General features: G+C 41.6%; 2 protein-coding genes across 3 annotated transcripts in view; one reads left to right on the top strand and one right to left on the bottom strand.

Moving 5' to 3' along the window:
• The window catches only part of LOC306960639 (ubiquitin-conjugating enzyme E2 L3), a 14,754-nt gene extending 5,041 nt beyond the window's left edge, over window positions 1-9,713 (bottom strand). The window contains exon 1 of the mRNA XM_079553111.1: window positions 9,633-9,713. Coding sequence (XP_079409237.1) covers window positions 9,633-9,659 — 27 coding nt within the window. The 5' untranslated portion in view covers window positions 9,660-9,713. The remainder of the gene's footprint in view (window positions 1-9,632) is intronic.
• A 3,514-nt stretch (window positions 9,714-13,227) lies between these two features.
• On the top strand, window positions 13,228-32,633 carry pias2 (protein inhibitor of activated STAT, 2). 2 transcript variants are annotated; one of them, XM_079570182.1, is made up of 15 exons: window positions 13,228-13,262; window positions 16,197-16,212; window positions 17,205-17,362; window positions 17,433-17,520; window positions 17,722-17,772; window positions 18,536-18,626; window positions 19,955-20,089; window positions 23,613-23,718; window positions 23,845-23,918; window positions 26,308-26,468; window positions 26,556-26,686; window positions 30,994-31,159; window positions 31,427-31,584; window positions 31,877-31,914; window positions 32,012-32,633. In XM_079570182.1, the coding sequence occupies exons 3-15, from the start codon at window positions 17,251-17,253 to the stop codon at window positions 32,237-32,239; spliced, it is 1,539 nt and encodes a 512-aa protein (XP_079426308.1). In that variant the 5' UTR covers window positions 13,228-13,262; window positions 16,197-16,212; window positions 17,205-17,250; the 3' UTR covers window positions 32,240-32,633. The 2 variants fall into 2 exon arrangements, with proteins under 2 accessions (XP_079426308.1, XP_079426309.1); XM_079570183.1 differs by lacking the exon at window positions 16,197-16,212 and adding an exon at window positions 16,569-16,584 and having other exon boundaries at window positions 13,231-13,262.
• The last annotated feature ends 38,502 nt before the right edge of the window (window positions 32,634-71,135 follow it).

Genomic DNA, 71,135 nt, shown 5'->3' with positions numbered 1-71,135 from the left:
GGAGAATTAAACATGCGTGTGCGACTCACATGTATGTGTATCTGACACGGGTGAAGCCGTGACCAGCTGGGCGTTGGCACGAGATCAAGTTAAAAACAGTCATGATGATTTAGGCTTTTTACAAATGTTACAGTAGAATCTTCATTTTGAAAGAACATCCAGATGACGGGTTAGGATCCGTCAGCCATTAAAAACATGGCTGAAGTGTTGACTTGGCACATTCACGTATTTCTGAGTAATCTGTAAAAACTCTGATGGCGGCCATTTTAGGGATAGTTTTGCCCGAGTCCTCCTAGGAACGCCCCCACCTCCTGGAGACGCCTCCGAGCTTTGGTCACCAGCCGAGTAACCAACCACTGCTCCTCAGCAGAACCCCCTCCCCACTGATGCCACAGACAGCGTGTGGAGGGGGCGTGTCTAAAGGCTCAGAGGTTCTTAAAGAGACAGAGGCCTATTTCAAGCATAGAAATATATACATGGAAGAGGCATGTTGTCCCAGCTCCTATCTCTTTACATAGAGGTGCTCAGTGGCGCATGACTCCAGTTTCGTCCGCCATAACGGCCCAAAGTACCCGTATGACGCGTCATCTGTATCTATGCTCCCCACGGCCCAAGTGGGTGAAAGCAGCGTGAGCGCGCACGGCTGCCGACGAAGCCTCAGAGCCGAGCGGACGCCATTACGCAAAAAGTAAAATCTCTTAATATCATCGTTCTTTAAATACAAAATGTTTTTTTAAGGCCATTTCAGGCGAATAAGCTACCATGCTACGATGACTTTGGGGGTTAGTTTGTCAGTGCGGGGCTTAAAAAGCTAGTTTAGCCCGCTCTTTGAACAACCGGGCGCTTAGCGGCCCTTCGGACGTACGTAGCCGCGCTCATGAACTTCCGCTCGGTCACTTTTCTGGGAAGTTTCGTAAGTGCTGGAAGTCTTGATATTGTGATAGAATGGATAAAAATCGAGTTATTACTTCACTGTATTTGCTAGTATAACATCATAACTAGAATTGTTTGGCTGAAATACAAAGAATGAGCACTGCAAAAGTGTTTTATATTATATTTTCATTGGTAAAATGTGAGATATTGTTTTTTATATAGCATTTATCTGTCCTGTCCTGTCCTGTACTGTCCTGTCCTGTCCTGTCCTGTCCTGTACTGTACTGTACTGTACTGTACTGTACTGTACTGTACTGTACTGTACTGTACTGGATCCAGGACAGATGCGGAAATCATGCATTTTTTGTGTGTTTCATTCTACTTACACAAATAATGTACATGTACATAAGTACATTAAATGCTGCTAGTATTTTTTTAATTAATAAAACAGTTACAGGTTATTAGTGCCATTATTTAATTTTCAGAAATGAGTTTAATAACATGTAGACTAGTTGTTTCTTATTAACCATAATCCAATGCTATAAACACATGTTATATTCATCATACATTTCGTATTTAGTTTTTGGCTAAAGACTTAGAGAAACATAAACTTACTTGAGATGTTTGTTAGTTGTCGTTTATCCTTGTTTTTAGTCCAGTTCATTTGTTTTGCTCAGACTTCAGCCGCTAAATCACACGAGGGAGAACTCTGCTCGTTCATGAGTCATCATGCACACGCTCGCGCACGTCTGCGGCCCTGGTGACGTCACGTCATTAGAAAACTTTTAAAAATGTATTTTTGATGCTTTACAATTTTTTTTCGAAGAAAAAAAGTCCATGTCCTAAAAATAGTAATTTTTAAGAAATATATTTGCCTCAGTCTGAAACTCCAGATGCCCTGTGGACCATTTTACAGGCTGCTCCTTTTACATGAGTGTCTATGACAAAAAGGGCTTTTTGGGCTGCTGGCTGCAATATCACGGCCTGCCACTAGCACAACTGGAGACGGGTGTAAAGGGGCGGACCCCCCCACTGATTTCAAGACATTCACTACAGCCATTTTGAGAGAGACATTTTATACAAGGCAGTTATTCTAATTTACTGCATTTACAGACCAGCAGAAGGTTTCTCATCATTGTAGTGTGATATAGACTGTGCTATGGGACTGAAGAAAGCAGAACACCCCCTCTTTAACCTCTTAACTCCCGCCTGAACTGAGAGGATCTTTTTCCTCACGTCAGATTTTTTTTCCATCATTTTTTTGTTGGGTGTTCAACTCATTTTTGTCACATTTGTCATTTTTTTGTATTTTTTTTTGGTCAATTTTTTGTAATTTTTTGTCAATTTTTTGCATTTTTGGTCAAATTTTTATCACATTTTTGAAAAATGTTTTGTCACATTTTTGTAATTTTTTGTCACATTTTTTTGTATTTTTTTGTATTTTTTTTTTTCATTTTTTGTCAATTTTTTGTAATTTTTTGTCAATTTTTTGTCAATTTTTTGCATTTTTTTTGTCAAATTTACTGCATTTACAGACCAACAGGAGGTTTGTCATCATTGTAGTGAGATATAGATGGTGCTATGGGACTGGAAAAAGCAGAACACCCCCCCTTTAATGGAGATATTGAGACAACTGATAATATCCCTTCATAGTTAATTCCTAGTGAAAGAGGCTAGATGCACGTTGGCCATTTTATACTCACTACTGCCACCTCGGGTCATACGTGTAACTGCAGCTTCTATATTACAGTCGTGCATGACGGAAGTAACAGCTTTATGAGTGACAGTGCGGGATTTCAGAGGCAGTTGTGGTGAACAGGTCTGAGCTACAGACATAAAACAGTCATAAAACAATGTAATGTAAAACTACACACGCACACACGCACACACACACACACGCACACACACACACACACGCACACACAAACACACACACACCTGTTCGCTTCACTCTCTGGTTCAGACACGGCGGTGATGGTTGTTACAGTGTGATTAAAACAGATTCTTATGTGTCTAAAGACCTGCAGGTGTGTTTTTAAATACTCGTTTATTCCAAGTTACTTCAACATCGTGCAGCCCTGATCTGGAGACAATATATTTCACATTTCTCACATTGAATTTGATTTATTTTGTTTTAAAACTGCATATTTAACCCCTTAACTCCCACCTGAACCGAGCACATTTTCTCCAGTTTGGCTTTACCCCAATCCAAAAGCTTCTGGAAAAAAGGTGTGAAAATAGCAACAAAACAATGATGGAAATGTGACAAAAAAGTGACGAAAAATTGATGAAAAGATGACACAAATTTGACCAAAAAATGACCAAAAATTTGACAAAAATGTGATAAAAATTTGACAAAAATGTGATAAAAATTTGACCAAAAAATAACAAAAAAGTGACGAAAAATTGATGAAAAAATGACACAAATTTGACAGAAAAAGGACCAAAAAAAAGACAAAAAAGGGATAAAAAATTGACAACAAAAAAAAAATGGAAAAAATGTGACAAAAAGATGAAAAAAATGTGATAAAAATTACAAAGACAAAAAAGTGCCAAAAAATGGATGAAAATGACACAAATTTGACAAAAAAAAAGATAAAAATTTGATTAGAAAAATCTACGAAAAAAATGACAAAAGTGACAAAACAGTGACGAAAAATTGATGAAAACTTGATGAAAAAATGACACAAATTTGACCAAAAAAGGACTAAAAATTTACAAAAATGTGATAAAAAAAATGACAAAATTGTGATAAAAATGACAAAGACAAAAAAGTGACAAAAAATGGATGAAAAAATGACACAAATTTGACAAAAAAATGACAAAAAAAAGATAAAAATTTGATTAAAAAAATCGACAAAAAAAATTACAGAAATGTGACAAAAAAATGACAAAAGTGTCAAAACAGTGACGAAAAATTGATGAAAAAATGACACAAATTTGACCAAAAAATGACCAAAAAACTACATAAATGTGACAAAAATTTGATAAAAATGTGACAAAAAAATAACAAAAAATGTAAAAAATAAAAAATAAAAGACAAAATAGTGACGAAAAATTGATGAAAAAATGACACAAATTTGACAGAAAAATGACTAAAAAATGACTAAAAATTTACAAAATTGTGATAAAAATGACAAAGACAAAGACAAAAAAAAGATAAAAATTTGATTAGAAAAATCGACGAAAAAAATGACAAATGTGACAAAACAGTGACGAAAAATTGATGAAAAAAATGACGAAAAAAGTTACAAAAATGAGTTGAATACCCAACAAAAAAATGACGTAAAAAAAAATCGGATGACGTGAGGAAAAAGATCCTCTCAGGCGGGAGTTAAGAGGAAATGATGCCAAATGTCAACAGACAGTCTCTCCGTGAACATCATTAAACCAGATTTGAAATGTTTAAAGCCTTAAACTATTACACAGGCCAATCAACATTTTACAGAAGGGCCCAGATTGTTGTTGATCGGGTGATTTTCTGAAACGTTTGTGAACCCCTGATGTAAATCCACAAAAAGCCGGCCAGTTTCAAACGGATTTTTGATTAGAAGCAAAGTTGTTTTTCTCATCTGCTCGTCTGCTTTTACCGCAGATAATATCCTGACGGAGTTTCCCTAACGAGAACAGTAAAAGTAAATGTGTAACTCGCAGACACACAGATCTGAAGAACACTCGTAAAAGCCGCGGCCGTTTCCTCCTCGGACCCTTTTCCCCGATAATAAAGAAACGACACGCCCGGAGCTCAATCTCACCGAAAGCAAAAGGATCGTGTCCTGATATAAAGTGAAGACAGACGGATGTGGAGCCACAGCATTCCAGCACAGGGATCATCTTAAATATAACGCCTTCAAAGTGAAATGCTGCCAAACCTGAACCTGCATTTGCATTTTCAGTCGGACAGAGTTCAAACCAGCCGCTCAGAGATTACACACGCTCATGGTTTACTGTAAATCCGCTGCACTTTCAGTTTCTATTTCTCGGAAACGGCTTGACCAACAAGTTCTTTTAGTTGGAAAACTGCTGGAATCTGGTTAGATGAGTTACTCCCGCCTGAACCGAGCACACTTTCTCCAGCTTTACCCCAATCTAAAAGCTTCTGGAAAAAAGGTGTGAAAATAGCGACAAAACTGAGACGAAAACAATGAGGAAAATGTGAAAAAAGTAAGAAAAAATTGACGAAAAAGTGATAAAAAATTACTTACAAATGACAAGAAATAGACAAAAAAATGAAGAAAAATTTAGAAAAAGTTGACAAAAAATTGACAAAAAAGTGATAAGAATTTGACAAAAAAATTGAATAATTTGACGAAAAAATGACAAAAAAATTGACAAAAAATGGACAAAAAATTGAGAAAATAGTGAGAAGAATTTGACGAAAAATTGAGATAAAAAAGGACGAAAAAGTGACAAAAAATTGACAAAAAATTGATAATTTGACACAAAAAAATTCAAAAAATTTGACCAAAAAATGAAAAAAAGTGACGAAAAAGTGACAAAAAATGGACAAACAAGTGATAAGAATTTGACAAAAAAAAAATTGAAAAAGTGACAAAAAAGTCACGAACATTTGACAGAAACGAGACGACTGCCCAACAAAAAAAGTGATGAAAAAAAATCTGATGTGAGGAAAAAGATCCATTTATTTTTGTAGGTCTTTCAAACAAGGCGCTACACTGGCCTACAGGATTTGGGTAAAGCTGAACTGGAGAAAATGCTCTCGGTTCAGGCGGGAGTTAAGAGGTTAAAGAACTCTTACTGTTCGAGCTCTTTGTCTATAACTCACTCTGTCAAAACCACTGATACTACAAATATAAAAAGGTACTTTCCATCATAATGAAAAGCGAAAGGAAATACAAGTACGTGAAGTATCAGAATGACAGTTCACACGAAGGTTTAATCTAGTTTCATTCTACTTCAGTCCAGTGTTAGTCGACTAAATTAAAGATGAACTTTGTCAACTTTGGACCCTGTAGCTGACGGAGACTCGCTTCCTTTGCTTCTGTTATGGTTTTTATTTAGCTGGCGACGTTAGCGAGTTCAGATCTCTATGACGGTGTAATTAGCAAGAGTTCAAATGTTCTCTGTGTGATCGTCAGGTTTGAACAACACGAAGGCGAGACACTGCAGGTGAAAAGGGAAACATTTAAAATTATTATATATATATTTTTGAAGCTTTTGCTGTGTAGTATCACTAACAGAAATGAAAAGAAAAAAATACATTGTTTTCTGTTTCATATAAAAACAAGGCGACGAAATCGGAAAACGGATTGAGCTACATTCAAAGTTATGGTTGTATTTTACCAAGAATAAAATACGTTTTTCTTTTTCTTTTTTACATTATTACTTAACTATATTGTAAGGCAGGGGAGGCAAGGTTTTTTTGCCAATTTTTTTCATTGTAAAAAGACCGAGGGCTGAAGCCGCCAGTTTTAGGCCAAAGTAAAGCACAACACTGGAAAAAATACCTTCTTAAATGAGATAAATGACTTAAAATTGCTTGATTAAAGGTTCTTTATGTTGGATTTGAGTCTGTTTGGACTAAGCTAAGATAAAGATACAAATGCTGAGGCCAATGGAACAAGCAAGCTAAACAAATGAACTTATACAATATAATCTGAGTTAAGACAATAATGACTTGTTCCATTGGTGATGAGATGTTTTATGTGATCTAAAAACCAGACCAAATCTACTCAGACTTTAGATTTAATCTCTTAATTCAAGTAGGTTTTTTTTGGTCATTTTTTTCCAGTGCACTTTCTACAAATGCCAGAGTTGTTCATGATATGACCTCATTGGGAGCATTAACAGTATTTCTCCAATTTAACCCTAAAAATGTTAAAGTACCTTCTGATTTGAGTCATTATGTTTCTCAAAATCACCTTGAGGTCAGAGGTTCTGTGCTGGAGGCCGATTTGGCTATAGAGGAGAGGCTAAATGCTAACGCCGTCTGTGTTTACGTGACTGAGGACACGCGTGAAGACCAGACGGGCACACATGAACTCGTCTAAGGTAAGAACATGTCTCAGTCTGGAAAAACACGGCCGTTCCTTACACGCTCTCGGCCAATGGAGCGGCAGATTCAGCATCATGTGACACATGTGTTTGTATGACCGGCGGCATAAGGGGGTTTAAATCTTTATCTTACCTCTTACCGCCCGCCTGAACCAAATGCATTCTGTCCTCTTTGGTTATTATATAGGCCTGTGTAGCACTCATTTGAAAGCCAAGACCCACAAGACAGATCTTTTTCCTCGCGTTGCTGTGTTGTGTCACCTTTTTTATGTTTTTTTTTCCTTTGCTTTTTGTCACTTTTTTGTTGATTTTTTGTCACATTTTTGTAGAATTTTTTTTAAAATTTGTTGAATTTTTAAAAAAACTTTTTGTTGAATTTTTGTTGAATTAAAAAAAAAAAATGTTACAATTTTGTTGAATTTTTTTTTATTTTTGTCACATTTTGTTGAATTTTTTGTCACATTTTTGTTGAATTTTTGTCACATTTTTGTTGAATTTTTGTTGAATTTTTGTTGAATTTTTGTCACATTTTTGTCAGATTTTTTGTCAATTTTTTTGTTGAATTTTTGTCACGTTTTTGTTAATTTTTTGTTGAATTTTTGTCACGTTTTTTGTCACATTTTTGTCATATTTTTGTCACTTTTTGTTAAATTTTTGTCAAATTTTTGTCATATTTTTTGTCACGTTTTTGTTGAATTTTTGTTGAATTTTTGTTGACTTTTTTGTTGAATTTTTGTCACATTTTTTGTCAGATTTTTTGTCAATTTTTTGTTGAATTTTTGTCACATTTTTGTTGAATTTTTGTTGAATTTTTGTCACATTTTTGTCAGATTTTTTTGTCAATTTTTGTTGAATTTTTGTCACGTTTTTGTTGAATTTTTGTCAAATTTTTGTCATATTTTTGTCACGTGTTTTGTTGAATTTTTGTCACTTTTTTGTTGAATTTTTGTTGAATTTTTGTCACTTTTTTGTTGAATTTTTGTCACATTTTTGTTGAATTTTTGTTGAATTTTTGTCACATTTTTGTCAAATTTTTGTCAAATTTTTGTCATATTTTTGTCACGTTTTTGTCAGATTTTTTGTCAATTTTTTGTCGAATTTTTGTCACGTTTTGTCAAATTTTTGTCAAATTTTTGTCATATTTTTGTCACGTTTTTGTTGAATTTTTGTCACTTTTTTGTTGAATTTTTGTTTGAATTTTTGTCACTTTTTTGTTGAATTTTTGTCACATTTTTGTTGAATTTTTTTGTTGAATTTTTGTTGAATTTTTGTCACATTTTTGTCAAATTTTTGTCAAATTTTTGTCATATTTTTGTCACGTTTTTGTCAGATTTTTTGTCAATTTTTTGTTGAATTTTTGTCACGTTTTTGTCAAATTTTTGTCAAATTTTTGTCATATTTTTGTCACGTTTTTGTTGAATTTTTGTTGAATTTTTGTTGAATTTTTGTTGAATTTTTGTCAATTTTTTGTTGGATTTTTGTCACTTTTTTGTTGAATTTTTGTCACATTTTTGTTGAATTTTTGTCACATTTTTGTTGAATTTTTGTCACTTTTTTGTTGAATTTTTGTCAATTTTTTGTTGAATTTTTGTCACATTTTTGTCAAATTTTTGTCACATTTTTGTTGAATTTTTGTCACTTTTTTGTTGAATTTTTGTCACAATTTTGTCACATTTTTGTCAAATTTTTGTCACATTTTTGTTGAATTTTTGTCAATTTTTTGATGAATTTTTGTCACATTTTGTTGAATTTTTGTTAAATTTTTGTTAAATTTTTGTCACGTTTTTGTTGAATTTTTGTCACTTTTTTGTTGAATTTTTGTCACATTAGTCGCATTTACATCCTTGTTTTCCTCTTATATTTTGTGTCTATTTTGCTGCTTTTTTCCCCAAGAAGCTTTTTGATTCGGGTAAAGCCAAACTGGAGAAAACGCTCTCAGTTCAGGCGGGAGTTAAGAGGTTAAGAAGGAAAAAACAACAGATTAAAAAGTCTATCCTTAATGTTGTGAATACGTAGCTGGATATTTCCCTCGATATTTGTAAAGTAACTGCATCTAAATACTCTCAAACCAAAGTAACAGTTACTCACAGTTTGTAAATACACGGTCGTTACGCTGTAATAGGAAAAGCCCTCGGTTAAAGCGGGGGGTAAGAGGTTAAACTCCTTCCCTCGGCTTGTCCTGAATCAACAGTCGCTTTAATCTAAATCAGGGGTTTGTTTATGATGTTTTTACCCCCCCACGCTCGTCCAGCCCCGGATAAAACCTGGAAGTGACTTTAGTAAAACCGCCCGTGGTCCAGAATCTTCCAGCGGGAGCGGCGGATGCTAGCCGTTAGCCCAAACGCAGTTAGGAATTACTGTTATGCTAGCTCCGTGATTAGCCAATATCATTATTAACGAGCTCACGGAAAATCCAACACGAATCCAACAAAACCACGACGGGATGAGAGCCAGGGGGGGGGGGGGACAGGGCGAGATTTACCCCGCTTTCGATCCGTTTAAAGCCGGGTTTTAGTTTCGATTCCGTGGCCTATTTTACCGGTTCGCTGCTGGTTGAGACTCGGAGCCAGTGATGCCCTTTGGATTTCCCCCCCGCGGAGGAACTGGAGCCCGAACGGAGCCCGTGTGAGCGGACCTGCCGGGGGTGTCGGGCCCGGGACACGGGGACGGAACCGCCGCCCCCGCCCCGGGACCGCCGAACCTGCGGGAAATGCGAAGAAAAGGAGCGCGACCGGGAGCTTTACCTTGCCAAGCCTCCTGCTCGCCGCCATCTTGAAACTATTGTGTACTCCCAGAATGCCCAGCGCGGCCGATATGTGCCCTGTGGGGCCAGTGTGCGGGTATAATGGAGCGCAGTGCCCGCCCCCGTGCCCGCCCCGGAGCCTGGCACTGTTTCTGCGCCCGGAGGCAGCGGATGCTTTCACGGGCAGTAAAGCCTGTGAAAGGACATGTTTGATTTGTACTTTTACACTTGTTATTTCGTTTTAAACTTTTTTTTTTTTTAGCTTTTTCCTCCGACAAAAACATTCTCTTTAACCTCTGAACTCCCACCTGAACGGAGCCCATTTTCTCCAGTTTGGCTTTACCCTAATCAGGAAGCTTCTTGGGGAAAAAGCACCAAAACAGCCACAAAAATGAGGAGAAAACATGGATGTAAACGCAACAAAAATTCAACAAAAATGTAACAAAAATTCAACAAAAAAGTGACAAAAAATTGACAAAAATGTGACAAAAATTCAACAAAATTGTGACAAAGATTCAACAAAAAAGTGACAAAAATTCAACCAAAAAGTGACAAAAATTCAACAAAAATGTGACAAAAATTCAACCAAAAAGTGACAAAAATTCAACCAAAATGTGACAAAAAATTGACAAAAATGTGACAAAAATGTGACAAAAATTCAACAAAAAAGTGACAAAAATTGACAAAAAATTGACAAAAATGTGACAAAAATTCTACCAAAAAGTGACAAAAATTCAACAAAAATGTGACAAAAATTCAACCAAAATGTGACAAAAAATCAACAAAAATTCAACAAAAAAATGACAAAAAAGTGACAAAAATGTGACAAAAATTCAACAAAAATGTGACAAAAATTCAACAAAAATGTGACAAAAATTCAACCAAAATGTGACAAAAAATCAACAAAAATTCAACAAAAAAATGACAAAAAAGTGACAAAAATTCAACCAAAATGTGACAAAAATTCAACCAAAATGTGACAAAAATTCAACAAAAAAGTGACAAAAATTCAACCAAAATGTGACAAAAAATCAACAAAAATTCAACAAAAAAATGACAAAAAAGTGACAAAAATTCAACCAAAATGTGACAAAAATTCAACCAAAATGTGACAAAAATTCAACAAAAATGTGACAAAAATTCAACAAAAATGTGACAAAAATTCAACAAAAATGTGACAAAAATTCAACAAAAATGTGACAAAAATTCAACCAAAATGTGACAAAAAATCAACAAAAATTCAACAAAAAAATGACAAAAAAATGACAAAAATGTGACAAAAATTCAACAAAAATGTGACAAAAATTCAACAAAAAAGTGACAAAAAGTGACAAAAATTCAACAAAAATTCAACAAAAAAGTGACAAAAACTCAACAAAGATGTGACCAAAAAAAAAACATTAAAAAGTTGACACAACAACGCGAGGAAAAAGATCAGTTTTGTGGGTCTTACCTTTCAAATGAGGTGTTACTCAGGCCTATAGCCAAAGAGGACAGAAGGCATTCGGTTTAGGCGGGTGGTAAGAGGTTAAAGGGACACTGCGTAACATTTTGGTCTATACCAGGGGTAGGCAACGTCAGGCCCGGGGGCCAAATCCGGCCCTCGAGCACAGAACCTCTGGCCCCAAGATGAATTTGAGAAATATTATCATGCAAATAAGAGATCAGATACTCGTTAAAGTGCTCTAAAAATGTGAAAAATAGTGTCAGTATTTTAAAAATTTCTTGGCAGAACATTCCGTTTATATAATGTAAAACAGTGACTCTCAACTGGTGGGTTGGGACCCAATAAGGGGTCATGGAACCATTCTCAGGGAAGAGAAACTGTCTGGAAAACCGGTGTCTGACAAATCAATGACATTGGGCTGTTTGGTTCATGAATTCAGCACATCGTCTGCTGAATCAATGAAAACTTGTGTGGAAAATACAATATTCTATACGATATATGACAAATTACACTTTTATTTGGGTTGCAGCTGGTCATTAAGGTAATGCCGATAATTGGCTATTGTGAGGTTCGTCCCCTGGTGTGTTGACATTATGGAAAATCGGCCCCTGCAACACCAACTTGCCCCTGGTCTGTACTGTTGCCTTCAGTGCAAAACCTGCTCCTATTGACCAGCTCACCACAGAAACATATTATTACTGCAGTGAATAATCAAAGACTGGGTTTGTTTTATCTCACATTGTGCTGACTTTAGTCACATCATGGAGACGAGCTGGAGACGAGCTGGAGACGAGCTGGAGACGAGCCGGAGACGAGCTGGAGACGAGCTGGAGACGAGCTGGAGACGAGCCGGAGACGAGCTGGAGACGAGCTGGAGACGAGCTGGAGACGAGATGGAGACGAGCTGGAGACGAGCTGGAGACGAGCCGGAGACGAGCTGGAGACGAGCTGGAGACGAGCTGGAGACGAGATGGAGACGAGCTGGAGACGAGCTGGAGACGAGCTGGAGACGAGATGGAGACGAGCTGGAGACGAGCTGGAGACGAGCCGGAGACGAGCTGGAGACGAGCCGGAGACGAGCTGGAGACGAGCGGGAGACGAGCTGGAGACGAGCTGGAGACGAGCTGGAGACGAGCTGGAAACGTCCCCACTCCCGGTAAAGTTACGTCTTAGCAGAGCTGAGCCTCTCACAGCAAACACACGTTTGTACATTTAGGAGGTCATTTTCCAATGATGAAATATCTACCATAAATACATGTATAGTATTTAAATTTGATTTAAGTAAAATTCTACGTGGTGTGACTTTAAGTTTATCATTGTCCTCACTTTGCTTTATGTGGGGGTCTTTACATGGGTCTTTCACAGCACGTTTTCCACAGTAGTGGATTACGTAGTCGTAACAATAATCTGCATTAATTGATTAAAAACAATGGTTTTTGCCTTCAGACCTCAGGAGCAGGAGGGGCCGGCTGGTTCTTGGATGAGAGTGGCTGGAGCTCAGCAGGAGGCCTGGGGGAATGCAGTGAGTGAAGCGGCCGATGGCACAGACTGGAACCCAGGGCAGCTCTGGCTACAGTAGTAGCTTATTTTCCACCACCTAGTATGAAGTGAATGAATAATACGCAAAATTGTAAAGCAACTTTGAGTATCTGGAAAAGCCCGATGTAAGTCTATTATTAATATTATATTTATTAAAAAATATATATATATATATATATGTATATATATATATATTTTCAATGCATCATTATATGTTATGTTTTTTTGGCTGTGCACACATATGTAATCCATTTGATGTAGAACTATGTTTGCATCCGATTCCTTATATTCTTGTAGACACCTTTATTTGCACTAATGTGTTCTCTGTGTAATTGAACCCCTGCTATCTCTGCCTGTGTGCCGTGCGGCCTGTGTTTGACTTGGATAAAGCTCTCCATTATTTCTGTTGTAAACATGAAAAAATTATTATTATTTTTTTTTTTTAAGTTTTTTTTTTCAACCTAGTGAATAAAGATTTTATTTTTTTACGTACACGATTAGCCTTTAAGAAAAATCATGAGCCACAAAAGAATAAATAAAATAAAACATAAAAAAAAAAACAGCATAAAACCAGCACGTGACGCGTCCTCAGGTCACGCGGTCACTACCCCGGAACAACAAGATGGCGGTTTCTGAGCAGCTGCGGTGAGTCTGGACCAAAACACTCGCCTTTTGTCTCTGAATCCGGTTACGTTTCACCCGTGGCTTCACTCAGACTTCATGTTTTATTCTCTGCGCGTGCTCCGCTCGTGCCTCTGACAGAGAACGCTCTTTAACCCGCGAGTTTAGCGGTTTCTCTGCTCCCGAAGCTAAGCTAGGCTAAGTGTTTTTATGTCTGATAAAGCTGCAGGAGGGAAACACAAACAGCTTTATTCCTCCTGACGGGCTCGTGATGAAAACACAGCGTCATGAACATATGGAGGAACATGAATAAGAAGCTCTTTAATCTTTTCTGTCCTCGTGTCGGTGAAGCTGCAAAGTTATTTTTCTCTGTGGTGAAATAATCCTTTACACACAAATTATTACATTTTACTTTATTTTTATCACTAACTCATGACACAATAAGTGCAAATAATAATCACGCTTTACCCGCTTAACCCCCACCTGAACTGAGCACATTTAGGCTTTACCCAAATCTAAAACCTTCCTTTAAAGAAAAGCGTCACGAACATGCCAGTAAAGCAACAATAACATAACAGTTTGAAGGTCTTAGCTTTCAAATGAGGCGTCGCTCTGGCTGGACAGGGTAAGAGGTTAATAAGTTCAGTTTGACCCAAATCTAAAAAGTTTCTTGACTGGAGCTCACCAACAAAGATGTGACAAAAATTCAACAAAAAAGTGACAAAAATTCAACAAAAATGTGACAAAAATTCAACAAAAAAGTGACAAAAATGCAACAAAAATTCAACAAAAAAGTGACAAAAATTCTACAAAAAAGTGACAAAAATTCAATAAAAAAGTGACAAAAATTCAACAAAAAAGTGACAAAAATTCAACAAAAAAGTGACAAAAATTCAACAAAAAAGTGACAAAAATTCAATAAAAAAGTGACAAAAATTCAACAAAAAAGTGACAAAAATTCAATAAAAAAGTGACAAAAATTCAACAAAAAAGTGACAAAAATTCAACAAAAAAGTGACAAAAATTCAACAAAAAAGTGACAAAAATTCATCAAAAAAGTGACAAAAATTCAACAAAAAAGTGACAAAAATTCAACAAAGTGACAAAAATTCATCAAAAAAGTGACAAAAATTCAACAAAAAAGTGACAAAAATTCAACAAAAAAGTGACAAAAATTCAACAAAAAAGTGACAAAAATTCAACAAAAAAGTGACAAAAATTCAACAAAAAAGTGACAAAAATTCAACAAAAAAATGACAAAAATTCAACAAAAAAGTGACAAAAATCCAACAAAAAAATGACAAAAATTCAACAAAAAAGTGACAAAAATTCAACAAAAAAGTGACAAAAATTCATCAAAAAAGTGACAAAAATTCATCAAAAAAGTGACAAAAATTCAACAAAAAAGTGACAAAAATTCAACAAAAATGTGACAAAAATTCAACAAAAAAGTGACAAAAATTCAACAAAAAGTGACAAAAATTCAACTAAAAAGTGACAAAAAAGTGACAAAAATTCAACAAAAAGTGACAAAAATTCAACAAAAAAGTGACAAAAATTCAACAAAAAAGTGACAAAAATTCAACAAAAAAATGACAAAAATTCAACAAAAAAATGACAAAAATCCAACAAAAAAGTGACAAAAATCCAACAAAAAAATGACAAAAATTCAACAAAAAAGTGACAAAAATTCAACAAAAAAGTGACAAAAATTCAACAAAAAAGTGACAAAAATACCCAAATCTAAAACCTTCCTTTAAAAAAAGCATCAAGAACATGCCAGTAAAGCAACAATAACACAACAGTTTGTAGGTCTTAGCTTTCAAATGAGGCATCGCTCTGGCTGCACTTGGTTAAGACAGAGTAAGAGGTTAATAAGTTCGGTTTGACCCAAATCTAAAAAGTTTCTTGACTGGAGCTCACCAACAAAGATGTGACAAAAAAGTGACAAAAATTCAACAAAAAAATGACAAAAATTCAACAAAAAAATGACAAAAATCCAACAAAAAAGTGACAAAAATTCAACAAAAAAATGACAAAAATTCAACAAAAAAATGACAAAAATTCAACAAAAAATGACAAAAATTCAACAAAAATGTGACAAAAATTCAACAAAAAAATGACAAAATTCAACAAAAAAGTGACAAAAAGTGACAAAAATTCAACAAAAAAGTGACAAAAATTCAACAAAAAAGTGACAAAAATACCCAAATCTAAAACCTTCCTTTAAAAAAAAAAAGCGTCACGAACATGCCAGTAAAGCAACAATAACATAACAGTTTGTAGGTCTTAGCTTTCAAATGAGGCGTCGCTCTGTCTGTAAATGCAGTAAATTAGAATAACTGCCTTGTATAAAATGTCTCTCTCAAAATGGCTGTAGTGAATGTCTTGAAATAGGCCTCTGTCTCTTTAAGAGCCTCTGAGCCTTTAGACACGCCCCCTCCACACGCTGTCTGTGGCATCAGTGGGGAGGGGGTTCTGCTGAGGAGCAGTGGTTGGTTACTCGGCTGGTGACCAAAGCTCGGAGGCGTCTCCAGGAGGTGGGGGCGTTCCTAGGAGGACTCAGGCAAACCTATCCCTAAAATGGCCGCCATCAGAGTTTTTACAGATTACTCAGAAATACGTGAATGTGCCAAGGCAACACTTCAGCCATGTTTTTAATGAGGGAGTGACAGAATAACAGGATGGAAAGCTTGAAAAAGTCCATTTTGCATAAGTGTTAGTCTGTGGAGCAGCCTCTGTGTCTGTACTGACGGTCTCTGTCCTGTACAGACTCCAGTGTTAGTCTGTGGAGCAGCCTCTGTGTCAGTACTGACGGTCTCTGTCCTGTACAGACTCCAGTGTTAGTCTGTGGAGCAGCCTCTGTGTCTGTACTGACTGTCTCTGTCCTGTACAGACTCCAGTGTTAGTCTGTGGAGCAGCCTCTGTGTCTGTACTGACGGTCTCTGTCCTGTACAGACTCCAGTGTTAGTCTGTGGTGCAGCCTCTGTGTCAGTACTGACGGTCTCTGTCCTGTACAGACTCCAGTGTTAGTCTGTGGAGCAGCCTCTGTGTCTGTACTGACTGTCTCTGTCCTGTACAGACTCCAGTGTTAGTCTGTGGTGCAGCCTCTGTGTCTGTACTGACGGTCTCTGTCCTGCACAGACTCCAGTGTTAGTCTGTGGTGCAGCCTCTGTGTCAGTACTGACGGTCTCTGTCCTGTACAGACTCCAGTGTTAGTCTGTGGTGCAGCCTCTGTGTCTGTACTGACTGTCTCTGTCCTGTACAGACTCCAGTGTTAGTCTGTGGTGCAGCCTCTGTGTCTGTACTGACTGTCTCTGTCCTGTACAGACTCCAGTGTTAGTCTGTGGTGCAGCCTCTGTGTCTGTACTGACTGTCTCTGTCCTGTACAGACTCCAGTGTTAGTCTGTGGAGCAGCCTCTGTGTCAGTACTGACGGTCTCCTCTGTCCTGTACAGACTCCAGTGTTAGTCTGTGGAGCAGCCTCTGTGTCAGTACTGACGGTCTCCTCTGTCCTGTACAGACTCCAGTGTTAGTCTGTGGAGCAGCCTCTGTGTCAGTACTGACGGTCTCTGTCCTGTACAGACTCCAGTGTTAGTCTGTGGAGCAGCCTCTGTGTCAGTACTGACGGTCTCTGTCCTGTACAGACTCCAGTGTTAGTCTGTGGAGCAGCCTCTGTGTCTGTACTGACGGTCTCTGTCCTGTACAGACTCCAGTGTTAGTCTGTGGAGCAGCCTCTGTGTCAGTACTGACGGTCTCTGTCCTGTACAGACTCCAGTGTTAGTCTGTGGAGCAGCCTCTGTGTCAGTACTGACGGTCTCTGTCCTGTACAGACTCCAGTGTTAGTCTGTGGAGCCTCTGTGTCTGTACTGACGGTCTCTGTCCTGCACAGACTCCAGTGTTAGTCTGTGGTGCAGCCTCTGTGTCTGTACTGACGGTCTCTGTCCTGTACAGACTCCAGTGTTAGTCTGTGGAGCAGCCTCTGTGTCAGTACTGACGGTCTCCGGGTCAGGATGAACCTTCAGCCCCCGGCCCCTCTGCTGCCCCCGGTCCACCCTGATGTCCAGATGAAGCCCCTGCCCTTCTACGACGTGCTCGACGTCCTCATCAAGCCCTCCAGCCTGGGTAAGAGCTGCTACAGGATAGCGAGGTGTGGTCAGTCGCTCTGGTTTCAGCTCTTCTCTTGTGTCGACAGGAGCCAGCACCGCCCAGAGGTTCCAGCAGGAGAAGTACTTCATCTTTGCTCTGACCCCACAGCAGGTCCGGGAGGTCTGCATATCCAGGTGCCCAAACCTCAGACAGACGTGTCCTTCAGTCACAGACAGACTGACCCAAACCTCAGACAGACGTGTCCTTCAGTCACAGACAGACTGACCCAAACCTCAGACAGACCTGTCCTTCAGTCACAGACAGACTGACCCAAACCTCAGACAGACGTGTCCTTCAGTCACAGACAGACTTACAGACGTTCTCTGTGTTTGTAGGGACTTCTTACCAGGAGGCAGGAGGGACTACATGGTCCAGATCCAGCTGAGGTGAGACCAGAGGACAGGCTGTGGTCGTTTTGTTTTGTTGTTTGTTATTTACCCATATTAATATATTTGTCTCATCGAACCACAAAACAGATGAATAATGTGAATTTATTCCTTTTCCTTCCATTTAATTTTTCTTTTACATTTGTATCATTCGTTTGTGGTGAAACGACCAAGAAACTCCTTTAACGACAGAAAAACACTTTCCAAGTTTTTCTGAATTTTTAAAATATTTTTTCGAATTTTGCCCCAAATTTTTCCCTTTTTTCCCCAGAATTTTTAAAAGATTTTTTAGAATTTTGCCCCAAATTTTTCCCTTTTTTCTGAATTTTTAAAAGATTTTTCTGAATTTTGCCCCAAATTTTTCCCTTTTTTTTTCCTGATTTTTTACAATATTTTTTTTAAATTTTGCCCCAAATCTTTCCATTTTTTCCCCAAATTTTTCCCATTTTTTTTCTTCATTTTTAAAAGATTTTTCTGAATTTTGCCCCAAATTTTTCCATTTTCTTCACCCCAGAAAATGTCATATTTACCTCAATTTCTATTTTTTTTTTTTTTCAACTTTCAATGTTTTTATTTCTTTTAAATCCTGACGACCAACAGCATCAAAACTTGAATATATTTTTTTCTTTTCCGTTCCTGCTTTCAGTGCTTTCATCTTTTCAAAACCAGTAGAACCTAAACCTGTGATTCCAAACTGGTTTTGTTTAACGTGTTTAACCCGGTTATATTTCAGTCTCTCAGATGTTTCTTCTTCCTGTTGCAGGTTCTGTCTGTCAGAGACGAGCTGCCCTCAGGAGGACAATTACCCCAACAGTCTGTGCATCAAAGTCAACGGGAAGGTCTTTCCTCTTCCAGTGAGTGACCAGGAAACCTCTCCCTGACTCCATGAAGCCAGATGTTCCTTCTGTCTTTTCCTGATGTTTCGCTCCTCGTTGATAAACTCCCACAGGGCAGTCGGGAACCTGAGCCTCAAACCTAAACTCCAGATAAATGTCACGAAAACCCTGGATAAAGTTCTTAACCCCTTAACCCCCGCCTGAACCGAGAGCATTTTCTCCAGTTTGGCTTTACCCCAATCCAAAAGCTTCTGGAAAATAGCAACAAAACTGAGACGAAAACAATGATGGAAATGTGACAAAAAAGTGAGAAAACATTGACATATAGGTAATGAAAAATTGATGAAAAAGTGGCAAAAATGTCACAAAAAAGAAATTGACAAGAAATGACAAAAATGTGACAAAAAAATGACACAAATGTGATAAAAATTTGACAAAAAATTGACGAAAAATATGACAAAAAAGTTACAAAAATTTAGTTGAATACCCAAAAAAAAAATGCTGGGAAAAAAAATCTGACGTGAGGAAAAAGATCCTCTCGGTTAAGGCGGGAGTTAAAGGAATAGGCCACCGTTTTTCCATACTGAGATATGTTCTTACTTTTTTTTCCATCATTTTTTGGGGGAGTTTCAACTCGTTTTTGTAAATTTTTAGGACATTTTTTGTACATTTTTTGTCAGTTTTTGTCACATTTGTCACATTTGTCCTTTTTTTGTACATTTTTTATCACATTTTTGCCACTTTTTCATATTTTTTTCCTCAATTTTTTCACATTTTTTCATCTTTTGTAATTTTTTTGTCACATTTGTCCTTTTTTTGATCAAATTTTTATCAATTTCTTTGTAATTTTTTTGTAATTTTTTTGTAATTTTTTTGTCAATTTTTTGTCACATTTTCAGAATTTTTTCGTCATTTTTTCGTCACTTTTTCGTCACTTTTTTCACTTTCTGTCATTTTTTCATATTTTTTGTCAGTTTTTTGTCACATCATTGTTTTCGTCTCAGTTCTGTCGCTTTTTTCTCACCTTTTTCCCAGGAGCTTTTGGATTGGGGTAAAGCCAAACTGGAGAAAATGTGCTCGGTTCAGGTGGGAGTTAAGGGGTTAAACAAACTCCGTGTCAGGGCAGATTCTGACTTTGCTGAAAGGATCTGGTTTATCGAAAACGTTGAGTCAGGAAGCGCTCACCTGTCTCCGTTTATGGGACTGTGTTTATTTATCAGAGTTCCTCTTTACTCCTTTTCAAACTAAGGAAAAGAACTTTATCGAAGCTCTTTTAAAACGTGATTAAAGTGGGTGGAGTCTCTGCAGGATGATTTTGTTGAGGCGTGACGTCTGTGTCTGTGCAGGGCCACGCTCCGCCTCCGAAGAACGGCGTGGAGCAGAAGAGACCGGGCCGGCCCCTGAACATCACGTCTCTGGTCAGACTCTCCTCCGCGGTGCCCAACCAGATCTCCATCACGTGGGCGCCCGAGATCGGAAAGGTCAGGCCAACACTAACGCACACACACACACACACACACGCACGCTTTGGTACAAGTTTCATGAGTCAGAGGAGGGAACTGTTCCAAAACTGAGGACCGGCTGAAGGGGCTTTTCCTGGGGGAACTCTCTGGATACTCGAAGGAGCTGATCCAGTTGGTCTCCTGCTCAGATTTAGGGCCAAGCAATGCAGGATTTGAAAGTACAGTTACCGTAAATTCTCTAATACTGGCCTGTATTCCATTAGAGGCCGGGTCTCGGACAGAGGCCTGGTCTCCGACAGAGGCCGGGTCTCCGACAGAGGCCGGGTCTCTGACGGGGGCCGGGTCTCCGACAGAGGCCGGGTCTCCGACAGAGGCCGGGTCTCTGACAGAGGCCGGGTCTAACAGAGGCCGGGTCTCCGACAGAGGCCGGGTCTCCGACAGAGGCCGGGTCTCTCACAGGGGCCGGGTCTCTCACAGAGGCCGGGTCTAACAGAGGCCGGGTCTCTGACAGGGGCCGGGTCTCGGACAGAGGCCGGGTCTCGGACAGAGGCCGGGTCTCGGACAGGGGCCGGGTCTCTGACAGGGGCCGGGTCTCGGACAGAGGCCGGGTCTCGGACAGGGGCCGGGTCTCCGACAGAGGCCGGGTCTCCGACAGAGGCCGGGTCTCTGACAGAGGCCGGGTCTCTCACAGGGGCCGGGTCTCTCACAGAGGCCGGGTCTAACAGAGGCCGGGTCTCTGACAGGGGCCGGGTCTCCGACAGGGGCCGGGTCTCCGACAGGGGCCGGGTCTCCGACAGAGGCCGGGTCTCTGACAGAGGCCGGGTCTCGGACAGGGGCCGGGTCTCGGACAGGGGCCGGGTCTCCGACAGAGGCCGGGTCTCGGACAGGGGCCGGGTCTCGGACAGAGGCCGGGTCTCCGACAGAGGCCGGGTCTCGGACAGGGGCCGGGTCTCCGACAGAGGCCGGGTCTACCAGGGGCCGGGTCTACCAGGGGCCGGGTCTCGGACAGAGGCCGGGTCTCTGACAGGGGCCGGGTCTCCGACAGAGGCCGGGTCTCTGACAGAGGCCGGGTCTAACAGAGGCCGGGTCTCTGACAGGGGCCGGGTCTCGGACAGGGGCCGGGTCTCGGACAGGGGCCGGGTCTCCGACAGAGGCCGGGTCTCTGACAGAGGCCGGGTCTAACAGAGGCCGGGTCTCTGACAGAGGCCGGGTCTAACAGAGGCCGGGTCTCTGACAGGGGCCGGGTCTCCGACAGAGGCCGGGTCTCTGACAGAGGCCGGGTCTCTGACAGGGGCCGGGTCTCTGACAGGGGCCGGGTCTCGGACAGGGGCCGGGTCTCCGACAGAGGCCGGGTCTCTGACAGAGGCCGGGTCTAACAGAGGCCGGGTCTCCGACAGAGGCCGGGTCTAACAGAGGCCGGGTCTCCGACAGAGGCCGGGTCTCTCACAGGGGCCGGGTCTCGGACAGAGGCCGGGTCTCGGACAGAGGCCGGGTCTCTCACAGGGGCCGGGTCTCTCACAGGGGCCGGGTCTCCGACAGAGGCCGGGTCTAACAGAGGCCGGGTCTCTCACAGGGGCCGGGTCTCGGACAGAGGCCGGGTCTCTCACAGGGGCCGGGTCTCCGACAGAGGCCGGGTCTAACAGAGGCCGGGTCTCTCACAGGGGCCGGGTCTCCGACAGAGGCCGGGTCTAACAGAGGCCGGGTCTCTCACAGGGGCCGGGTCTCCGACAGAGGCCGGGTCTCCGACAGAGGCCGGGTCTAACAGAGGCCGGGTCTCTCACAGGGGCCGGGTCTCCGACAGAGGCCGGGTCTAACAGGGGCCGGGTCTCCGACAGGGGCCGGGTCTCTGACAGGGGCCGGGTCTGTGACAGAGGCCGGGTCTGTGACAGAGGCCGGGTCTCTCACAGAGGCCGGGTCTCCGACAGAGGCCGGGTCTCTCACAGGGGCCGGGTCTCCGACAGAGGCCGGGTCTCTGACAGGGGCCGGGTCTCGGACAGGGGCCGGGTCTCGGACAGGGGCCGGGTCTCTGACAGGGGCCGGGTCTCTGACAGAGGCCGGGTCTCCGACAGAGGCCGGGTTCGCGGCTGGCGGAGGCAAATTAAAGCCGGTCTCTAAAACAGGCCGGGGCTTTTATTAGAAACTATAGCAGTAGAAATATTCCCCATGTTAGGAGTTTGTCTCATACTGGTGTAAATGAAAACTCACGTGCAGGAAGTAACAAACTGAACCCGGGCCGAGGGGGACGCTGCGGAGGAGCTGATCCCAGCGTAACTTTGACACAGATTTAGACACTTTTCAAACCTCCTGTGACCATATTTGGAAACAGGGAAACAAATGTCGTGTGACCCTCCAGGGTTTTAATAAAGTCTCCATCGCGTCTTCAAAGCACGTCCAGCTGCTCCGTGTGCAGGTCAGTCCCACGCCTCAAAATAACTCCTCCCATCAGCGCGAGCGTCTCGTCTTCTCTCGGGTCAGTCTCATGATCGATCACAAACACAAACGCTCCGTCTAAACTCGCCTTTTACACGAGATAACAACAAATAATCCGGTCCGGTAAAAACGAAACAGAAACCTGCAGTGACACTGATGTCAAAGCTCCGCTAACAGCAACGAAACACTTCCTGTTGTCCCGACAAAATAAAAGGCGTCAATGTTCCAGCCGCTGGGAGAGGGTGTGAAATGTTAATTAATAAATGAACCTGATATTTTAGGTGCAAATGGACACAAATCTCATTTTTCTTCTTTTTCCTGGTCGTCCGTTTTGCTCAAATAGAAATAAAGGCCTGTCTCTAATTGTGGCCTGGTTCCAATAAAGACCTGGTCCGAGATGCCCTTGAGTAAATAAAGGCCCCGGACTCTATTAGAGCATTTACGCCGGTATTCAGCCGATGACACTACAGTGGTGATGATGGAAAGGCTTCATGTCCAGGACTTTCAGAGCTTACAGACAGATTGGTTTCAGCGTTGTCTTAGGCCCCGCCCACACGTCACAGGGTATCTCACAAAACGGATATTTTCCTACGATCTCTATTGATGTCATGATAAAATATTCAGATAGACCGTAAAAAAAAAGGTGAAACTCGGAAAATTACACTATCGTTAAGTGCATTCATTTCTGTAATTCAGCTTAAACTATGGAACTAATATGAGACTCATTACATTCTAAGTGACACATTATGTATGGCCTTTATTTGTTTTTGTTATAATTTTGATTACAAGATTTCATGTCTCGATATTCATGGCAGATATCTCACCCAACCTAAAGGTGAGAACCAAGATCCACTGAGATATTAACCAAAAACTAAGACAAAGAAATCTGCAGTTCACCAGTTACCGTGGTTACGCCATAGAATTTGCAGCTGCTCCACCTCAGTTTGAGCCTTGCGACTTATAAAGCGATTTTAAGCCTATAGTTTAAAAGCGTGTGGGGGAAAAGTATCAGCTTCATAGTCTGGTAATGACAGTATTAGTGATTTTTAACTCTTTTTTTTTTTCCCCTCCCTTTTAAATGGTTCATATCTCTCCTCCTGTGCCTCTGCAGACGTACTCCATGTCGGTTTACCTGGTGAGGCAGCTGACGTCTCCTCTGCTGCTCCAGAGACTGAGGATGAAGGGCATCCGGAACCCAGACCACTCCCGAGCGCTCAGTGAGTCACAGAGGTCCTGCAGAGTGCCACGTTTACATGCACGTCCCCACCCAACGCATCAGCAACACAACACAAGGAATAAAGCAGTTTCTGTAGTTCCTGTAACCGCATGTCCCTGTGTTTCAGTAAAGGAGAAGCTGACGGCAGACCCGGACAGCGAAGTGGCCACGACCAGCCTGCGAGTGTCTCTCATGTGTCCGGTAAACGTCCTCCTCACACACAGGGATCAGAAGCTCCACTGAAGCTCCACTGAGGCTCCACTGAAGCACCTCTGAGGCTCCACTGAAGCCTGGTTTCTGCTGGTTTCACACGTGATCACATTAGTTTCTCTGTGAGCTTGTCCCTGAATGTACAGACAGTTAAACCGGTTTCTCCAGAACCTGCTCAGCCTCAGGGCGTCAGGAGCTCAGAGGGTCGATGTGCACGTGTAGCTGAAAACATGACACCACAGTAGGATCAGGAAAATCGTTTAGTGTAACTAGGGCTGTGCAATTAATCGATTACAACAGTAAACGATTACAAAATTAGCATAATCGCAAAAAATCGATTATAATATTTTTGTATTTTTTTTTTATTTTTAAATTTTGGATTTTTGTCACTTTTTGCTGGATTTTTGTCATTTTTTTAATGGATTTTTGTCATTTTTTGCTGGATTTTTGTCTTTTTTTTTGCTGGATTTTTGTCACTTTTTGCTGGATTTTTGTCATTTTTTTTGCTGGATTTTTGTCTTTTTTTGCTGGATTTTTGTCTTTTTGCTGGATTTTTGTCATTTTTTTATGGATTTTTGTCATTTTTTTGATGGATTTTTTTTAAAGGCAACAAATAATCGTTTGAATAATCGTGATTTCAATTATGACAAAAATAATCGTGATTATTATTTTTTCAATAATCGAGCAGCCCTAAGTGTAACCTCATTAACGCAACGCACATGGTAAAGGAATAGGCCCCCGTTTTTCCACACTGAGATATGTTCTTACCTGAGCTGTGACGAGTTCTTTAGGACCTGTCTGATCTTCAGTCACGTAAACACAGCGCAGACGGCGTTAGCATTTAGCCTAGTTTGAAATCCGCGCAGTAATCTTCACTTTACTGTGTGGATGCCAAACTACTCCTGGTATTATTACGCCTTACAATATAGTCCCCCCTTTTATCCGCTTAGAAAATCCACATTGTTTAATTGTGTGTAATTATACTTTGTAGTGGAACACTTCACGTAACCATATTTAAATCGGGAAAACGTGGAAGAGCTTGGTAGCTTCTATCTTGACCTGTTTTGGAGCTATAGAGGAGAGAGGGAGAGGCTAAATGCTAACGCCGTCTGCGCTGTGTTTACGTGACTGAAGATCAGACAGGTCCTAAAGAACTCGTCACAGCTCAGGTAAGAACATATCTCAGTGTGGAAAAACGCTGGCCTGTTCCTTTAAGTAATTCTACAAAATGTTACAACAAGATTGAAGTGTTGAGTGCTATGAGGGTTTATGTTGCCCCCTCGGAATGACCAGGGAGAATCGGATGTCTTTTCCCAAGTTTATTTTAAGCTCAAAACATGACAAAGAAAGTAAACATAGGTCCTCTGTGAACAAACAATAAAGTAGGTTTTAGCATGCAAGATTTATCGATATCGAATCAGAATCGAGGTTTTCACCACTGCAATAATCCAAACTCGAGGCTTTTTGTTTTCTTCTGTCTCTGAGTGATGGATGTCGGCGATCAGAGAAGTGGAGCCTAAAGTTTCCCTAAAGCAGATTCTAAAGTCAGGACTTGTTTCAGTCACGTGTCCATCCCCCGGAGGTACTCGCTGAATGTCGGGGAAAGTCCTCCAGAAGCAGTGTTAATTTTAACATATTTAACATATTTTATTTTAGTTTTAGTCTTTTGACTAAAATTAAATTACATTTTAGTGAAGATTTTGTCAAAAAAAACTTTTCAATTTAGTCTAGTTTTAGTCGACTAAAATTAAGACTAATTTAGTCGACTTATATTTATAATATTCATTCTAATCATATTTAATGTTGTTCCTCTGCTTCATGGAGCTGCTCCACATGAATAAAGCTCAGAATTTACATGATCTGAGGCTCTTTCAGACGCTCAATACAAGTTTGGATGATTTTAGTCTCTCCTTTTCATTTTTATTTAGTCTGATTTTAGTCGACTAAAATATCTGGACATTTTAGTCACAGTTTTAGTCTCATGAAAAACTTTTAATTTAGTTTTAGACCAATTTTAGTCGTCAAAAATAACACTTAGACTAAAATTAAGACTAAATATTTTAGTCGACGAAATTAACACTGTCCAGGAGAGTGCGCTGTCCACGTGAAGCCAGATATTTTTGAAAGTAGAATATTGTGTATTATTGTCTGACAGTCTAAAAGTAACATGACTTCATTCATTCATCATTTCAGCAGTTTTAAATATAATATATAACATGATTCATATTGGTTCATTCATTAACGGACACCGTCATGGAGAATCCACAATGTAAATGGTTTGGAAATAAAAAGGATAAGTGTTTCCAAACCTTTGCCGGCATATGCAGGTCTTGTATTTTCTCCGGTGTCGGACTAAGCGTTTGTGGTGGTGTGGTTGCAGCTGGGTAAGATGCGTCTGAAGGTGCCGTGCCGCGCCGTCACCTGCTCTCACCTGCAGTGCTTCGACGCCGCGCTGTACCTGCAGATGAACGAGAAGAAGCCGTCCTGGATCTGCCCCGTGTGCGACAAGAAGGCCACCTACGAAAGCCTCATCATCGACGGGTACTAACACGCAGCACCACAGGCGTTCTCTCGTAGGACTATCCTCTCCAGACGATCTTAACGACGTGTGGCTTTGTCTTTCCACAGTCTGTTCCTGGAGATCCTCAACGACTGCAACGACGTGGACGAGATCAAGTTCCAGGAGGACGGCACGTGGTGTCCCATGAGACCCAAGAAGGAGGCCCACAAACTGCAGGCTCCTGTGCCCAAAGTGGAGGGTGAGTCTGGAGGTGTCACTCAAAGGACTCCGGAGTCTGAAGGTGTCACTCAAAGAACTCCAGAGTCTGAAGGTGTCACTCAAAGGACTCCAGAGTCTGAAGGTGTCGCTCAAAAGACTCCAGAGTCTGAAGGTGTCGCTCAAAGGACTCCAGAGTCTGAAGGTGTCACTCAAAGAACTCCATAGTCTGAAGGTGTCACTCAAAGGACTCCGGAGTCTGAAGGTGTCGCTCAAAGGACTCCAGAGTCTGAAGGTGTCACTCAAAGAACTCCGGAGTCTGAAGGTGTCACTCAAAGGACTCCGGAGTCTGAAGGTGTCACTCAAAGGACTCCAGAGTCTGAAGGTGTCACTCAAAGGACTCCGGACTCTGAAGGTGTCGCCTAAAGAACTCCAGAGTCTGAAGGTGTGTCACTCAAAGAACTCCGGAGTCTGAAGGTGTCACTCAAAGGACTCCAGAGTCTGAAGGTGTCACTCAAAGGACTCCGGAGTCTGAAGGTGTGTCGCCTAAAGAGCTCCAGAGTCTGAAGGTGTCACTCAAAGGACTCCGGAGTCTGAAGGTGTCACTCAAAGGACTCCAGAGTCTGAAGGTGTCACTCAAAGGACTCCAGAGTCTGAAGGTGTCACTCAAAGGACTCCGGAGTCTGAAGGTGTCGCTCAAAGGACTCCGGAGTCTGAAGGTGTCACTCAAAGGACTCCAGAGTCTGAAGGTGTCACTCAAAGGACTCCAGAGTCTGAAGGTGTCACTCAAAGGACTCCGGAGTCTGAAGGTGTCACTCAAAGGACTCCAGAGTCTGAAGGTGTGTCACTCAAAGGACTCCGGAGTCTGAAGGTGTCACTCAAAGGACTCCGGAGTCTGAAGGTGTCACTCAAAGGACTCCGGAGTCTGAAGGTGTCACTCAAAGAACTCCAGAGTCTGAAGGTGTCGCTCAAAGGACTCCGGAGTCTGAAGGTGTCACTCAAAGGACTCCGGAGTCTGAAGGTGTCACTCAAAGGACTCCAGAGTCTGAAGGTGTGTCACTCAAAGGACTCCGGAGTCTGAAGGTGTCACTCAAAGGACTCCGGAGTCTGAAGGTGTCACTCAAAGGACTCCGGAGTCTGAAGGTGTCACTCAAAGGACTCCGGAGTCTGAAGGTGTCACTCAAAGGACTCCAGAGTCTGAAGGTGTCACTCAAAGGACTCCAGAGTCTGAAGGTGTCACTCAAAGAGCTCCGGAGTCTGAAGGTGTCGCCTAAAGAACTCCAGAGTCTGAAGGTGTCGCCTTAAGAACTCCGGAGTCTGAAGGTGTCACTCAAAGGACTCCAGAGTCTGAAGGTGTGTCACCTAAAGGACTCCAGAGTCTGAAGGTGTCACTCAAAGAGCTCCGGAGTCTGAAGGTGTCGCCTAAAGAACTCCGGAGTCTGAAGGTGTCACTCAAAGGACTCCAGAGTCTGAAGGTGTCACTCAAAGGACTCCAGAGTCTGAAGGTGTCACTCAAAGAACTCCGGAGTCTGAAGGTGTCACTCAAAGAACTCCGGAGTCTGAAGGTGTCACTCAAAGGACTCCAGAGTCTGAAGGTGTCGCCTAAAGGACTCCAGAGTCTGAAGGTGTCACTCAAAGAACTCCAGAGTCTGAAGGTGTCACTCAAAGAACTCCGGAGTCTGAAGGTGTCACTCAAAGGACTCCAGAGTCTGAAGGTGTGTCGCCTAAAGGACTCCAGAGTCTGAAGGTGTCACTCAAAGGACTCCGGAGTCTGAAGGTGTCACTCAAAGGACTCCAGAGTCTGAAGGTGTCACTCAAAGGACTCCGGAGTCTGAAGGTGTCGCTCAAAGGACTCCAGAGTCTGAAGGTGTCACTCAAAGGACTCCAGAGTCTGTAGGTGTGTCACTCAAAGAACTCCGGAGTCTGAAGGTGTCACTCAAAGGACTCCAGAGTCTGAAGGTGTCACTCAAAGGACTCCGGAGTCTGAAGGTGTCGCTCAAAGGACTCCGGAGTCTGAAGGTGTCACTCAAAGGACTCCAGAGTCTGAGGGTGTCGCTCAAAGGACTCCAGAGTCTGAGGGTGTCGCTCAAAAGACTCCGGAGTCTGAAGGTGTCGCTCAAAGGACTCCAGAGTCTGAAGGTGTCACTCAAAGGACTCCGGAGTCTGAAGGTGTCGCTCAAAGGACTCCAGAGTCTGAGGGTGTCGCTCAAAGGACTCCAGAGTCTGAGGGTGTCGCTCAAAAGACTCCAGAGTCTGAAGTTGTCACTCAAAGGACTCCCGAGTCTGAAGGTGTCGCCTAAAGAACTCCGGAGTCTGAAGGTGTCACTCAAAGGACTCCAGAGTCTGATGGTGTCACTCAAAGGACTCCAGAGTCTGAAGGTGTCACTGAAAGGACTCCAGAGTCTGAAGGTGTCGCTCAAAGGACTCCGGAGTCTGAAGGTGTCACTCAAAGGACTCCGGAGTCTGAAGGTGTCACTCAAAGGACTCCGGAGTCTGAAGGTGTCACTCAAAGGACTCCGGAGTCTGAAGGTGTCACTCAAAGGACTCCAGAGTCTGAAGGTGTCACTCAAAGGACTCCAGAGTCTGAAGGTGTCACTCAAAGAGCTCCGGAGTCTGAAGGTGTCGCCTAAAGAACTCCAGAGTCTGAAGGTGTCGCCTTAAGAACTCCGGAGTCTGAAGGTGTCACTCAAAGGACTCCAGAGTCTGAAGGTGTGTCACCTAAAGGACTCCAGAGTCTGAAGGTGTCACTCAAAGAGCTCCGGAGTCTGAAGGTGTCGCCTAAAGAACTCCGGAGTCTGAAGGTGTCACTCAAAGGACTCCAGAGTCTGAAGGTGTCACTCAAAGGACTCCAGAGTCTGAAGGTGTCACTCAAAGAACTCCGGAGTCTGAAGGTGTCACTCAAAGGACTCCGGAGTCTGAAGGTGTCACTCAAAGGACTCCAGAGTCTGAAGGTGTCGCCTAAAGGACTCCAGAGTCTGAAGGTGTCACTCAAAGAACTCCAGAGTCTGAAGGTGTCACTCAAAGAACTCCGGAGTCTGAAGGTGTCACTCAAAGGACTCCAGAGTCTGAAGGTGTGTCGCCTAAAGGACTCCAGAGTCTGAAGGTGTCACTCAAAGGACTCCGGAGTCTGAAGGTGTCACTCAAAGGACTCCAGAGTCTGAAGGTGTCACTCAAAGGACTCCGGAGTCTGAAGGTGTCGCTCAAAGGACTCCAGAGTCTGAAGGTGTCACTCAAAGGACTCCAGAGTCTGTAGGTGTGTCACTCAAAGAACTCCGGAGTCTGAAGGTGTCACTCAAAGGACTCCAGAGTCTGAAGGTGTCACTCAAAGGACTCCGGAGTCTGAAGGTGTCGCTCAAAGGACTCCGGAGTCTGAAGGTGTCACTCAAAGGACTCCAGAGTCTGAGGGTGTCGCTCAAAGGACTCCAGAGTCTGAGGGTGTCGCTCAAAAGACTCCGGAGTCTGAAGGTGTCGCTCAAAGGACTCCAGAGTCTGAAGGTGTCACTCAAAGGACTCCGGAGTCTGAAGGTGTCGCTCAAAGGACTCCAGAGTCTGAGGGTGTCGCTCAAAGGACTCCAGAGTCTGAGGGTGTCGCTCAAAAGACTCCAGAGTCTGAAGTTGTCACTCAAAGGACTCCCGAGTCTGAAGGTGTCGCCTAAAGAACTCCGGAGTCTGAAGGTGTCACTCAAAGGACTCCAGAGTCTGATGGTGTCACTCAAAGGACTCCAGAGTCTGAAGGTGTCACTGAAAGGACTCCAGAGTCTGAAGGTGTCGCTCAAAGGACTCCGGAGTCTGAAGGTGTCGCTCAAAGGACTCCAGAGTCTGAAGGTGTCGCTCAAAGAACTCCGGAGTCTGAAGGTGTCACCCAAAGGACTCCAGAGTCTGAAGGTGTCACTCAAAGGACTCCAGAGTCTGAAGGTGTCACTCAAAGAACTCCAGAGTCTGAAGGTGTCACTCAAAGGACTCCAGAGTCTGAAGGTGTCACTCAAAGAACTCCAGAGTCTGAAGGTGTCGCTCAAAGAACTCCGGAGTCTGAAGGTGTCACCCAAAGGACTCCAGAGTCTGAAGGTGTCACTCAAAGGACTCCAGAGTCTGAAGGTGTCGCTCAAAGGACTCCAGAGTCTGATGGTGTCACTCAAAGAACTCCTGGTGGTATAAATAAAGTTATCTCGCCCTCGTCCTCAGTTCTGTGCTCGGTTCTCTTTGGAATGTTCTCATCCGGAGTAGAGATATTGTTACATGTTGTACTTGTACTGCATAATTCTACATCAGTATTCAAAATGGCGGCCGGAACTGTAGGCTAACGCACTGTGCTGATCAGACTGAGGTTGAGCTCTTGTCCTGCTGTTCCAGCCTCTGCCCCGGTGCGTCACGCCGCCCCCTCCGACAGCGGCGTGAAGAAGGCCGACGTGATCGACCTGACCGTGGACAGCTCTGACGAAGAGGACAGCGACCCCCCCCTGAAGAAACGCTGCATCTACATGACCAAGAGCCAGGAGCCAGAGCTGCACCCAAAGAGGTACTCCGGGTTTGAGGTCCCTGCTGTTTCCACTGCTGCTGGATATTAGACCTGATGGAAGCATGTAGGGCACACAAGGCATCTCAATGTACAGATAGAACAGCAGGGGCCCCAGAATCGACCCCTGGGGAACCCCACAGGTCAATGCCATGATTGAGATTGACGTTCTCTTTTCCTGGAGTGACCTGGTGGTATGAATAAAGTTGCCTTGACCTCGTGCTCGATTCTCTTTCGAGTGTTCTGACCCGGGTGCCTCTCTGACCGCAGTGTCCTGGCGTACCAGCCCCCGTCGGTGCGGATGGCGCCGGTGCAGGTGGCGTCCCTGGACCCGTACCAGCTGAGCTCCACGCTGAGCTCCACCCTGGCCGACTACGCTGTGCCCTTCCACCCGTCCACGCTGGCCTCCATCCCCACAGACATGCAGAGTGAGTGCCCTCCACTGTCTGCTCCTGTCACTGCTCCTGTCACTGACCCTCTGACCCTCACTGCTCCTGTCACTGACCCTCTCTGCTCCTGTCACTGACCCTCACTGCCTCTCTGACCCTCTCTGCTCCTGTCACTGACCCTCTCTGCTCCTGTCACTGACCCTCTCTGCTCCTGTCACTGACCCTCACTGCCTCTCTGACCCTCTCTGCTCCTGTCACTGACCCTCACTGCTCCTGTCACTGACCCTCTCTGCTCCTGTCACTGACCCTCTCTGACTCTCTCTGCTTTTAGGCCTGGACCTGTTCACGCTCATCCAGGCCGACTCTCAGGTAGGTTGTGCACCACATGCTCCATCAGGCTGGCGTGTCCTGTAGGGGGCGCCGGAGTGCAGCACCAGAACGACCCTAACATGAACTGTCTCCGCAGCATTACAGACCCCCCATGTTCCTGGACAACCTGAGCAGCAGCCTGCAGAGCGCCGTGGCCAGCACCAGCGGGCCCCTGGCCTCCGGCGGGCCCCTGGCCTCCAGCAGCCGGTACGAGAGCAGCGCCCGAGTGTCGGGGGCCGTGCACGACTCCCGGGTCACAGACGGGGGCGGGACCTCAGGGGGGCCCTCAGAGAGCAGCCTCTCAGACATCATCTCCTTGGACTGACGTCCCACATGGACCCGGGGCGGGCGATACAATACTGTGCCAGACTGAACCAGGCTGAACCAGGCTGAACCAGACTGAACCAGGCTGTGCCAGGCTGAACCAGACTGTACCAGGCTGTACCAGGCTGTACCAGGCTGAACCAGGCTGTACCAGGCTGTACCAGGCTGTACCAGGCTGTGCCAGGCTGTACCAGGCTGTGCCAGGCTGTACCAGGCTGTGCCAGGCTGTACCAGGCTGTGCCAGGCTGTACCAGGCTGTGCCAGGCTGTACCAGGCTGTGCCAGGCTGTACCAGGCTGTACCAGACTGTACCAGGCTGAGCCAGGCTGTGCCAGGCTGTACCAGGCTGTACCAGACTGTACCAGGCTGAACCAGGCTGAACCAGGCTGTACCAGGCTGAGCCAGGCTGTGTAAAAAAAGTCAATTTCATGGTTAATTTCTGAGCTTCTCCAGGTTTTTCTGAACGAGACATTAGAGCATTAATACAGAAACGCTTGAATCACAAAGTCAACATTAGCCGAGTGTTGCTCCACTGTTATAACTGCAATAATGATGCTCTACGTGAGCTCTGCGTGAGCTCTACGTGAGCTCTACGTCAGCTCTACGTGAGCTCTACGTGAGCTTGAGCTCTACGTCACCTCCACATCAGCTCCACAGTGTGTCCTCCGTATCGCCCGCCCCCGCACGGACCCGACGCCACAGACGTCACTGTACAGGCCACGCCTACCTCTGAAACCACACAGACCAGGTCTGACCGGACCTGACGGGGTCTGACCGGACCTGACGGGGTCTGACCGGACCTGACGGGGTCTGACCGGACCTGACCGGGTCTGACCGGACCTGACCGGGTCTGACCGGACCTGACCGGATCAGCCCGTCTCCCTGAAGGGCCCCATCACTCCTGTTTTAACACCGGCCCTTCATGAACTCCCGTGTTCAGGATCCTCTCTGAGAAGGTGATCCACGTCTGAACTCATGTCGAGCTCGTTTTGACTGGTTTTATTTACTTTGATCCTTTAACTTGTTTCTCTACGTTTCTCGAAGTGTCTTCCAAAGGGACGTGCGCAGCTCCATTTCCCTCCTTTCCTTTCCAGCTCTGACTATACCCATCTGCTCCGATTGCTGCTTTTATATCGTTCTCTATGGGGACAATGATTCAGTTCAGAACAGGAGTTTTAACCACGACAAATTATGTAAAAACAAACAAGTCAAATAATGTGAATCAGAGACGCACCGATCGACAGAACCCGACACTCCTGAGCGACAAAGTATAGAATAACTGAGCAAACATTTTATATTTCTAAGTTCAGATCAGACTTTATGTGAGTTACCTGAGGATATTTAGTCTTAAAGTCCAGAGTCGTCCTAATATCCTTGTTAAACAGGACATGATGGACAAAAGTAAACTCTAGGGCGGCTCGATTATCGGAAAAATGATAATCACGATTATTTTAGTCATAATTGAAATCACGATTATTCAAACGATTATTTGTTGCCTTTAAAAAAAAGTCTTTTATTTATATATTAATTAATAAAAACTGTGCTGAATATTTTCTGTTTCTGAACCGTCATAAAAGTACAAATGATTTCAAGTTTGCCTCGATTAAGGAGAGTTCTCTGTTTCACACCTGCCCCCTCCTGGTCAGCCCTCACACCTGCCCCCTGCTGGTCAGCGCCCTGAAATAATGCAAAAAAATAAATAATAATAATAATAAGCGTCTTTTCTTGCCCAATTATGCTTGTAATCGTTTAGTGTAATAATCAAAATTGTAATTGAGTTTTGATTAATTGCACAGCCCTACTATACACTTATTGATTTCTAAATGGATTCACTTGTTAAAGTCTCTTGGTTAATATCGGATATCGGCAGATGCTCAAACCCCCAGTATCGGTATCGGAAACATGAAAGCTGGATCGGTGCGTCTCTAAACCTGAGTCAAAACAGCCGTAAAAACTGTTCTTGAAGTCATTCAGGAAAGATTTAAGTTTAGGCTCTGCAGGAACTGAGATTATGTGTTTCCAATGACATCACACATGGTTCCGGCGGCCATTTTGAATACTGAAGTAGCATTACGCAGTACTACAACATGGTGGCATTTTTATGACTCGTAATCACTGCTCAAGAAGAAAACGGTTAAACTCGGCCTCAGAGACAAACGTTTATGTGAAGAAGCAGCAGCTCTGTGTCTGTGGAGCGACAGCAGGATTTACTGAAGATCTGCTCCACTCTGAAGACTACATGAACACATCAAAGAGGGAACAGAAAACCTTTATCTGGGATTTTTACAGTTCGTCTTGTCAACAGAGTCTGAGTCAAACTGTAAAAATCCCAGTGTTTAAGCTGCTCATGACGTTAGCATGCTACCGGTTAGCAACTGATTAAATCGACTGTATGGCTTCAACACGATAAACACATGTGTGGCTCACATGTGTGAACACTGAGGAAACACTACAGTTCTATGTGAAGAAACCAGTGAGTCAGTGTTTAAGACGTTAGCATGCTACCAGTTAGCATTTAGCTTCAGCAGCTCAGCTCTGACCTCTGTCACATGTTGTATCAAAGGTTTATCGTGTGGTTCAGGGCTTTCTCTTGGAGAGGTCGGAGCTGTTAAAGCTAAATGCTAACCATTAGCATGCTACCATCTTAAACACTGACTCACTGGTGTCTTCACATAAACGTGCGTCTCTGGGGCCGCGGTTTTACTGTGACATGTTGCAGTACTGCATAATTGTACTTTGATACTCAAAATGGCCGCCATAACAACAAAAGTCACATGACCTGAGAGGCATGTATTGATCAGTCACCGCTTAACTCCCGCCTGAACCGAGCACATTTCACCAGTTTGGCTTTACCCAAATCTAAAAGCTTCTTGAAAACAGCAACAAAAACAAGAATGAAAAAAAAAAGCCACAAAAAGAGGCCGGAAGAGGAATAAAAGCAACAAAAATGGCAGACGATCAGTTTTGTGGGTCTTAGCTTTCAAATGAGGCGTTACTCTGGCCTAGATGCTTTTAGATTTGGGTTAAGCTGAACTGGAGAATATGCAGTTTAGTTAAAGTGGGGGGTAAAAGGTTCATACTGTCCTTATTTTGCTTAAAAATGATCAAAAATGATAGATTAGAGTCGACATTTGTGAAGATGGGACAGAGTTTTTAAAGCCGGTTTATTTTGTGACGTCAGAGTTGTGGAAAATCTCATTTAGTCTTTGAGTAAAAGTTAAAGTAAAACTGTCACGTCCGCCTTGTTTTTCGTAATTGAAAAGTTTAAGAGCAGGTGAACCCAAACACGATCTGAATATTTAAGCGTCTCCGATGAACAAAAGCTGCAAACACTGCCCGAACAAACCCAGTGCTGTAAAACCTTTTTCTTATCCCGAGCTCCAGTGGGAGAAACAACGTCCGTCTTATTTCATTCAGATTTATTCATTTTGGTTTAGAATTCCTGTTTAAAAAGGGACTAACTGTGCAAAATGTTTTTTCCATTGTCTGCGGGAAAGTCCGTTTTTAAAGTCACAGAGCAGATCCTGAATATGAGGAAAATAAAGTCTCACTGAGCTTTATTAAAACTGTAAGTGTGAGATATCAGTGTTGGATTAACCTCTTAACTCCCACCTGAACCGAGCACATTTCACCAGTTTGGCTTTACCTGAATCTTAAAGCTTCTTGGGGAAAAAAGCACCAAAAATGCCACAAAAAATGAGAAGAAAACAAGGATGTAAACGTGACAAATGTGACAAAAAAGTGACAAAAATTCAACAAAAATTCCCCAAAAAATGTGACAAAAATTCAACAAAAATTCCCAAAAAATGTGACAAAAATTCAACAAAAATTTGACAAAAAATCGACAAAAAATTGACAAAAAATCAATAAAAAATTGACAAAATATCGACAAAAGTTAGACTAAAATTCGACAAAAATTCGACAAAAATTGTGACAAAATTGTGACACAAAAATGGACAAAAAATGGACAAAAAATTGACAAATTCCAAAAAAATGTGACAAAAATTCAAAAAAAACTTCGACAAAAATTCAACAAAAATGTGACAAAATATTGACAAAAATTAGACTAAAATTCGACAAAAATTCGACAAAAATTCGACAAAAATTCGACAAAAATTTGACAAAAAATTGACACATTCCAAAAAAATGTGACAAAAATTCAAAAAAAACTTCGACAAAAAATCGACTAAAATTCGACAAAAACTTGACAAAAATTCAACAACAAAAATGTGTCAAAAATTCGACAAAATTGTGACAAAATATTGACAAAAATGTGACAAATTCAACAAAAATGGAAAGAAAGAAAAAACATACAAAAGGTGACACAACACAGCAACAACGCGAGGAAAAGTTTTGTGTGTCTTTCAAATGAGTTGCTACACAGGCCTATATAATAACCAAAGAGGACAGAAGGCATTCGGTTTAGGCGGGGGGTCAGAGGTTAAACTAAAACCACCGAAACATTCAGATTTGATCATGTTTTTATTCACCATCACATGTAAACATTCTGGACAGTGTGGGATAAGTAAGTGCACCCCCTGGTGAAGGATCCTCCAAGAGCTGGAGGTCGAAAGGTTGAAGATGATTTCAAGATAAAAGGATATCATTTTATTGTCCTTTACTTTAACCCCTTAACTCCCGCCTGAACCGAGCACATTTTCTCCAGTTTGGCTTTACCCCAATCCAAAAGCTTCTGGAAAAAAGGTGAGAAAATAGAGACAAAACTGAGACGAAAACAATGATGGAAATGTGACAAAAAAGTGACGAAAAAGTGGCAAAAATGTCACAAAAATATCACAAGAAATTGACAAAAAAGTGACAAAAAAATTACAAAAATATTACACAAATTTGATAAAAATTTGACAAAAAAATACAAAAAGGTGGAAAAAAAAAGTGACAAAAAAATGATAAAAAATTTGACGAAAAAATTACAAAAATGTGATAAAAAATGACAAAAAAAATGAGTTACAAAAATGAGTTGAATACCCAACAAAAAAATGAGGAAAAAGATCCTCTCGGTTCAGGCGGGAGTTCAGAGGTTAAGGATCCTCCAAGAGCTGGAGGTCAAAAGGTTGAAGATGATTTCAAGATAAAAGGATAATATCATATAGTTCTTACTTTAAAGCTGCCCTAAACGGAAGCAGAGACAAGCTCCGCCCCCTCGCCACAAATGCATCTAAATGTTACACATCTTATTTATTCTTCTGATACATTTTTCTCTCACAGGATTGATGACATTTCCCTTCCCCCTTGAACGCAGCGTGAGGAGGTTCACGACTGACAGTAACATGCCTAGAGAACAGTTTAACCTCTTAAGCCCCGCCTTCACCCAGTTCAACTTTACCCAAATCGTAAAGCTTCTGCACTGGAGTCTTTTAGGCCAGTGTGAAGACTCATTTGAAAGCTAAGACCTGCAAAACCGATCTAAACGGGTCTTTGTCCTCACTTTTCTGTGGCTTTTGTTGCTCGGTTCAGGCGGGAGTTCAGAGGTTAAGGCAGCTTTAACGTCTGAACCCCCGCCTGAACCGAGAGGAGCTTTTTCCTCACGTCATCAGAGTTTTTTCCATTTTTCAATTCAACTCAGTTTTGTAACTTTTTTGTCATTTTTTGTCACATTTTTTTCATTTTTCGTCAATTTTTTGTCACTTTTTTGTCAAATTTTTTGTCATTTTCTTGTCATTTTTTTTGTAATTTTTTGTCAATTTTTTATCAATTTTTTTTCATTTTTTTCAATTTTTTTCCCAGTTTTTGACATGTTTTTTTCATTTTTTGGTCACTTTTTGGTCTTTTTTTTTTTCATTTGTCACTTTTTTGTAACATTTTGTCATTTTCTTGTCATTTTTTTTGTAATTTTTTGTCAATTTTTTATCAATTTTTTATCAATTTTTTATCAATTTTTTATCAATTTTTATTTTTTCGTAACTTTTTTGCCACTTTTTTTTCCAAATTTTTGTATTTTTTTCCATTTTTTTGACACATTTTTGCCATTTTTGTAATTTTTTTTGTCACTTTTTTGTCTTTTTTTTTGTTACATTTTTGGTCAATTTCTTGTGACATTTTTGTGACATTTTTGCCACTTTTTCATCCATTTTTCGTCACTTTTGACACTTTTTTGTCACATTTCCATCATTGTTTTCGTCTCACTTCTGTCGCTCTTTTCACACCTTTCTTCCAGAAGCTTTTGGATTGGGGTAAAGCCAAACTGGAGAAAATGTGCTCGGCTCAGGCGGGAGTTAAGGGCTTAAGATGGACGCCTGTGTGGCTCCTCCCCTTTCCGTAACCGCGGCGCCCTGACCTGCCAATCAAAGATCAAACTTTAAAACTGTACATAGAGTCAGAAAGTCCAGCACTGAGGTAAAGGAAGAGGTTCTGTTTTGTACCACTAGGGGGCAGTATCACAGCGACGTCAGAGCCCCGCCCCCTTTACTGTCCACACGTTTTAATCTGAGGCAAACGACTCGAGGGGCGGGAACTTCACGCTTCTTCTTCTTTGTTACATTTGGATTTTATCGTTTAAATATTTTTACATTTTAAATTAAATGGATATTTATTACTGGAAACAGGTTCATGGTTTACAGAAAAACGGTGCCATTGTAGTTGTTTTCTAGACGATGATTTTGTGGAGTTTTGAAAAAAAAAATGAAAAAAAATCTTTGTTTAAAACTTTGAATAAAAAAACTCCACAAAATGAGCTGTGTTTGATTCTCGTGTTTTCTCTGGTGTTTGTGAACTGGTCCTTCAGGTGTGGGATTTTTTATTAAACGACTTTTGTACTGAACGATGCTTCTGTGTCCATCATTTTAAACCTTTTTTCACTTTTTATCAAGGACACGAGTGCAGACGCAAGATCTGAGTTTAATAAAGTATAATTTAACTTATTTGACACTTAATCCTTAAAGCTGCACGACACAATAGGCTGGGAAAAAATCTGTTTGATTTAAAAATCGAGTTGGTCGGTCAGATCGATTTATAAAAAAACTAAACTAAACTCTTCCTCACCCTCCGCGGGCGCTCTCTTCTTCCTCCTGCTCGGGTCCTCTCCCGTCGGTACCTAAGGGTTCTGCAGTGTCTTTTCTGGACCGAGATGTCTGATGTATTTCCTGGGATCTGCTGGAGCCGCTCCTCCAGTTTGGGGGTACTCGGAGCAGTGACCCCAACGACCACGGGCACCACTGATGCTTCACCCTCCAGACCTTCTCCAGCTCTTCTCTGAGCCCCTGGTATTTAGTTTCTCCTGTTCCTTTTTCCTGATGTTGAAGTCTTGGTGATGTTTCCTCTGCTCTTTGTCACCACCACAATGTCCGGTTGGTTCATCACCTTCTGTCCGTCTGGATCTGGACGTCCCACAGGATCTTGGCTCGGTCGTTCTCCACCACCTTTGGAGGTGTTTCCCACTTTGACCTTGGGGTTTCCAGCCCAGACTCTGCACAGATGTTCCTGTACACTATGTTCCTCTGCACAGATGTTCCTGTACACTATACCAGCCACTTGGTTATGGCTCCATGTAAGCTTTCCCTGCAGCATCTTACACCCTGCAGTTATGTTCTTACACCTGCAGTTATGTTCTTACACCTGCAGTTATGTTCTTACACCTGCAGTTATGTTCTTACACCTGCAGTTATGTTCTTACAGCTGCAGTTATGTTCTTACACCTGCAGTTATGTTCTTACACCTGCAGTTATGTTCTTACACCTGCAGTTATGTTCTTACACCTGCAGTTATGTTCTTACACCTGCAGTTATGTAAAGCTGGATTGTCTCATTGTCATATATATATATATATATATATATACGGGTCAGAAGTCCAACAGGCCCGGTCAGAACCTGAGGCCGTCCTTCTGTGGACCCACCACCTGCAGGGGGCGCCATGGGGTCTGGTGCAGTGTGATTAACCCGGCAACGGAAAAGTGGAAGAAGATGGATGGATTTTATGTTTTTCATTGTTTTGTTTAGCTCTGCTCAGAGGACGGTCCTGCTGTTCAAATGTGCAGAAGGACAGCGCCACCTACGGATTCTTTGTTTTATTGCTCAATCCAAACACAGTTTAAACAATGTGGATGTTTAACATCTTTGCTGCACAGGCAGAGAATTGTGTCTATGTTGATGCACTTTCATTATAAATATATATATTTTAAATACATTTACACTCAGTGTTTTTGTTTTAAATGGGGGAAATCTCTCAGCTCTTCTACGTAACTGTTTGATGTGAACTCGTGTCTGACCTTTGACCGAGCGGATGTTTTAGCTCCGCGTCTTTACTCACCGTCCAATAGTTTTAGGTTTTCACTGTGAATTGAACCGTATCCATGGTTACACATACTCCAAAAACCCCCCAGTCTGTGCAGCTTTAAGCGTCTGAAGTAGTTTGATGAAGGAACAGCAGGGGGCAGCGACGCGCCTCAGCGTTTGTAAATACTTCTCTTTCCTAAAACATTTCCAAAGCGTTTCTCATCATTTATTATTAATCATTGATCATCAAATGAACATGGACTTTATTGCTCAGATCTTGAGCTTTTCCAAACTGAAAACCTTCGGTGTCAGAGTCAGTTTAAGTTCTCTGGCGGAGCCTCTGTGGCTCCAGGTTAAAGGAGTTTCTGGTAGGTTTGAAAAAGTGTTCCTGGAGCGTTTTCGAGGCCGCCGTGATGGAAAGTCTGACCCTCCACAGCACTGGGTCAGAGAAAGTTCCATAATGTACCTTTAACCTCTGACCCCCCGCCTGAACCGAATGCCTTCTGTCCTCTGTGGCTTTTACATAGGCCTGTGTAACACCTCATTTGAAAGCTAAGACCCACAAAACTGACCTTTTCCTCACGTTGTTGCTGTGTCGAGTCACCTTTTTATGTTTTTTTTTTCTTTTCTTTTTGTCACATTTTTGTAGAATTTTTTTAAAAAATGTGTTGAATTTTTTAAAAAACTTTTTGTTGAATTTTTGTTGAATTTAAAAAAAAAAATGTTACAATTTTGTTTATTTTTTTTTTATTTTTGTCACATTTTTGTTGAATTTTTGTTGAATTTTTGTTGAATTTTAGTCACATTTTTGTTGAATTTTTGTCACATTTTGTTGAATTTTTGTTGAATTTTTGTTGAATTTTTGTCACATTTTTGTCACATTTTTGTTGAATTTTTGTTGAATTTTAGTCACATTTTTGTTGAATTTTTGTCACATTTTGTTGAATTTTTGTTGAATTTTTGTTGAATTTTTGTCACATTTTTGTTGAATTTTTGTTGAATTTTTGTCACATTTTTGTCACATTTTTGTTGAGTTTTTGTTGAATTTTTGTCACATTTTTGTTGAGTTTTTGTTGGGTTTTTGTTGAATTTTTGTCACATTTTTGTCACATTTTTGTCACATTTTTGTCACATTTTTGTCACATTTTTGTTGAATTTTTGTCACATTTTTGTCACATTTTTGTCACATTTTTGTCACATTTTTGTTGAGTTTTTGTTGAGTTTTTGTTGAATTTTTGTCACATTTTTGTCACATTTTTGTCACATTTTTGTCACATTTTTGTCACATTTTTGTTGAATTTTTGTCACATTTTTGTCACATTTTTGTTGATTTTTTTTTTAAAAATTGTTACTTTTTTTATGCATTTTTGTCACATTTTTGTTGAATTTTTGTTGAATTTTTGTCACATTTTTGTTGAATTTTTGTCACATTTTTGTCACATTTTTGTCACATTTTTGTTGAATTTTTGTCACATTTTGTTGAATTTTTGTTGAATTTTTGTCACATTTTTGTCACATTTTTGTTGAATTTTTGTCACATTTTTGTCACATTTTTGTCACATTTTTGTCACATTTTTGTCACATTTTTGTCACATTTTTGTTGCTTTTTTCCCCAAGAACCTTTTGATTAGGGTAAAGCCAAACTGGATAAAATGTGATCCGTTCAGGTGGGAGTTTAGAGGTTAAACAGGATCCTTTATATTCCGCTGTGTGACGGGTTTAAACAAACAAACGCTCAGTATCTCTCTCAGGGCAGGATGGATTATTATTATTTTTCTTTATTTATACAGGATGACTCCGTGGAGACGCTGAGTCACAGAATCATTCGTTCATCACGATGGTAAAAACACGCAGGTTTTGTCCGGACGTCACGTGTTGGACTGACCGGTTCTTGTAGTGACCGGTTCTTGTAGTGAAACAAAAACGTCTGATTGGAATTAAACCTGATATTTCCAGTTTATTTCTCCTCACATCCCGCTGAACATGAGCTGGTCCTGCAGTTCTCCGTGTGTCCAGGAGGAGGCGACATTGGCCTGTCCTCGTGCGCTGCTTCAGGAGGTGAGTGAGATCTTTGACTTGCAGGACTTACAACAGTGATTGTGTCATGTTTTTGTTCCGTTTGGGGGGGGAGTGTGGGGGTGCAGGCGCTCGTTCTACAGCCCCAGAGCCCGGTCGTTTTCCACACTCAGACACGTGTTTTCGTGGCATCGGCGCAGTTTTCAGCACAGACGCGAGGCCCAGCTCATTCAGCTGCTTTTGAAAAGGACCTCACTCTCATTAATGGGTGGCCAAACAATTAAATAATCATTTGAATATCTGCAGTCAACCCCTACACCCAATGCAGTTTGGTTTTCGTAACCAGCACTCCACCAAATCTGCCAACTATTTCTTTGTTGAAAAAGTCAAAGGCCTTCTTGATAAACATGCCTATGTGGGAGCTGTCTTTTTAGATCTTAAGAAGGCCTTTGATACTGTAAACCATCAGATTCTTTTATCCAAATTGTCCTGTTTAAATGTTTCCACAGAGACAATGCTTTGGTTTGAATCATATCTCTCTCACAGACAACAATGTGTTTCTCTTTCTGGTTCCAAATCACCTTACCTTGACTGCCCAGCAGGGGTCCCACAAGGCAGCATTTTAGGACCTATTTTATTTAGTATTTATATTAATGACCTACCCGAAGTGTGCCAAAATGTCAATGTCCAGCTCTACGCAGACGATGCTGTAATTTTCGTGCAAGCAAAATCTACACAAGAAGTTTCAAACTTGTTAACATCTGCCATGACCGATGTCCAAAAGTGGGTCAAGGAATCATGTTTACAACTTAACAACAAGAAAACAGTCTGTATGATGTTGAGTAAAAAAGCAACTGATTTAAAACAGTCCAATGTTTTCCTGGATGGAGTCGAGCTCGGCCTCATCACTGAGTTCAAACACCTGGGACTGACATCGGACCCAACGCTGACATTTAAGAAACATGTTAAACGGCCACTAAAACTGTTAAATTTAATGTAGCAAATTTTAGACAGGTGAGACCTTTTATGTCTCTGTCTGCAGCCCCAATGTTCTTACACTCCATGATTCTGTCTCATGTAGAGGATTGTATAACCACATGGTCACTGCTGCTGGCACAACACTCAAACCAATACAGTCTCTTTTTAAAAAAGCCATAAAAATCTTAGACAAGAAGCCGTTCTCCTTTCACCACTGCACTGTCTTAGAGAAGCAGCATTTACTCAATTTTGAAAACTTCATTCATTTTAAACATGGCTGCCTTGTATATAAAGTACTGCATGGACTTGCTCCACCTCCACTGCAGGATTTCATCAAACCAAAGTCTGTTAGTGGGATCACGGGCACCAGGGCATCAGCTCGAGAAGACTGTGAGGTTCCACACAGGAGAACCTCCTCTGGACAGACTGTGCTCTCTGTGAGGCTCCACACAGGAGAACCTCCTCTGGACAGACTGTGCTCTCTGTGAGGTTCCACACAGGAGAACCTCCTCAGGACAGACTGTGCTCTCTGTGAGGCTCCACACAGGAGAACCTCCTCTGGACAGACTGTGCTCTCTGTGAGGTTCCACACAGGAGAACCTCCTCTGGACAGACTGTGCTCTCTGTGAGGTTCCACACTGGAGAACCTCCTCAGGACAGACTGTGTTCTCTGTGAGGCTCCACACAGGAGAACCTCCTCAGGACAGACTGTGCTCTCTGTGAGGCTCCACACAGGAGAACCTCCTCTGGACAGACTGTGCTCTCTGTGAGGTTCCACAGGAGAACCTCCTCTGGACAGACTGTGCTCTGGAACAGTCTCCCTTTATCAGAGAGACTTTTAAAGCCCGTTTTAAACTGTGGCTAAAGGAAAACCAGGCCTGTGACACTTTTAATTGTTACTGCATTTATTGTCGTCACATTATGTTAATTGTAAATTGTAAACTGTGTCTGTGTTTCCTGCCTCGGGACGACAGATGGAAACTAGCATCTCTGCTATAATCTGGCATATTTACAGTGCTCATGTGCAACTGTTCATCAATATGCATTGTCCCTATCAAAAAAGTAAATAAATAAATAAATAAAGTTCAAGTTTGAGTTGAAGGATGTGTTGATGAGGAGGTTCAACTCGGAGAAACGCCTGCACCTGTGCTGACGTTTCCATCACGAGGGCTCATGTTGCAGCTGTAGTTGGTCTGGTCATATTTGCTGTTGATTATGTTTAATGTAATGATCAGTGTGAGCCAGGGCTACGTGAAAACCATATGAAAAATATGTATTTAATGGTAAATGTGCCCCCCCCCCCCGTGGATTTCATGTGCCCCCCTTAAGACCAGGGCTGGACTGGCAGAAAACATCGGCCCGGGACTTTTGGGTCAAGACCGACCCTGTAAAAAAAACAGTCATATTCAATAGTGGAGGTGATGAGCAAAACAATGAACCCTTGTCTTGAACTAAAACAGTAAAAAAAAGCTCACGCCTCAGAGACTCAACACTTTCATCTTTTCATTTATAACTTTAAGGAACTTTTGTAAAATGACTTAACAATCTTAAAATGTGCGTTCTGTTAATGAAGTTCCTCTCGCGACTGCAACACAAATAAACTTCTCAAAACCAAATGATCGACTGTGGATGAAGATGAAACAGAGTTCAGGAGGTGAGGAGTGAGAACAGAAATACCAAAAGGACAAACATTGTGAATCCTTTCAATGGAAACTAGAAGATTTACAAACTGCACTGACGACGAGTCACCTGACAACTCCCAGCATGCACTTCTTCACAACATTTGTCTAAAATGTATAAAAAATAGAGGTCTGAGGTTCTGTGGGTCCTGGAGGAAGTTACAATAAACTATTTCCTCTGATATTCACAGTGTGAGGGGCATGAGTGTGATGTCCCAGAGGCTCATCGCTCATTATACCAGATTATCTGAACCATGACTCAGGGCCGGACTGAAAAACAGCCTTTGCCCAAATCTAAAAGCTTCTTGCCTGGAGAGCAACACTGTAACGTCTCATTTTTTATGGCTTTTTCGTTGTGTTTTCGTCTCTTGTTTTTCGGGGGGGTTTTCATGTTATTGTTGTTTTTTCATCGCTTTGTCGTCACGTTTTCGTCACATTTTGTTGTGTTTTTGTCGCTTTTTTGTCGCTTTTCCAGCACATTTTTGTTTTTGGAGGCTTTTCCTTTAACCCCTTAACTCCCGCCTGAACCGCGCACATTTTCTTCCAGTTTGGCTTTACCCCAATCCAAAAGCTTCTGGAAAAAAGGTGCGAAAATAGCAACAAAACTGAGATGAAAACAATGATGGAAATGTGACAAAAATGTGACAAAAATGTGACAAAAATGTGACAAAAATGTGACAAAAAATGTGACAAAAAATTGACAAAAAATGAAATAAAAATGACAAAAATGTGACAAAAATGTGACAAAAAAATGAAATAAAAATGACAAAAATGTGATAAAAATGTGATAAAAATGTGACAAAAATGTGACAAAAATGTGACAAAAAATGTGATAAAAATGGACGAAAAAAAGACAAAAAATTGACCAAAAAAATTACAAAAATGAGTTGAATGCCCAACAAAAAAATTATGGGAAAAAAGTGTGACGACGTGAGGAAAAATATCCTCTTGGTTCAGGCGGGAGTTAAGAGGTTAAGCTTTTAGATTTGGGTAAAGCTCGGTTTCGCCCGGGGCTAAGGGTATAGGGTAAAGAGGCCAGACCGGTGGCCCTAGAGCCGGTGGCCCTTCTGTGCTCTGCCCGGTGCCGTGTCCTCGTCCCCTCTGACCTCTTCGCTGTTTCCTCTGACCGGTCCGTTTCCTGGCCGTCCGTGAGGGAAACGTCCGTCTGACAGCGCTGCACTTTCCGCCGTTGCCGAGAGGATAAAGTTGTTCTTCAGCGAACACGCAGCAGTTTGTGATTGGAGCGCGTTGCAGGTAAATGGACTAAAGATTGCTTAATTAAGTCTGAGAACCCTGATGTATGTAATTAGCAGAGGCGAGATTAGTGGCCATCGACGCGCGCTCGCGATCGCGGCGCTAATGGGCCCCGGCCCCCGATGTTTCTTTATACGCCGCGGATAAACACAAACAAATTAGCTGCGGGATAATGAAGAGGAGACAGGAATCCATGCGCCGATAACGCCCGCTGCACTTTATGCTCCGCTGACGAGCCGCTCGATGCAGGGACTATAAAGAACTGAGGCCCATCCGTCTGAGCGGCGGCGGGGCAGGGGGGGGGGGGCAGGCAGAGGCTGCAGAGGGGGGGGGGAACTACATCCGCAAACTACACCCACAAACTACACCTGCAAAACTTTAAAAAATCTACTGTAACGTAAAGTTTAGGCCTTTATACGACCGATGTTCCTCTATCAGTGGAACACGACTTCTGTGAGAAATAGAAGTGTTTTCTGGAGGTATTTTTCAAACCTGGAAAACCAACAAAAAAGTGACAAAAAATCAACAAAAATGTGACAAAAAATCAACAAAAAAGTGACAAAAAATCAACAAAAAAGTGACAAAAATTCAACAAAAATTCAACAAAAAAATGACAAAAATTCAACAAAAAATCAACAAAAAAATGACAAAAATGTGACAAAAATTCAACAAAAAAGTGACAAAAATTCAACAAAAAAGTGACAAAAATTTAACAAAAATGTGACAAAAATTCAACAAAAATGTGACAAAAATTCAACAAAAAAGTGACAAAAATTCAACAAAAATTCAACAAAAAAATGACAAAAATTCAACAAAAAATCAACAAAAAAATGACAAAAATGTGACAAAAATTCAACAAAAAAGTGACAAAAATTCAACAAAAAAGTGACAAAAATTCAACAAAAAAATGACAAAAATTCAACAAAAATTCAACAAAAAATCAACAAAAAAATGACAAAAATGTGACAAAAATTCAACAAAAAAGTGACAAAAATTCAACAAAAAAGTGACAAAAATTCAACAAAAAAGTGACAAAAATTCAACAAAAAAATTACAAAAATTCAACAAAAATTCAACAAAAAATCAACAAAAAAATGACAAAAATGTGACAAAAATTCAACAAAAAAGTGACAAAAATTCAACAAAAAAGTGACAAAAATTCAACAAAAATTCAACAAAAAAATGACAAAAATTCAACAAAAAATCAACAAAAAAATGACAAAAATGTGACAAAAATTCAACAAAAAAGTGACAAAAATTCAACAAAAAAGTGACAAAAATTCAACAAAAAATTCAACAAAAATTCAACAAAAAAGTGACAAAAATTCAACAAAAAAGTGACAAAAATTCAACAAAAAAGTGACAAAAAATCAACAAAAAAGTGACAAAAATTCTACAAAAAAGTGACAAAAAATCAACAAAAAAGTGACAAAAAATCAACAAAAATTCAACAAAAAAGTGACAAAAATTCAACAAAAAATTCAACAAAAATTCAACAAAAAAGTGACAAAAATTCAACAAAAAAGTGACAAAAATTCAACAAAAAAGTGACAAAAATTCAACAAAAAAGTGACAAAAATTCTACAAAAAAATGACAAAAATTCAACAAAAATTCAACAAAAAATCAACAAAAAAATGACAAAAAAGTGACAAAAATTCAACAAAAAAGTGACAAAAATTCAACAAAAAAGTGACAAAAATTCAACAAAAAAGTGACAAAAATTCAACAAAAATTCAACAAAAAAATGACAAAAATTCAACAAAAAATCAACAAAAAAATGACAAAAATGTGACAAAAATTCAACAAAAAAGTGACAAAAATTCAACAAAAAAGTGACAAAAATTCAACAAAAATTCAACAAAAAAATGACAAAAATTCAACAAAATATCAACAAAAAAATGACAAAAATGTGACAAAAATTCAACAAAAAAGTGACAAAAATTCAACAAAAAAGTGACAAAAATTCAACAAAAAAGTGACAAAAAATCAACAAAAATTCAACAAAAATTCAACAAAAATTCAACAAAAATTCAACAAAAATTCAACAAAAAAGTGACAAAAATTCAACAAAAATTCAACAAAAATTCAACAAAAAAGTGACAAAAATTCAACAAAAAAGTGACAACCAGTATCGAGCACTACTTTTCAACTCTTTCTACAACTGTCCGCTCATACAACTTCAGCAGTGGTATAAATATAAATATAAATATCACAGCAAAAAGTCTGACCCAGGGCTGGACGGGCCATCGGGAGATTCAGGAGTTTTCCCGATGGGCCGACGTACTTTTGGGCCGGTTGGGCCAATCAGACCGAGATAAGGCCCGTGATTTCCTTTCACCGGCCCACAATTAGCTGGAAGAGCCATCAGAGTCTCTATCATTACATAGATGCAATTACACAACTCCTCCACTAGAGGGATGTGACGCCTTTCTTGAGTCATGGTTCAGATAATCTGGTATAATGAGCGATGGGCCTCTGGGACATAACACTCATGCCCCTCACATTGTGAATATAAGAGGAAATAGTTTATTGTAACTCCCTCCAGGACCCACAGAACCTCAGACCTCTGTTTGTTTATACATTTTAGACAAATGTTTGCAAAGAAGTGCATGCTGGGAGTTGTCAGGTGACTCGTCGTCAGTGCAGTTTGTAAATTGTGATTTCTGTTCTCACTCCTCACCTCCTGACTCTGTTTCATCTTCATCTACAGTCGATCATTTGGTTTTGAGAAGTTTATTTGTGTCACAGTCGCGAGAGGAACTTCATTAACGGAACTCACATTTTAAGATTGTTCAGTCATTTTACAAAAGTTCCTTAAAGTTATAAACAACAAGGTTAAAGTGTTGAGTCTCTGAGGCCTGAGCTTGAATTCTGCAGAAACAACATGAAGCAACTATTGTCCTCGATTCGTAGCTTATACTGTTTTAGTTCAAGCCAAGGGTTTAAGAAAACAATTATTTTTGCCCATTAAAATGACTGAAAGTATTTTATCTGCACTCTCGCCTTTTACTGTAATTGATTAATTCTATGTTGATGTTTTTATTGATTGTATTTGTTTTCTTATATTTATGCAACTGTACAGTTCACCCAAATCCACTCACTGCCTTATTTGGTATCGCACCTTCTCGGGTTCCTCTCTCAGCTTCTCAGAAATCGTCACTGGCTTTCATGACTCTTCTGGCACGTCGGGCTTTACTAACAAAATGGAAAAGCCCAACACCTCCATCTTATATTCATTGGCTACGAGATGTGCTGTATTTTATTAAATTAGAAAAGATTCGTTTTATTGTGAAAGACTCTCAACATGGAACCCTTTATTTGAGACTCTCAGAAGAATTAATTTCCCTTTTGTTCCCGATTAAACATTTTGCTCATATCAACATAACTAACGCCTTACAATTCCTTAATCCCTGCACCTGCTTTTCGTTTTGGTCTTTGTCCTTTTTTGTTGTTGTTTTTTGTTCGTCTGGTCTCGTGTAGATTATTGAGAAATTATTTTATGGTGAATGTAATGTTTTTTGTGTGTGTTGTGTTTATGATTTTGTTGATTGTTCCATTGTTTTTCTATGTCTATCTTGGCATAGTCTATTTTGAATTGTGGGTTTTCACTTGTATTTGTTATGTGCCTTAAAAATGTAAAATAAAGTTGGGAAAAAAAAAAAAAAATGTATGAAACTGTGAAGAACTTTGAATCGCCTTGTGTATGAATTGTGCTCTACAAATAAACTTGCCTCATTGTTTTGCTCATCACCTCGACTATTGAATATGACTGTTTTTTTTTTTTTTACAGGGCCGGTCTTGACCCAAAAGTCCCGGGACGATTTCTTCTGCCAGTCCAGCCCTGTTTCCTCCTGGAATCATCATCTCCCAGAGCCGCTGTAGCAGAAGTGTCCAGAAGTCCAAGGTGCTCAGAGACACAAACATCCTCCAGAACTATCTTCACCCCCAGCTGAACCCAGCACCTTTTACCCAAATCTAAACGCTTCTCGACTGGAGCTCACAGGAAAACGTCCCATTTAGAAGCTCAGGCCTTCAAAACTCATCTCACTTCTTCCTTGTTTTTGTTCTCATGTTTCAGTCGTTTTTTTCGTATTTGTTTCCAGATTTTCATCACGTTTTCGTTGCTTCGTCCAAAAGTACAGTCATGACGAGGGAGAAGTTTGGCTCGGCTTCAGACGAGGCGTTTCTCTGGTCTGTGGGCTGTGGACTCCAGTCGAGAAGCTTTTAGATTTGGGTAAAGCCGCACTGGAGACAGCGTGCTTTGCTAAATTGATCTTTTTCCTCACGTCAGATTTTTGTTCAGCACTTTTTTTGTTGGGCAGTCACTTTTTCGTCAATTTTTTCTCATTTTTTTGTAAATTTTTTGTCACTTTTTCATCAAATTATTCACATTTTTTTGTCAAATTTATATCCCTTTTTCGTCAATTTTTTTATGCAATTTTTTGTCAAATTTTTCTCATTTTCTTGTCCATTTTTGTCAATTTTTGTCAATTTTTGTCAATTTTTTGTCAATTTTTTGTCAATTTTTTGTCATTTTTTTGTCACTTTTTCGTCATTTTTTGTCAATTTTTCGTCAATTTTTCGTCAATTTTTCGTCAATTTTTTGTCAATTTTTTGTCACTTTTTTGTTAATTTTTCGTCAATTTTTCGTCAATTTTTCGTCAATTTTTCGTCAATTTTTCGTCAATTTTTCGTCATTTTTTTGTCAATTTTTTGTCAATTTTTTGTCACTTTTTGTCAATTTTTTGTCATTTTTTCGTCATTTTTTTGTCAATTTTTTGTCAATTTTTTGTCCATTTTTCATCCATTTTTTGTCAATTTTTCGTCAATTTTTCGTCAATTTTTCGTCAATTTTTCGTCAATTTTTCGTCAATTTTTTGTCAAATATTTGTCATTTTTTCTAATTTTTTTCTCACTTTAGTCACATTTTCATCCTTGTTTCCGTCTCAGTTTTGTTGCTTTTTCCCAGAAGCTTTTGGATTGGGGTAAAGCTGGAGAAAATGTGCTCGGTTCAGGTGGGAGTTGAGGGGTTAATATTGCCTGCAGTTCACAAACTATCCACCAGGGGAAGCTGCAGCGCACTCAGCACCCTGGGTTCCCACGGCCTTGTTTTTTGTTTACATAAGTATACATTTTACCAGAGTTCGAAACCCCCTCATATTATGGACGATGCGACTCTTTGCTTTTCACTTGGGGGGGCTCAGCTGCAGATAAACGAAAAACTTACCGTGCGATCAAGCGAAACTTACAAACCTCCACTATAAACATTTGGTAAAATGTGTTGCCACGACAGAAATGATCTCTGACCCCATGATCTTCTTTCCAGATCCACCCCTGGACCGATGAGACCAGAGATCACTCAAGTCTTGAATCATGTGGAACAAACATTAAATAATAACTATTATAAATGCAAAGTCGACTAAACTTAGATGTGATTTTAGTCGTGTTTTCCTTCACTTGATTCAGAGCCTGGAACAAAAATGGACTTTTTCCAGCTTTCCATCATGTTATTCTGTCACTCCCTCATTAAAAACATGCCTGAAGTGTTGCCTTGGCACATTCACGTGTTTCTGAGTAATCTGTAAAAACTCTGATGGCGGCCATTTTAGGGATAGGTTTGCCTGAGTCCTCCTAGGAACGCCCCCACCTCCTGGAGACGCCTCCGAGCTTTGGTCACCAGCCGAGTAACCAACCACTGCTCCTCAGCAGAACCCCCTCCCCACTGATGCCACAGACAGCGTGTGGAGGGGGCGTGTCTAAAGGCTCAGAGGTTCTGAACCCCTTAACTCCCGCCTGAACCGAGAGGAGCTTTTTCCTCACGTCAACAGACTTTTTTTTCCATCATTTTTTTGTTGGGGTATTCAACTCATTTTTTGTAACTTTTTTGTCATTTTTTGTCACATTTTTGTCAAATATTTTTGATTTTTTTGTCGAATTTTTATCACAGTTTTGTAATATTTTTGTCAATTTTTTTTCATTTTTCGTCAATTTTTTTAATCAATTTTTTGTAATTTTTTGTCACATTTTAGTCATTTTTTCGTCCATTTTTTATCACTTTTTTGTCACATTTTTGTTATTTTTTTGTCGTATTTTTATCATTTTTTTTTATTTTTTTGTCACATTTTGTCACATTTTTTTCATTTTTCGTCAATTTTTTATCACATTTTTGTCACATGTTTTGTCACATTTTTGTAATTTTTTTGTCACATTTTTGTCATTTTCTGGTCATTTTTGCCACTTTTTCATCAATTTTTCGTCACTTTTTTGTCACATTTCCATCATTGTTTTCGTCTCAGTTTTGTCGCTATTTTCACAGCTTTTTTCCAGAAGCTTTTGGATTGGGGTAAAGCCAAACTGGAGAAAATGCTCTCGGTTCAGGCGGGAGTTAAGGGGTTAAAGAGACAGAGGCCTATTTCAAGACATTCACTACAGCCATTTTGAGAGAGACATTTTATACAAGGCAGTTATTCTAATTTACTGCATTTACAGACCAACATTGTAGTGAGATATAGACTGGTGCTGTGGGACTGACAAAAGCATAACACCCCCTCTTTAAACCCGGGTGTCGCTCCTGCTCCCGTCACAGACCCCGCCCCCATAACACCACAGACCAATCAGCTCGGCCTTTTGCCTTTGACTTGTCTTTATTACATGAATAAATACATAAAACATGGGAAGCGTGAAGCACTGTGGGGACAGGGTGGGGACAGGGTGGGGACAGGGTGGGGACAGGGTGGGGACAGGGTGGGGACAGGGTGGGGGCAGGGTGGGGGCAGGGTGGGGGCATCGTTGGCACACTTTAAATGAGGTAGATGTTTGGAGCAGAATGCCGTCTTTGGTACAGTGTGATATGTCCAGAACAATCATTTACAGAGTCAGATCCAAACACATGAGGTATCTGTGTGTCATATGTACAAGTATCTGTGTGTCTGTGTGTCATATGTACAAGTATCTGTGTGTCATACAGTGCCTCTCGAAAGTATTCATACACCCTGAACTTTTGCACACTCTGTCATGTTTTCAGCCCTAAACATAAAGATTTTATTTAGATTTTTTTACTGAACGTTCACACACAAGTAACCGACGACTGTGAAGTGAAAGCAAAATGATACATGATTCTGTTATTTTTCAAAAAATATAAAAGTGAAAAGTGGGGCTTGCATAAGTATCATACAGCATTTTCTGAGTGCATTAAATCGCCTTTAAAACATTCCTCATGACTCCAGAATGTTCACACCTTGGCCTAACGGTTAAATAGAGGCACCTGTGTGTAATCTACTCTCAGTATAATTACAGCTGTTCTTTCAGGCCCTCAGAGCTGTGGTCACTAAACAACATCATGAAGGTCCAGGAGCACCAGAGAGGTCAGGGATAAAGCTGTGGAGAAGTTTAATGCAGCATTAAGTTATACAAAGATTTCCCAAGATTTGACCCCTTAACTCCCACCCGAACCGAGCACATTTTCTCCAGTTTGGCTTTACCCCAATCCAAAAGCTTCTGGAAAAAAGCTGAGAAAATAGCGACAAAACTGAGACGAAAACAATGATGGAAATGTGACAAAAAAGTGAGAAAACATTGACAAAAAAAGTGAAGAAAAATTATGAAAAATGGCAAAAATGTCAGAAAAATGTCACAGAAAATTGACAAAAAAATTGGCGAAAAAATGACAAAAAATTGATAAAAATTTGACCCAAAAATGACAAAAAAAAAATGATTAAAAATTGAAGAAAAAATGACAAAAATGTGACAAAAAATGTGCAAACAAAATGAAAAATTTGAGAAAAAAATGAGAAAAAAATGGAGAAAAAATGGACGGAAAATTGACAAAAAAGTGATAAGAATTTGACAAAAATGAGACGACTGCCCAACAAAAAAAGTGTCAATTTAGTTTTGTAGATCTTAGCTTTCAAATGAGGCGTTACACTGGCCTACAGGATTTGGGTAAAGCTGAACTGGAGAAAATGCTCTCGGTTCAGGCGGGAGTTAAGAGGTTAAACATCTCCCGGAGCAACTGTTCAATCCATCGTTCAGAAATGGAAAGAGTAAAGCACCACTGCAGACTTACCAAGACACGGCTGTTCACCTAAACTAACAAACTGAACAAGGAGACACTGGTAAGAAATACAACCAAGTGCCCCAAGATAACTCTGGAGGAGCTGTGAAGTCCTGCCGCTGAGCTGGGGGAATCTGTACATGGGACAACTATAAGTCGTATCTACACAAATCTGGCCTTCATGGACGAGTGGAAGAAGAAAGCCATTATTGAAAGGAGGCCATAAGAAATCCTGTTTGAAGTTTGCTAGAAGTCATATGGAGGACACAGCTCCATGTGGAAGAAGGAGCTTTGGTCAGATGAGACAAACGTTATGTATGGAGCAAACCTGACACTGCTCATGGTCCTGAGTGCACCATCCCCAGTGTTAAATATGGGGGGGAGCATCATGCTGTGGGGCTGATTTTCCTCAGCGGGGACTGGGGAGATTGTAAGAATAGTTGTGAAGATGGATGGAGCCAAATACAGAGACATTTTAGAGGAAAACCTGCTGGAGTCACAAGAGAACTGAGGCTGGGGCGGAGATTCACCTTCAGCAGGACAATGACCCGAAACACAAAGATAAATCTACAAAAACAAACATTAATGTGTTAGAATGGCCCAGTCAAAGTCCTGACCTAAATCCCATTGAAAATCTGTGGAAAGATCTGAAAGCTGCTGTTCACAAACGCTCTCCTTCTAATGTGACAGAGCTGGAGTTGTTTTGTAAAGAGGAATGGGCTAAAATGTCAGTCTCTACATGTGCTAATCTTGTAGAGTCAAACCCCAAAAGACTTGTGCTGTTATTACAGTAAAAGGGGGTTCCACAAAGTATTAATTCATGCTGTATGAATACTTATGCACGCCCCACTTTTCGGTTTTCTATTTTTGGATAAATAACAGAATCATGTATCATTTTGCTTTCACTTCACAGTCGTGTGTTACTTGTGTGTGAACGTCCAGTAAAAAAATCACAATAAAATCTTTATGTTTAGGGTTGTAAACATGACAAAATGTGCAAAATCTCAAGGTGTATGAATACTTTCGAGAGGCACTGTACCTGTGTGTCATATGTACAAGTACCTGTGTGACATATGTACAAGTACCTGTGTGTCATATGTACCTGTGTGACATATGTACAAGTACCTGTGTGTCATATGTACAAGTACCTGTGTGTCATATGTACAAGTACCTGTGTGTCATATGTACAAGTACCTGTGTGTCATATGTACCTGTGTGTCATATGTACAAGTACCTGTGTGTCATATGTACAAGTACCTGTGTGTCATATGTACAAGTACCTGTGTGACATATGTACCTGTGTGTCATATGTACAAGTACCTGTGTGACATATGTACAAGTACCTGTGTGACATATGTACAAGTACCTGTGTGACATATGTACCTGTGTGACATATGTACAAGTACCTGTGTGACATATGTACCTGTGTGTCATATGTACAAGTACCTGTGTGACATATGTACAAGTACCTGTGTGACATATGTACAAGTACCTGTGTGACATATGTACCTGTGTGTCATATGTACAAGTACCTGTGTGACATATGTACAAGTACCTGTGTGACATATGTACAAGTACCTGTGTGACATATGTACCTGTGTGACATATGTACAAGTACCTGTGTGACATATGTACCTGTGTGTCATATGTACAGGTATCTGTGTGTGTGCAGGTCCAGTGAGGTCTGGGCTTCTTTGGGAAACAGCTCAAGCACATCCACAGTTATTAACACAGAAACATGATCCTCACAGTCAGGAGGACACACATGGAGGATAAATGATCCTCACAGTCAGGAGGATAAATGATCCTCACAGTCAGGAGGACACACGTGGAGGATAAATGAGGCGCACAGGTCAGGCCTGTGTGAGGTGCTCGTTCTAAAGCTGCACGAGGAAAAGCACTTGTGCTGTTGGAGACAAACCGTCAGGAATGACATCATCATGGAGGACACGCATGGAGGAGGGGTCAGTCTTCATAACGTCCACAGTGGGGCGAGGCCGGGGGGGGGGCGAGGCCGGGGGGGCGAGGCCGGGGGGGGGCGAGGCCGGGGGGGGCGAGGCCGGGGGGGGCGAGGCCGGGGGGGGCGAGGCCGGGGGGGCGAGGCCGGGGGGGCCGGGGGGGGGTCACTTTCAGATGAAACCGTTAAAAACAGCAGTGAGATCAGGACGTTCAGCCTCATGAGTGAACACGGTTCATATGAGTGATTATAAATCGTTTTGTGCAGACGATACAAAGGGAAAAGACAAACCTTTGAATAAACGAACAGAAACTCATCTTTAATTCATCAAGAGTTTATCGTGAATGTGATTCTTAAAGGAACAGGACAGTTTTTACACTGAGGTCTGTTACTGTACCTGTCTGGTGTTTGTGCGTGCGCTCAGTCACGCTAATGTTGTTAGCATTAGCCTCTCCTAGCATAGATACAGCTCCAGACTGGGCTAAAAGGGATAAAAAGGGGACTATATTATGAGGCGTAGTAACACCTGGAGCCGATATCACTGCGCAGACGGGTTTGGATCAGGACGGATCTCAGTGAAACATTTCTCAGTTTGTAAAAACCTGTTCCTTTAAAGCTTCGATGCTTCAAACACATGAAGCTGTGTTTTAGCAGAGTGACCAGGGCCGCTGCTGCCCCTCCCCCAGCAGAGCGCTTTAACGGGGCCCCAAATTAAACGCTCGAAATGACACCAATAATATTTGTAGAATTATACAGTTTAGATGTAACAGTTTAGTAGTTTCTCACATGTGCTTTAATCAGCGTTTCTAAAAGTCTGTGAACTCTTTGGTCTAAACAGTCAAATAAATTCAAGATAAAGAAAACCTGATAAAAGTGAAAGGAAGGATGATTCTTTCTTTTTTCTTTTTCCAAAAAAGTCTTGAGCTCCTTCTGTAGTCACTCATTTAAAGCAGAACTAAGTAACTCCTGCCCCCAGAGGCCGTGAGCGCCACTGCAGGTGTTGGGACAGAGGGAGATTGTTATTACACAATGGAGGTCATTATTTCACTCAGACTTGGCTGTAAATACTGTTTAAGCGGAGCTAGCTCGCAGTTAGCTTTGCCCGTTAGCTTGTTAGCTTCTTCTTCCTGATTCCATTGGTGTGTATTGGGTCTCCGGGTCGGTGCAGGAAAGTTTCAATTGTGCTTTTCTGTCCAGAGACACCAGGGGGCGATAAAGACCCCCCCAGTCATCCCATGAACACCTGTATCACCCCCAGAGGGACGACGGGAAGGATTTATTAAAGGTAAATAAGTTACTCAGTGCTGCTTTAACACAAAGCTTTACAAACTCACGATGACCTGATGATGAAACAAAGAGTTTGTCTTTGTCTTAATCACCTGCGTTCACTCATGAAACTGATGACCTCACGTGGATTCATCTGAATCATTTAAATGACGTGACTCAGGTGGAGCAGATTATTCCATTATTCATACATCGTGGGGTTTAGCGGCTAACGCAGGCTAACGCTAACGGCTGCGTCTCCGCATCGGCTTCTCTCTGTGGTTAAGGTGCGTTTGATCAAGTACCCGTAATGATTCTGCCACAGTCTGATCGGCCTGAACGCGGAGGAACGTTAGCAGCAGCGCTAGCACGGCGCTAGCACGACGCGCTCCTCTTAGACGCCGAGGTCGACTCTTTAACACGGGAACATCCGGGACACTGTAGATGCTAAATGCGTGTTGTGGCTACGCTAGTTCCTCTGGCCTGAAGTCGTGAGCGCCGGTACTTCCTGTCTGTACTCGTTTCCATTTAGATTAGCTTCGAATTAGCATAATGAGACTGAGACTGAGACTGAGACTGAGACTGAGGCTGTATCCGAATGTCCACACAATCCATATATAGTGACTATATAGTGCTGACGCCATTTTGTAGGGGTGTCCGAATGTCCAGAGAGAAAAAAAGTAGTGCACTCGAAATTTCCCACAATGCATCTGGAAAAGTAGTGAGCATCGATGGTCACTAAACGGGTCAATATAGACCACAATGCACTGGGAGAGTGGGAGAAGAGCCTGACAGAGACAGGTCTGTGAACTAAACACGACTGAAGTAAATCAGCTGTTTCAGTCGAGTGTTTGTGTTTCTCAGGAATAAACGACCTGAATATAAACGGTTACGGTGAAAAGATGCTAACGTTAGCGGCTAACCTTTAGCTCGAGCTGTTAAATGACCGACAGCTTCATGCTAACGTTAGCTGCTAACCTTTAGCTCGAGCTGTTAAATGACCGACAGCTTCATGCTAACGTTAGCTGCTAACCTTTAGCTTGAGCTGTTAAATGACCGACAGCTTCATGCTAACGTTAGCTGCTAACCTTTAGCTGGAGCTGTTAAATGACCGACAGCTTCATGCTAACGTTAGCTGCTAACCTTTAGCTGGAGCTGTTAAATGACCGACAGCTTCATGCTAACGTTAGCTGCTAACCTTTAGCTGGAGCTGTTAAATGACCGATAGCTTCATGCTAACGTTAGCTGCTAGCCTTTAGCTGGAGCTGTTAAATGACCGATAGCTTCATGCTAACGTTAGCTGCTAACCTTTAGCTGGAGCTAAATGACCGATAGCTTCATGCTAACGTTAGCTGCTAACCTTTAGCTGGAGCTGTTAAATGACCGATAGCTTCATGCTAACGTTAGCTGCTAACCTTTAGCTGGAGCTAAATGACCGACAGCTTCCTCTCGAATAATCCAAGCCATTCATGTAAAATCCATGTGAAGTAAAAGCGTATCTGACTCGTATTTATCATAAATCTTCCACTGTCTCTGAGTTTGGTTTTTATCACAGAAATACTTTATTCCCGGAGTTTAGCGACTTTTATCAGATGTAGTCGCTCAATCTGCTGGTGTTCGGACACCGGGCTCTGAGCGACTCTCTGTCTCTGAGCTCACGCTGGAGTGATTTTTTATTTTTTTCCTTTTTTTGTGACGACAGTAACGCCTGTAAAAGTGCCAAAACAGTCGTTCTGTTTCATAAAATAAACGTTTGTAACAATAAATAAATTCAAATTAAAAAAAAAACATATCTGCAGCTGCAGCGCGGAGAAGGTAGTGGCTTCTGTCTGAATCGCCAACAGAATCAATGACTATATAGTGACTATATAGTGACTATATAGTGAGTATATAGTGAGTATATAGTGACTATATAGTGCGGGCCTATGTAGTGAATGAGGGGTTAGGGACGAGTGTGGACATTCGGACACAGCCTGAGCCTGGAGGATGTAAATATTTTGTCCTGATGCTAAAGGCTAGCATTCATTTCATTCTACAATCTGCATGAAAACAATCGTCTTGTCTATAGTTTAGGTATTCATGTTAGCGTGTTAGCCTTTAGCATCATGACAGACTCTCCGTCCTCCATTAGCCTCTGTCCTCACCTTCACCGAGCTCGTTTTGTCCAGAGGAGCTAACGTAGCCAAGTCACAGGAGCTTCTCTCAGTGTCGGTGATTCAGTGCAGTCGTTAAACGCCTCGTTGTGAAGCTGAGGCGTCGTTTGTGCTCAGGTGTTTTCTTATGTGGCTTTGGTTCAGCGTTAATGTTCATCTCTTCATGTTTTCTTTCTCAGTCCGTGGTTCAGTCCGTGGTTCAGTCCGCGGTTCAGTCCGTGGTTCGGTCCGTGGTTCGGTCCGTGGTTCGGTCCGTGGTTCGGTCCGTGGTTCGGTCCGTGGTTCGGTCCGTGGTTCGGTCCGTGGTTCGGTCCGTGGTTCGGTCCGTGGTTCGGTCCGTGGTTCGGTCCGTGGTTCGGTCCGTGGTTCGGTCCGGCCCGTTTGTGCTTGTTACGAACAGCCCTGGATCTTCTTGCTTCCACGGCCGGGTTTCAAAAGCTCCCGATCCTCGCGTCGAGAACGGGGTGATTCTGGAGGAAGTGAAGGCCTCGGAGGGAGGAGGAGGGGCCTAAGAAGGAGGAGGAGGGGCCTAAGAGGGAGGAGGAGGGGCATCAGGGGGAGGAGGAGGGGCCTAAGGGGAGGATGAGGGGCCTAAGGGGGAGGAGGAGGGGCCTAGGAGGGAGGAGGAGGGGCCTAAGGAGGAGGAGGAGGGGCCTAAGAGGAGGAGGATGGGCCTAGGAGGGAGGAGGAGGGGCCTAAGGGGAGGAGGAGGGGCCTAAGAGGAGAGGAGGAGGGGACTAAGAGGAGAGGAGGAGGGGCCTAAGAGGGAGGAAGAGGGGCCTAAGGAGGAGGAGGAGGGGCCTAAGAAGGAGGAGGAGGGGCCTAAGAAGGAGGAGGAGGGGACTAAGGAGGAGGAGGAGGGGCCTAAGAGGGAGGATGAGGGGCCTAAGAGGCAGGATGAGGGGCCTAAGGGGGAGGAGGAGGGGCCTAAGGAGGAGGAGGAGGGGCCTAAGAGGCAGGAGGAGGAGGGGCCTAAGGGGGAGGAGGAGGGGCCTAAGGAGGAGGAGGAGGGGCCTAAGAGGGAGGAGGAGGGGCCTAAGGGGGAGGATGAGGGGCCTAAGGGGAGGAGGAGGGGCCTAGGAGGGAGGAGGAGGGTCCTAAGAAGGAGGAGGAGGGGCCTAAGGGGAGGAGGAGGAGGCCTAAGGGGGAGGATCAGACCCCGGAGCAGAATCAGACCCTTTTTGCTGCTGCCTGTAATAATCCTGCCCTGTCATATCTCACCCCCCCTCCCCCGGCCCCGCCCCCGCCCCCGCCTACCCAGGAAGAGCACAGACTCGCTCTCACATCAATGAGGTTTTTAAATGTGTTCATGTTTGTGCAGAATAAGAAAGAAAACAAAACTCACGCTGCTCGAGAACAAACAAACACGGCGCTAACGTTTACCGACTACTTTTCACTTTGGGATCATCGCGACGTCTCCATGACGGGGCTGACGCCACGCGGGGATTTTGTCCCTGCAGTTCCCGCCGCGGCCCATAGGGGGGGACACAGCGCCGCTTAAAGGTGAGCGCTGTCGTGGACGTGCAGGGAAAGTATCGTCGTTTATGATGCAGCTGAAGGACTATTGCTGTTCTCTCTGTTAGCCTTAGCCTTAGCCTTAGCGTTAGCCTTAGCCTTAGCCTTAGCCTTAGCGTTACCCTTAGCGTTAGCCTTAGCCTTAGCCTTAGCCTTAGCGCTGCTACTTTGGGATAAAGAGAAGAACTCGTCTCATCAGCTCCGACTAAAACACAATTAAGTAACAAATAACAACAAATTATTTAGGTTTTTTACAACAAATATCACAGAATACAACTGTATAAACGTGGGCTGTTTTGAATTACATATAAAATAATGGCGACGTGCAAACAGGCAGCCCCCCCCCCTCTCTCTCGGTACAGCTGCCTTTGTGGTTTCTGTCTGTGCCGTGTTTTAGGCGGTGGATTTTTTTACTTTGAGAGTCAAAAACACTGAAGAGGCACCGAGAGCCCCCCCTGCAGCACAGAGGAGGCGTCGCAAGAGGAGCTACAGGAACAAGGAGGGGCCAAACGAGGAGGCATCCGGGCAGGACTCACAGCTGAGCCACACTACAGGCGTTTGACTGAAGTACGAGGTTTTGAACATGTGGCTGAGGGGCGGGGTCTGATTCTCTCCGGGGGCGGGGTCTGATACTCTCCGGGGGCAGGGTCTGATTCTCTCCGGGGGCGGGGTCTGATAGTCTCCGGGGGCGGGGTCTGATTCTCTCCGGGGGCGGGGTTGAGGCGGGGGTGGGGTCTGATTCTCTCCGGGGGGCGGGGTCTGATTCTCTCCGGGGGCGGGGTCTGATTCTCTCCAGGGGCGGGGTCTGATTCTCTCCGGGGGCGGGGTCTGATACTCTCCGGGGGCGGGGTCTGATACTCTCCGGGGGGCGGGGTCTGATTCTCTCCGGGGGCGGGGTCTGATTCTCTCCGGGGGCGGGGTCTGATTCTCTCCGGGGGCGGGGTCTGATTCTCTCCGGGGGCGGGGTCTGATTCTCTCCGGGGGCGGGGTCTGATACTCTCCGGGGGCGGGGTCTGATTCTCTCCGGGGGGCGGGGTCTGATTCTCTCCGGGGGGCGGGGTCTGATTCTCTCCGGGGGCGGGGTCTGATTCTCTCCGGGGGGCGGGGTCTGATTCTCTCCGGGGGCGGGGTCTGATTCTCTCCGGGGGGCGGGGTCTGATTCTCTCCGGGGGGCGGGGTCTGATTCTCTCCGGGGGGCGGGGTCTGATTCTCTCCGGGGGCGGGGTCTGTTTCTCTCCGGGGGCGGGGTCTGATTCTCTCCGGGGGCGGGGTCTGATACTCTCCGGGGGCGGGGTCTGATTCTCTCCGGGGGCGGGGTCTGATACTCTCCGGGGGCGGGGTCTGATTCTCTCCGGGGGCGGGGTCTGATACTCTCCGGGGGCGGGGTCTGATACTCTCCGGGGGCGGGGTCTGATACTCTCCGGGGGGCGGGGTCTGATTCTCTCCGGGGGCGGGGTCTGATTCTCTCCGGGGGCGGGGACTGATTCTCTCCGGGGGCGGGGTCTGATTCTCTCCGGGGGCGGGGTCTGATTCTCTCCGGGGGCGGGGTCTGATTCTCTCTGGGGGCGGGGTCTGATTCTCTCCGGGGGCGGGGTCTGATTCTCTCCGGGGGCGGGGTCTGATTCTCTCTGGGGGCGGGGTCTGATACTCTCCGGGGGCGGGGTCTGATTCTCTCCGGGGGCGGGGTCTGATACTCTCCGGGGGCGGGGTCTGATTCTCTCCGGGGGCGGGGTCTGATACTCTCCGGGGGCGGGGACTGATTCTCTCCGGGGGCGGGGTCTGATTCTCTCCGGGGGCGGGGTCTGATACTCTCCGGGGGCGGGGTCTGATTCTCTCCGGGGGGCGGGGTCTGATACTCTCCGGGGGCGGGGTCTGATTCTCTCCGGGGGCGGGGTCTGATTCTCTCGGGGGGCGGGGTCTGATTCTCTCCGGGGGCGGGGTCTGATTCTCTCCGGGGGCGGGGTCTGATTCTCTCCGGGGGCGGGGTCTGATTCTCTCCGGGGGCGGGGTCTGATTCTCTCCGGGGGCGGGGTCTGATTCTCTCCGGGGGTGGGGTCTGATACTCTCCGGGGGCGGGGTGTGATTCTCTCCGGGGGCGGGGTCTGATTCTCTCCGGGGACGGGGTCTGATTCTCTCCGGGGGCGGGGTCTGATTCTCTCCGGGGGCGGGGTTGAGGCGGGGGTGGGAGGGGCATTAGGGGGAGGAGCCTCTGTGCAGTGAGGAAGAGGAGGAGGAGGCAGAGGAGCGGGGCTGGTGGTGCACGGGCAGACCCGGGCTGCTCCTTCCCTGAGGGTGGGGGCCGTTGTGAGGGTGGGGGCCGTTGTGAGGGTGGGGGCCGTTGTGAGGGTGGGGGCCGTTGTGAGGGTGGGGGCCGCCGTGTTTGGGGCCCGGGGCCGACTGTCGGGCGAAGAGGACGCCTGGGGGAGAGAGAGGAGAGGGGGGGGGGGGCGGGGTTAGAAAAGCACATTCTGTCATATGAACCAATGATGAGGTCGTAGCATGTCACGTTAGCGTTAGCATCGTAGCTTCTATGTCCCACATCTGAACTGAGCGGTTTCTCCTGTTTGGCTTTACCCAAATCTATAAGTGTCTCATGTGAAGCGAGTTGTGACCATGAGCTGTGAAAGGAGCTGTGTAATAAGTAGTTCTTGGCTTTCAAATGAGGCCTGTAAGCTCTAGTCCAGATGCTTTAAGATGTGGGTGACGAACATGTGACAAAAGAGAAACAGAAACGTGATGAAAACACAACAAAACTGTGGCGACAAATCAAGCATTGGTCTTAGCTTTCAAATGAGGCCTAGAGGCTGTAACGTTTTAGATTTGGGTGAAGCTGAACTGGACTGAACTCTCTTTCCTTTGACTCTTTTCTGTTTTTTATCTCTTTCCTTTGACTCTTTTCTGTTTTTTATCTCTTTCCTTTGACTCTTTTCTGTTTTTTATCCTTTTCCTTTGACTCTTTTCTGTTTTTTTATCTCTTTCCTTTGACTCTTTTCTCTTTTTTATCTCTTTCCTTTGACTCTTTTCTCTTTTTTATCTCTTTCCTTTGACTCTTTTCTGTTTTTTATCTCTTTCCTTTGACTCTTTTCTGTTTTTTATCTCTTTCCTTTGACTCTTTCCTGTTTTTTATCCTTTTCCTTTGACTCTTTTCTGTTTTTTTATCTCTTTCCTTTGACTCTTTTCTCTTTTTTATCTCTTTCCTTTGACTCTTTTCTGTTTTTTATCTCTTTCCTTTGACTCTTTTCTCTTTTTTATCTCTTTCCTTTGACTCTTTTCTCTTTTTTATCTCTTTCCTTTGACTCTTTTCTGTTTTTTATCTCTTTCCTTTGACTCTTTCCTGTTTTTTATCCTTTTCCTTTGACTCTTTTCTGTTTTTTATCTCTTTCCTTTGACTCTTTTCTGTTTTTTATCCTTTTCCTTTGACTCTTTTCTGTTTTTTATCTCTTTCCTTTGACTCTTTTCTCTTTTTTATCTCTTTCCTTTGACTCTTTTCTCTTTTTTATCTCTTTCCTTTGACTCTTTTCTGTTTTTTATCCTTTTCCTTTGACTCTTTTCTGTTTTTTTATCTCTTTCCTTTGACTCTTTTCAGTTTTTTATCTCTCTCCTTTGACTCTTTCCTGTTTTTTATCTCTTTCCTTTGACTCTTTCCTGTTTTTTATCTCTTTCCTTTGACTCTTTTCTGTTTTTTATCTCTTTCCTTTGACTCTTTCCTGTTTTTTATCCTTTTCCTTTGACTCTTTTCTGTTTTTTATCTCTTTCCTTTGACTCTTTTCAGTTTTTTATCCTTTTCCTTTGACTCTTTTCTGTTTTTTATCTCTTTCCTTTGACTCTTTTCTGTTTTTTATCCTTTTCCTTTGACTCTTTTCTGTTTTTTATCTCTTTCCTTTGACTCTTTTCTGTTTTTTATCTCTTTCCTTTGACTCTTTTCTGTTTTTTATCTCTTTCCTTTGACTCTTTTCTGTTTTTTATCCTTTTCCTTTGACTCTTTTCTGTTTTTTATCTCTTTCCTTTGACTCTTTTCTGTTTTTTATCCTTTTCCTTTGACTCTTTTCTGTTTTTTATCCTTTTTCTTTGACTCTTTTCTGTTTTTTATCCTTTTCCTTTGACTCTTTTTCTGTTTTTTATCTCTTTCCTTTGACTCTTTTCTGTTTTTTATCCTTTTCCTTTGACTCTTTTCTGTTTTTTATCCTTTTTCTTTGACTCTTTTCTGTTTTTTATCCTTTTTCTTTGACTCTTTTCTGTTTTTTATCCTTTTCCTTTGACTCTTTTCTCTTTTTTATCCTTTTCCTTTGACTCTTTTCTATTTTTTATCTCTTTCCTTTGACTCTTTTCTGTTTTTTATCTCTTTCCTTTGACTCTTTTCTCTTTTTTATCCTTTTCCTTTGACTCTTTTCTGTTTTTTATCCTTTTCCTTTGACTCTTTCCTGTTTTTTATCCTTTTCCTTTGACTCTTTCCTGTTTTTCATCCTTTTCCTTTGACTCTTTCCTGTTTTTTATCCTTTTCCTTTGACTCTTTCCTGTTTTTTATCTCTTTCCTTTGACTCTTTCCTGTTTTTTATCTCTTTCCTTTGACTCTTTTCTGTTTTTTATCCTTTTCCTTTGACTCTTTTCTGTTTTTCATCCTTTTCCTTTGACTCTTTTCTGTTTTTTATCCTTTTCCTTTGACTCTTTCCTGTTTTTTATCCTTTTCCTTTGACTCTTTTCTGTTTTTTATCCTTTTCTTTTGACTCTTTTCTGTTTTTATCTCTTTCTTTTGACTCTTTTCTGTTTTTTATCCTTTTCCTTTGACTCTTTTCTGTTTTTTATCTCTTTCCTTTGACTCTTTCCTGTTTTTTATCTCTTTCCTTTGACTCTTTTCTGTTTTTTATCCTTTTCCTTTGACTCTTTTCTGTTTTTTATCTCTTTCCTTTGACTCTTTCCTGTTTTTTATCCTTTTCCTTTGACTCTTTTCTGTTTTTTCTCCTTTTCCTTTGACTCTTTCCTGTTTTTTATCCTTTTCCTTTGACTCTTTCCTGTTTTTTCTCCTTTTCCTTTGACTCTTTTCTGTTTTTTATCCTTTTCCTTTGACTCTTTTCTGTTTTTTTATCCTTTTCCTTTGACTCTTTTCTGTTTTTTATCTCTTTCCTTTGACTCTTTTCTGTTTTTTATCTCTTTCCTTTGACTCTTTCCTGTTTTTTATCCTTTTCCTTTGACTCTTTCCTGTTTTTTATCCTTTTCCTTTGACTCTTTTCTGTTTTTTATCCTTTTCTTTTGACTCTTTTCTGTTTTTTATCCTTTTCCTTTGACTCTTTCCTGTTTTTTATCCTTTTCCTTTGACTCTTTTCTGTTTTTTATCCTTTTCCTTTGACTCTTTTCTGTTTTTTATCCTTTTCCTTTGACTCTTTTCTGTTTTTTATCTCTTTCCTTTGACTCTTTTCTGTTTTTTATTGTTTTCCTTTGACTCTTTTCTGTTTTTTATCTCTTTCCTTTGACTCTTTCCTGTTTTTTATCCTTTTCCTTTGACTCTTTCCTGTTTTTTATCCTTTTCCTTTGACTCTTTTCTGTTTTTTATCCTTTTCCTTTGACTCTTTTCTGTTTTTTATCCTTTTCCTTTGACTCTTTTCTGTTTTTTATCCTTTTCCTTTGACTCTTTTCTGTTTTTTATCCTTTTCCTTTGACTCTTTCCTGTTTTTTATCTCTTTCCTTTGACTCTTTTCTGTTTTTTATCCTTTTCCTTTGACTCTTTCCTGTTTTTTATCCTTTTCCTTTGACTCTTTCCTGTTTTTTATCTCTTTCCTTTGACTCTTTTCTGTTTTTTATCTCTTTCCTTTGACTCTTTTCTGTTTTTTATCCTTTTCCTTTGACTCTTTTCTGTTTTTTATCCTTTTCCTTTGACTCTTTCCTGTTTTTTATCCTTTTCCTTTGACTCTTTCCTGTTTTTTATCTCTTTCCTTTGACTCTTTCCTGTTTTTTATCTCTTTCCTTTGACTCTTTTCTGTTTTTTATCTCTTTCCTTTGACTCTTTCCTGTTTTTTATCCTTTTCCTTTGACTCTTTCCTGTTTTTTATCTCTTTCCTTTGACTCTTTCCTGTTTTTTATCTCTTTCCTTTGACTCTTTCCTGTTTTTTATCTCTTTCCTTTGACTCTTTTCTGTTTTTTATCCTTTTCCTTTGACTCTTTTCTGTTTTTTATCCTTTTCCTTTGACTCTTTTCTGTTTTTTATCCTTTTCCTTTGACTCTTTTCTGTTTTTTATCTCTTTCCTTTGACTCTTTTCTGTTTTTTATCCTTTTCCTTTGACTCTTTCCTGTTTTTTATCTCTTTCCTTTGACTCTTTTCTGTTTTTTATCTCTTTCCTTTGACTCTTTTCTGCTTTTTATCCTTTTCCTTTGACTCTTTCCTGTTTTTTATCTCTTTCCTTTGACTCTTTCCTGTTTTTTATCCTTTTCCTTTGACTCTTTTCTGTTTTTTATCCTTTTCGTTTGACTCTTTTCTGTTTTTTATCCTTTTCTTTTGACTCTTTCCTGTTTTTTATCTCTTTCCTTTGACTCTTTCCTGTTTTTTATCTCTTTCCTTTGACTCTTTTCTGTTTTTTATCCTTTTCCTTTGACTCTTTTCTGTTTTTTATCCTTTATTCCTTTGACTCTTTTCTGTTTTTTATCACTTTCCTTTGACTCTTTTCTGTTTTTTATCTCTCTCTTTTGACTCTTTTCTGTTTTTTATCCTTTTCCTTTGACTCTTTCCTGTTTTTTCTCTCTTTCCTTTGACTCTTTTCTGTTTTTTATCTCTTTCCTTTGACTCTTTTCTGTTTTTTATCCTTTTCCTTTGACTCTTTCCTGTTTTTTATCTCTTTCCTTTGACTCTTTCCTGTTTTTTATCCTTTTCCTTTGACTCTTTCCTGTTTTTTATCTCTTTCCTTTGACTCTTTCCTGTTTTTTATCCTTTTCCTTTGACTCTTTCCTGTTTTTTATCTCTTTCCTTTGACTCTTTCCTGTTTTTTTATCCTTTTCCTTTGACTCTTTTCTGTTTTTTATCCTTTTCCTTTGACTCTTTTCTGTTTTTTATCTCTTTCTTTTGACTCTTTTCTGTTTTTTATCTCTCTCCTTTGACTCTTTCCTGTTTTTTATCCTTTTCCTTTGACTCTTTTCTGTTTTTTATCCTTTTCCTTTGACTCTTTCCTGTTTTTTATCTCTTTCCTTTGACTCTTTTCTGTTTTTTATCCTTTTCCTTTGACTCTTTCCTGTTTTTTATCCTTTTCCTTTGACTCTTTTCTGTTTTTTATCCTTTTCCTTTGACTCTTTTCTGTTTTTTATCCTTTTCCTTTGACTCTTTTCTGTTTTTTATCTTTTTCCTTTGACTCTTTTCTGTTTTTTATCCTTTTCCTTTGACTCTTTCCTGTTTTTTTATCTCTTTCCTTTGACTCTTTTCTGTTTTTTATCCTTTTCCTTTGACTCTTTCCTGTTTTTTCTCCCCCTCATTTCACTCTTTCCTGTTTTTTCTCCCTCTCCTTTGACTCTTTTCTGCTTTTTCTCCCTCTCCTTTGACTCTTTTCTGTTTTTTATCTCTTTCCTTTGACTCTTTCCTGTTTTTTATCTCTTTCCTTTGACTCTTTTCTGTTTTTTATCTCTTTCCTTTGACTCTTTTCTGTTTTTTATTTCTTTCCTTTGACTCTTTTCTGTTTTTTATCCTTTTCCTTTGACTCTTTCCTGTTTTTTATCTCTCTCCTTTGACTCTTTCCTGTTTTTTCTCCTTTTCCTTTGACTCTTTCCTGTTTTTTATCCTTTTCCTTTGACTCTTTCCTGTTTTTCTCCCTCTCCTTTGACTCTTTTCTGTTTTTTATCCTTTTCCTTTGACTCTTTTCTGTTTTTTATCCTTTTCCTTTGACTCTTTCCTGTTTTTTCTCCCTCTCCTTTGACTCTTTCCTGTTTTTTCTCCCTCTCCTTTGACTCTTTCCTGTTTTTTCTCCCTCTCCTTTGACTCTTTCCTGTTTTTTCTCCCTCTCCTTTGACTCTTTCCTGTTTTTTATCTCTTTCCTTTGACTCTTTTCTGTTTTTTCTCCCTCTCCTTTGACTCTTTTCTGTTTTTTCTCCCTCTCCTTTGACTCTTTCCTGTTTTTTATCCCTCTCCTTTGACTCTTTCCTGTTTTTTCTCCCTCTCCTTTGACTCCTTCCTGTTTTTTCTCCCTCTCCTTTGACTCTTTCCTGTTTTTTATCTCTTTCCTTTGACTCTTTCCTGTTTTTTCTCCTCTCCTTTGACTCTTTCCTGTTTTTTATCCTTTTCCTTTGACTCTTTCCTGTTTTTTCTCTCTTTCCTTTGACTCTTTTCTGTTTTTTCTCTCTTTCCTTTGACTCTTTTCTGTTTTTTATCCTTTTCCTTTGACTCTTTTCTGTTTTTTATCTCTTTCCTTTGACTCTTTTCTGTTTTTTATCTCTTTCCTTTGACTCTTTCCTGTTTTTTATCCTTTTCCTTTGACTCTTTTCTGTTTTTTATCCTTTTCCTTTGACTCTTTTCTGTTTTTTATCTCTTTCCTTTGACTCTTTTCTGTTTTTTATCCTTTTCCTTTGACTCTTTTCTGTTTTTTATCTCTTTCCTTTGACTCTTTCCTGTTTTTTATCCTTTTCCTTTGACTCTTTTCTGTTTTTTATCTCTTTCCTTTGACTCTTTTCTGTTTTTTATCCTTTTCCTTTGACTCTTTCCTGTTTTTTATCTCTTTCCTTTGACTCTTTTCTGTTTTCTATCTCTTTCTTTTGACTCTTTCCTGTTTTTTATCTCTTTCCTTTGACTCTTTTCTGTTTTTTATCCTTTTCCTTTGACTCTTTCCTGTTTTTTATCCTTTTCCTTTGACTCTTTTCTGTTTTTTATCCTTTTCCTTTGACTCTTTTCTGTTTTTTATCCTTTTCCTTTGACTCTTTTCTGTTTTTTATCCTTTTCCTTTGACTCTTTTCTGTTTTTTATCCTTTTCCTTTGACTCTTTCCTGTTTTTTATCCTTTTCCTTTGACTCTTTTCTGTTTTTTATCTCTTTCCTTTGACTCTTTTCTGTTTTTTATCCTTTTCCTTTGACTCTTTTCTGTTTTTTATCTCTTTCCTTTGACTCTTTTCTGTTTTTTATCCTTTTCTTTTGACTCTTTTCTGTTTTTTATCTCTTTCCTTTGACTCTTTTCTGTTTTTTATCTCTTTCCTTTGACTCTTTCCTGTTTTTTATCTCTTTCCTTTGACTCTTTCTGTTTTTTATCCTTTTCCTTTGACTCTTTCCTGTTTTTTATCCTTTTCCTTTGACTCTTTTCTGTTTTTTATCTCTTTCCTTTGACTCTTTCCTGTTTTTTATCCTTTTCCTTTGACTCTTTCTGTTTTTTATCCTTTTCCTTTGACTCTTTCCTGTTTTTTATCCTTTTCCTTTGACTCTTTTCTGTTTTTTATCCTTTTCCTTTGACTCTTTTCTGTTTTTTATCCTTTTCCTTTGACTCTTTCCTGTTTTTTATCCTTTTCCTTTGACTCTTTCTGTTTTTTATCCTTTTCCTTTGACTCTTTCCTGTTTTTTATCCTTTTCCTTTGACTCTTTCTGTTTTTTATCCTTTTCCTTTGACTCTTTCTGTTTTTTATCTTTTCTTTGACTCTTTCCTGTTTTTTATCCTTTTCCTTTGACTCTTTCCTGTTTTTTATCCTTTTCCTTTGACTCTTTCCTGTTTTTTATCCTTTTCCTTTGACTCTTTTCTGTTTTTTATCCTTTTCCTTTGACTCTTTCCTGTTTTTTATCCTTTTCCTTTGACACTTTCTGTTTTTTATCCTTTTCCTTTGACTCTTTCTGTTTTTTATCCTTTTCCTTTGA

Source organism: Gobius niger (assembly GCF_951799975.1).
Source record: "Gobius niger genome assembly, chromosome: 1".
Lineage (NCBI taxonomy): Eukaryota > Metazoa > Chordata > Actinopteri > Gobiiformes > Gobiidae > Gobius > Gobius niger.
The sequence above is the reverse complement of the archived record's forward strand: the minus strand, read 5'-3'. Positions and strand labels throughout refer to the sequence as shown.

What these genes read in the sequence shown, in the direction of transcription:
- pias2 (XM_079570182.1), top strand. Translation starts at nt 17,251, where the DNA reads ATGAACCTTCAGCCCCCGGCCCCTCTGCTGCCCCCGGTCCACCCTGAT. An exon ending in CGGGAGGTCTGCATATCCAG is followed by an intron (nt 17,521 to 17,721) that starts GTGCCCAAACCT and finishes CTGTGTTTGTAG; the next exon opens with GGACTTCTTACCAGGAGGCA. An exon ending in CCAGAGCTGCACCCAAAGAG is followed by an intron (nt 31,160 to 31,426) that starts GTACTCCGGGTT and finishes CTCTGACCGCAG; the next exon opens with TGTCCTGGCGTACCAGCCCC.